General features: G+C 46.8%; 1 long non-coding RNA gene across 1 annotated transcript; it reads left to right on the top strand.

Moving 5' to 3' along the window:
* Positions 1-15,439: 15,439 nt before the first annotated feature.
* LOC141100942 (uncharacterized) lies at positions 15,440-40,248 on the top strand. Its single transcript, XR_012234820.1, has 3 exons — positions 15,440-15,553; positions 21,654-21,723; positions 39,887-40,248. It is a non-coding gene; the product is annotated as an uncharacterized lncRNA (long non-coding RNA).
* Positions 40,249-72,089: the final 31,841 nt, after the last annotated feature.

The raw sequence follows: 72,089 nt of genomic DNA, 5'->3' as shown, positions 1-72,089 counted from the left end.
ATTTATTATTTGCCTTTGGACTCTGTGACTTCAACAGAGTCTGTGCAGTGCACACTGGGTGTGGTTTAACCCTGTGCACACTACTGCCAGATTGCACTGTCATCACTTAGCTGCGGTTTTTCCATCCTACGCACGGTGGACCCCGACTGGCGAAGGCACTTTATTCACATTTTTATTTAGTGCCTTCCGCCACTCCTAACAGTTTATATGGATAGTTTGTGACGCCACCCGTGGTGTTTGGCAAGTAAGATGGTAAGCCAACGCTGCTTGCAGATCCACTGGGACTGATTGTGTGATGCAGCAAAGATGGTGTAGCTCCCCACAGGTGGAGCTGTAGTCCCAGGGCAGTGTAGGTGCAATGGATGAGGAGAGGCCCAGGATGGTGTAGACGCGGATACCCAGATGTAGCGGTGCTGATGCGGGAATGAATGGAGGACACCAGGGCTTGCAGTTTGAAAGCTTTACTCACAGTTCGTAGTGCACACAGGTGCCCGCTTCAGTACCATGTCCTCCGGGGCAGAGGCCCAGCCAACCTCCAGGTGAGATAGGACTCTCCCTGCCAGCACCCTGCCAACATGTGCTTTTCCTGAACGACTCCTCTATTGCACCTTTTAGTGTGAAGAACTCCAGTACCGTGGTTCCCTGAAGTTCCTCCTGTCAGATGTTCCTAACAACTCTACTTGTATGACAGACAGCTCTAGCCTGCTTCGGGGACTCCCTTCTCCTGAATCCCGGCTCTCTATTCGTTTGGTGTTGTGTCCCAAGTCTTTGATGGGAGTAGTGCATTTACAGCCAACTACTCCACCGGTGTCTGCTGCAGAACCATAAGTGTCCATACAACTTCGGGGACCAGGCCCTGGCCTTGCGCTGAGAACCTATAGGCAGGGTTCCTATCCAACCCACTCTTCCTCTCTGTTCTCTCTCCTCTTCGTTCCGTACTTGTCTTTCTCTCTCTTATGGAAATGCAGGTTACAGTTCTACGTCTCTCCTTCTCCTTCCTTTCCCGTGCCAGCTGGTGGGGTGGGGTGTTGCAGGGACCTCTACCGGAATGGCGGGCCCGGGTGCTGGTGGTGGTGGAGCAGATGGCGGCTCCGGATCCGCATGGGCTTCAGTTGGGACCTGCGCGGCCGTGACAGGTTCGGGTGGGAGCAGAGTCTCAGCTCCCGGATCCTTTGATAACTTCTTCGGGCAAGCGGCACTCAGCTGCATGGACAGCGTGGAGGTGAAGATCAGCGCTGTCGGAGGACAGTCCGGTGCAGCGATAGCATGTATCGGTGGAACGGGTATCGCAGGCAAAGGCCCTGCCGGGGCGCACTGCCGTCTCACCTTCTCCAAGGCCTCCTGCCTCAGCTGCAGATGGGTTGTCAGTTCAACAATTTCGTCTTCTAGTTGCTGGCGGTTCATTCCGGAGCTCGGGTTGGAGCCATCAGCCATGGCGCCAGGGCGATCCGTTTCCCCGCGCTCCGCAGGCCTCCTTCCCTTGCTCTCTAAAATGGCGTTCTGGCATTCTCCTTCCTGCCTCAGCCCCTTTCCCGCCACTGGCTTCTTCTGCCCCTCCTTCCGAGGGCGGCGTTTTCATCCAGCGCCTCCATACCAAGCCAGTATGCGAACCCCTCGGGGGGTGGGCCATGTTGCTGTCACATAGTAATTCAGGCAGGGGAGGCCCAAGACTCTTACCGGTCTTTTCCTAGGACCTCCCATCTCTTCACGCCCTTCTTCTTCGCGCCAGCGGCCATTTCTAATGTCCATTTTACAGTCTATCAAATCAGGTCTTCAGCACATTTTCAAAAGTGTAAAGTCCAATAAATCTCAGGCACACAGAATCCGATGGTGTCAGGTCTCGCCATCCTGTTCGTGATGCCAAAATTGGGTCGCCCTCCCAGGGCTGTGGGGTACTCGGTACCGGGCCGTTGTCAGGGGGATGAGGTGTCACAGCAGCGGCGACCCGATCCGTGGCCCTGGGTGCCCAATATCAATAGTGGTTGATGTTTGTAATGTAGTTTATATGGATAGTTCGTGACGCCACCCGTGGTGTTTGGCAAGTAAGATGGTAAGCCAACGCTGCTTGAATATCCAATGGGACTGATGGTGTGATGCAGCAAAGATGGTGTAGCTCCCCACAGGTGGAGCTGTAGTCCCAGGGCAGTGTAGGTGCAATGGATGAGGAGAGGCCCAGGATGGTGTAGACGTGGATACCCAGATGTAGCGGTGCTAATGCGGGAATGAATGGAGGACACCAGGGCTTGCAGTTTGAAAGCTTTACTCACAGTTCATAGTGCACACAGGTGCCCGCTTCAGTACCATGTCCTCTGGGGCAGAGGCCCAGCCAACTTCCAGGTGAGATAGGACTCTCCCTGCCAGCACCCCGCCATCATGTGCCTTTCCTGAATGACTCCTCTATTGCACCTTTTAGTGTGAAGAATTCCAGTACCGTGGTTCCCTGAAGTTCCTCCTGTCAGATGTTCCTAACAACTATACTTGTATGACAGACAGCTGTAGCCTGCTTCGGAGACTCCCTTCTCCTGGATCCCGGCTCTCTATTCATTTGCTGTTGTGTCCCAAGTCTTTGATGGGAATAGTGCATTTACAGCCAACTACTCCACCGGTGTCTGCTGCAGAACCATAAGTGTCCATACAACATCGGGGACCGGGCCCCGGCCTTGCGCTGAGAACCTATAGGCAGGGTTCCTATCCAACCCACTCCTCCTCTCTGTTCTCTCTCCTCTTCGTTCCCCACTTGTCTTTCTCTCTCTTATGGAAATGCAGGTTACAGTTCTACGTCTATCCTTCTCCTTCCTTTCCCGTGCCAGCTGGCTCAGGTCACTGAGGCAGCTGCAGCACTCCTTCCTCCATCCCTTCTTCCAGGGATCCCCCACTCCTCACTGAGTGGCTTCCTTCCCGACTGACCTCCCGTCAGACCGACCTAAGACTCCACTGACCTCTAAATCCTATCTTTCCCCTTCTTTTATACTAACTCCACCCACCTCGCAGCACATCTCGTGTTACGAAGCAAGGAGCCATGAAAGGTGCTCTGCTACCCACTAAGCATTGAGCTGCAATCTGGTCCTCTGCTGAACTATCCTGTGTGGTGGGGATGGTGGATGGTGGGGCACTATACCTTAAGAGAAGGTGCAGTACCTCTGTGGCGACTGAGCCTCAGGGGTGCCGCACATCTCCTGTGTGAACAGGTCCAAACCTGTTCTGTCATACTCCACCCCTTCCTGTCAGTACCCGTACCTGCACCTCCTGTGTGAACAGGTCCAAACCTGTTCCATCATACTCCACTCCTTCCTGCCTGTTCCTGTACCTGCCCCTGCTGTGTGAACAGGTCTCTACCTGTTCTTTCCTGCCTGTACCAGTACCTGCACCCACTGTGTGAACAGGTCTGGCCACCAGTACCTGTTCCTTCATATACCACTCCAGCCTGCCCTGTGTCTCTGCCCTGCTAGCCTGCCCTGTGTCTCAGCTGTGCCAGCCTGCCCTGTGTCTCAGCCATCCCAGCCTGCCCTGTGTCTCAGCCGTGCCTGCCCGGGTACCAGCTGTGCCTGCCGTGCCCACCTGTCTGTCTGTCAGTCGCACCTGACCAAGTGTCCTGTTCCCCAGTGGGATCAGCAGCCACAGCCAGACACCACCCTGGAGTGGCACCTGGTAGCTGCCTGCCGCACAAGCCTGACCTTACCATCAGAGGCTTCAGTGAAAGCCAAGGCAGCTGTCTTAGTTACGCCCCTTCCAAGGTAGTCTGGTTTGTGGCACAGTGGGGCCACAACCCCCTGGCTCACGCCCACCAGTCAGGGCATGAACGTGACCAAGTTCATTTCAGAGTGCAGCAGATAGAGTTTGTGTCAGAAACAGTATGTGTCAGAGTGCAGCAAGCAAGTTTTGCTTCAGAGTGTAGCAGGCAGGATTTGCTTCAGCATGCAGCAGGCAGGATTGGCTTCAGAGTGCAGCAAGCAGGATTTGTACTTGGAGTACAACAGGCAGGAGTTGTACTTGGGGTATAACAGGCAGCATTTGTAATTAGCGTACAACAGGCAGCTACTGCTAACAAATTGGTCAATGAGTGCATGGAAAAAAAACGCAGCAAGGCTTACAATTTATAAAGCAATAATCCCTGACTAGATGCCTGTCATACGCTATTCCTGCTGCCACAACCCACTGTTGATGAATTGCAGATAAGAGCAGTATTACTGTAGAAAATAGAAGGAATATGAATCAGCCCTGAATTATTTTTTTTTTTTGTATGTAGCAACAAGAAACTGTGGAGTAACGCAAGTAACACTGCGAGCTTTGGTGAATTTCTAAGTACAGATAGCTGAAAAAACATTAACTGGTCATTAAGTGGATGGAAAAAACTTCAGCAAGGCTTACAATTTATAAGGCAATAATCCCTGACTGGATGCCTGTAATACGCTATCCCTACTGCCCAAACTCACCCTAGATGAATTGCAGATAAGAGCAGTGTTATGATGTCAGAATAGAATGTATTTGAATTGGCCCTGAAAAAAAGTGATTAGTTTAGTTTAATTTGTCAGCATCAAGGACTGTTATTTCATCAACCCTACTGGGGAATATAGTGATGCATTTCACATCAACACAGCCTGACATGGAGGATAACAGGATCTTCTGTACTTACTGTAAAAACTGTGAAATCCTGTATACAGTGTGAGAACTCTCTATGTGACGACCACCTGACAGCCCACAAACAAGGCACTGGATCATATACTAATAGAACTCATCTTTTGGTTTAAAAAATGTTCTCTCATCTTTCTCTTAACAATACCCCATAGATTCTCTATGGGGTTAAGGTCAGGCGAGTTTGTTGGCCAGTCAAAACAGTGATACTGTTGTTTTTAAACCAGATATTGGTACTTTTGGCAATGTGGACAGGTGCTAAATCCTGCTGGAGAATGAAATTTCCATTTCTAAAAAGCTTGTCAGCAGAGGGAAGTATGAAGTGCTCTATAATTTTCTGGTAGATGACTGCGCTGACTTTGGTCTTGATAAAACACAGTATTTCCTTCCACTCAAGTTTCCATTAATATGCTTGGATACAGCACTCTGTGAGCAACTAGCTTCTTTAGCAATGACCTTTTGTGTCTTACCCTCCTTGTGGAGTGTGTTAATGACTGCCTTCTGGACATCTGTCAAGTTAGCAATCTTTCCCATGATTGTGGAGCCTACTGAATCAAAATACGAGATTTTTTTAAAATGTTTAGGAAGCCTTTGCAAGTTTTTTTTGTTAATTATTCTAATTTACTGAGATAATGACTTTTGAATTTTCATTGGCTGAACGCCATAATTATCAACATTAACAGAAATAAACACTTGAAATAGATCACTCTATTTGTAATGACTCTATATAATATATGGGTTTCACTTTTTGTATTGAGGAACTGAAATAAATTAACTTTTTGATGGTATTCTAATTTAGAAAGAAGCACTTGTACATGTATGATACTGAAGTATCAATATAGCAATGCGATTGAGACCCAACCACGTCTGGCTGTATGCTTTTGATGCCACAAAAATGGTGTATAATATTTACCTGTTCAGAATAATTTGCAGGATTAATAACAAAAAGATTATTAGCCCTGAAAAGTGGCTTTGGCATCATTTGCAGTGTGGTGTAGTGACCACTGTGGCCACTAGGGGGTACTGTATGGATGTCCCAGGAGAAGGGATAAATGGCAGAATACTGAATGACCGTTATGTATCTCAAGGAGGGTGGCCTTGAGATGGAGACTTATGTGTGTGTTGATCAGCAGTGATACTGCTGAGGTGCTGTTTCAATGTGTTGGGAAGTCTCTAGGTAGCTGGAGAGTTGGGCATGACCAGTTACCTACAAATCCACACAGGGGTGTGGTTAAGAACACTATTGTAAAGTGTGTGTGAATGGTTCAAGGACGTGGGATGAGGTCATAGCCATGTGACCCGGTGGGCGTGGCTACGGACCATATAAGGTGGCGAGGGTAGGTCACATGAGGTGAATGCAGGGACCTGGTTGGTCCATTTTGGAAGGCCCCATCTGGGAGAGATTGGGGCTGTCTTCCTGACAGCAAAGAATGCTGTGTTGAATGGCTGCACATGCCTGATGATTCCCTGGAGGGAATGGACGTCTGCAGCATGATGAGGTGAAGCAGTCATGAGGAAACCCTGACGTGGGTGAGATAACTGAGGCTGAAGAGCCTGTGTATGCATAACCTGTGTGACCACAGGGATTACAGAGCTGAACTCTGTCATGGATGCTATGCTGATGATAAGAAGTTTATGTTGCTGCTCTGGGTTTATGATGCTAAATAAACCGCATGGACTATGATTGTTTATGGAAAACCTGTGCTGGATCTGGTTTTGTTGCTGCTAAGCGAGTATCCTCTACCCGAATGACAGCGCTACCTTACAGCAGGCTGTAGCATAAAGGACTAGCAATTCACCCTATCCTGTCCTACACTATCCCTTAAGCACAATCTCTCCATAAATGCTGCTGTTGTACTTGACAGAATATAAATGTGGTTGAATCCCTATCTAATACACAGCTACAATTCTTTCCCCCTCTCATGAGCACTTCTCCCTACGCTGGCGTCAGGGGTTTTTTATAGTCCTGATGACACTATGTGGCCAGCCAATCACAGTAATGCCACAACCAAGATGGCTGCGGCATTACAGTGACTGGCAGTCAATCCCCACATGTTCATGGGCTGTCTAAAAAGTGCCAAACATGCGGGGCACTGACACGAGTTTCCGCTTGAGATTTAAAAAAATACTCACTGAGGAGCAAGCATCCTGAGCTCACTGATGTTCAAGTAAGTCACAAGTAGTGACAAGCATGCTAGCTCATCACTAATCACTAAAGGGGAGAAAACAGTTGTGTTAAACCCCCGTCACACATAACGATGTCCCAGCGATCCCACCAACGATCCGACATGGATGGGATCGCTGGGACATCGTTAGGCTGATCGCTGGTGAGCTGTCACATAGACAGCCCCAGCGATCAGGACCAGCGACCCTGGACGCTGGTTTCCAAGGTAAACATCGGGTATCTAGGAGCCGCGCGACTCCTGGATACCCGCTGTTTACCTTGGAAACCAGCGTGTACGCCGATTTCCAAGGTAAACAGTGGGTATCCAGGAGCCGCGGCTCCTGGATACCCGACGTTTGCATTAGAAACCAGCGTCCAGGATCGCTGGTCTCTCGCTGCCACACACAGTGATGCGTGCTGGGCAGCGGGAGACCAGCGATCGAAAAACGGCCCAGGCAGCTCGAGCACGATCAGCGATAACTGGCAGGGGGGTCGGTCGCTGATCCCCATCACACACAGCGATCTCGCTGGCGAGATTGCTGATGTGTCACAAAATGTGTGACGGGACCCTTAGTAAATATTGGAGGAGTTCGTAGATAAGGAGTGTGAAAGTTTTCTTGTCCTCTAATTGAGGTCTGAGGAGCACATTCCTTAATTGATGTACAGTAAAAAGACATAAACCCATGAGACAGGTTAATTTCTGGGTATAAAAGCACCACAATATGAAAATGTTTTTATGGCCAAGCTTGAAAGTGAATTTCTGTCCTCTTTTCTCATTAGGACTATTTTCCAATCATCTGGACTGAGTCTGAGAAAAAAGTTCTTCAGACCTTAGAACCACATGGTCTAAACAGGGAATATGAAGTCTTTTACTGATTCGGCTGTTTATCAAACACTCTATTTAGTATTTTGTTTTATGCCCTTTCTGATATATACTCATTTCAATTTTTTTTTACATTTTTCTTTACAGATTTAGCGCGGGGTATCCGGCTTTCGGGTATACTTCCCTTTCAGGTGCAGGTTTGATTTCTTTAATTACTATTTACTATTTCTCCATTACTTATCTTTTAAATAGGGCTTATTTCCAAATGTTTTCCCCTCTGCCCCAGCCCTTTTCTTCCCTCTTTCCCCCCCTTTTTTTCCTCTTTGACCCTTGTTTCTTTTCATCCTTATATGTATGCATTTCCCTTTCTAATAGTTTCCCCCTCCATTTCTTCTATTTATTTCTTTTTTGTCATGCTTCATTCTTTCCATACAACAAGATCACCAAGATCTTTAGTGCAAAGTTTCCATTGTATTGCCAGTTTGCTATTTCGCGCAGGCGCAGCTCCTCTCTCTCCCTTGTGGTACTCTTATGCCATTTTATTGTGTGCACATGCCGATTGTGGCCTCTGGTGCACTTTGTATATGCTGCAGACGTTTTTCATCTGTCCCGGTTTACTGTGCACACACGCCGTTAGTTTCCTCTGGCCCATGCGCGGTTCCACATTTTCACTGTTATGCCCGGCAGACGCTGCACATGTGCTTTGTTCTATGTATGAAAAAAAAAGAGAAAAGACACATGCTGAAAAAATAGGGATCACCAAGAATAAAAGTAAAGGAATCTATTTTTATTATATAGCCAGCAATGCAAACAAAAAAACAACATTAAAAAACAAAACTGGTAAGTACACAAGTCACACCTATAATAAGGCAATGACACTCTTCCAAAATAATTGTTCACAGATAAAAGTAGGTTACTATACCTAACTTATAACAGGGATAAAAGCATGCATTTAGAAAACCCACAATAATATCCAAGAATTATTGAATATAAATTCACAGCACCATGTCTGAAAAAAAAAAAAAGAAAAATCATAAGAAATAAACAGCACCTGCAATAAAGCAACTGAATCAGATTAAACGGGAAAGTTTAATAAATAGATCCTGTAGGGTCAAGCCAAATAAATATAGCAGATACATGGATGCATGTAAAGAGTGTGACAAACCTGAGTTAGATGATTAAATGCTAGAACCCTATTGGCGTGTTCCAGAAGTGCACATTGGATAATACCAAAAAAATTGTGCATTTAGAGAAAACAGAACATCAAACCTGAGTATGTCAGAATATAGCCAATGCAGGTACGGCCATGCTAGCGAACAAAGATGAAGGAGGAAGGTTCGACCCCACGTGTATCGTCAGCAACGTGTGTGACTTCTTCAGAGACCTGATTAGAATTGAAAGCCTGTTATTTGTTACTACCTTTTCAGTTTGCCATTACAAGGTATCAACCATTGGCTACTCTCAAATTTTAATATTTTTCTAGATACAGACCTCAATTTTGACTCAGATACCAGCAAGGTAGATTTGAGATTCTGCAATGGGCTGAATTATTACAGTTGAACTAGTTGGACCTTTTCACATTGAGGATTGACTCAAAATAAACTCCCAAACCTATTGCCAGTTTCTAGAAGACACTTTCTTCAAGCAGTTATACAAGAAAAAGTCTCCATATTTCAAAAAAACATATTTCCAGAAATCCATGATTTGTTTTCAGGACAATGCTCCATCACATGCATCAAAATAAAATGTCAGAAATATATTTTTGTTCGTTTTGAGTTTTAGGGTTATTATTCTTACTTTAACCCCTTAACACCCAAGGGTGGTTTGCACGTTCATGACCAGGCCAATTTTTACAATTCTAACCACTGTCCCTTTATGAGGTAATAACTCTGAAACGCTTCCATGGATCCTGGTGATTCTGACAATTTTTTCTCGTGACATAATGTACTTCATGTTAGTGATAAAATTTCATTCAAATAACTTGCGTTTATTTGTGAAAAAAACGGAAATTTGGCAAAAAATTTTAAAATTTCGCAATTTTCCAACTTTGAATTTTTATGCCCTTAAATCACAGAGATACGGCACACAAAAAACTTAATACGTAACATTTCCCACATGTTTACTTTACATCAGCACAATTTTGGAACCAAAATTTTTTTTTGTTAGGATGTTATAAGGGTTAAAAGTTGACCAGCGATTTCTCATTTTTGCAACACCATTTTATTTTTACGGACCACATCACATTTGAAGCCACTTTGAGGGGTCTATATGATAGAAAACACCAAAAAGTGACATCATTCTAAAAACTGCACCCCTTAAGGTGCTCAAAACCACATTCAAGAAGTTTATTAATCCTTCAGGTGCGTCACAGGAATATTTTGAATATTTAAAAAAAAATGAACATTTAACTTTTTTCACAAAAAAAATACTTGAGGTCCAATTTTTTTTATTTTACCAAGGGTAACAGGAGAAATTGGACTGCAAAAGTTATTGTGCAGTTTGTCCTGAGTACGCTGATACCTGATATGTGGGTGGAAACCACTGTTTCGGCGCATGGCAGAGCTCAGAAGGGAAGGAGCGCTGTTTGACTTTTTCAATGCAAAATTGGCTGGAATACAGATCGGACGTCATGTCACATTTGGAGAGCCCCTGATGTACCTAAACAGTGGAAATCCCCCACAAGTGACCCCATTTTGGAAACTAGACCCCCCAGGGACCTTATCTAGATATGTGGTGAGAACTTTGAACCCACAAGGGCTTCACAGAAGTTTATAACGTACAGGGGTACAATTAAAAAATCATATTTTTTCCACAAAAATGATCTTTTCACCCCCAATTTTTATGTTTCCAAGGGTAACAGGACCCTAAAAGTTATTGTGCAATTTGTCCTGAGTACGCTGATACCCCATATGTGGGTATAAACTACTATTTGTGTGCATGGCAGAGCTCAGAAGGGAAACAGGGCCATTTGACGTTTTTGGATGGAATTGAGATCGGACACCATGTCGCGTTTGGAATGCCCCTGACGTACCAAAACAGTGAAAACCCCCAACAAATGACACCATTTTGGAAACTAGACCCCCTAAGGAACTTATCTAGATGTGTGGTGAGCACTTTGAACCCCCCAGTGCTTCACAGAAGTTTATAACGCCCGGGCGTGAAAATAAAAAAATCATTTTTTTCCACAAAAATTATATTTTTGCCCCCAATTTTTTATTTTCCTAAGGGTAACAGGAGAAATTGGACCCCAAAAGTTGTTTTGCAATTTGTCCTGAGTAGGCTGATACCCTATATGTGGGGGTAAAACACTGTTTGGGCGCATGGCAGAGCTTGGAAGGGAAGGAGCACCATTTGACTTTTTCAATGCAGAATTGGCTGGAATTGAGATCAGATGCCATGTTGCATTTGGAGAGCACCTGATGTGCCCAAACAGTGGAAACCCCCCAATTATAACTCCAACCCTAACCTCAACACACCCCTAACCCTAATCTCAACCATAGCCCTAACCCTAGCCCTAACCCTAGCCCTAATGGGAAAATGGAAATAAATACATTTTCTTTTAATTTTATTATTTTTCCCTAACTAAGGGGGTGATAACAGGGGGTTTGATTTATTTTTGGCAGTTGTCATACGCTAAAAGACGCTTTTTATTGTAAAAATAGTTTTTGCATCACCACATATTGAGAGCTATAATTTTTCCATATTTTGACTCACCGAGTCATGTGAGGACTTATTTTTTGCGGGACAAGCTGATGTTTTAATTGGTATCATTTTCAGGCATATGACATTTTTTGATCGCTTTTTATTCCGACTGCGCTGCTGTGGGGGGCTCAGGGAAGCACGGAGGGAGCCCCATCCCTGCCGATGCTTCCCTTTAACCCCCAGTACACCGCGATCGTGTTTGATCGCAGTGTGCAAGGGGTTAACATGTCGGGGCAGTCCGTGACCGCCCCTGACACGTTGTGCCTGGTGTCAGCTGTCATAATCAGCTGACACCCGGCCGCGATCAGCGGCGCTCACCACGTGGGCGCCGCTGATCGCTGTGATGTACTATCCCGTCCCTGGGAATTAAGTTCCAGGGCACATTGACGGGATAGTACGTCACATGGGAGTAAGGGGTTAACAGATTAAATTAAACAATTGAGCTTTGAAAATTTACACTTTTCATTGAATTGCCCATTAATTCTCCATGCATAAATGTTTTCCTAAGAAAGACAAGCCTCAATTTACTTTCTTAATTATTCAGGTTTATTAACCTGACAGCACTGTAATTGTTAAATAACAATACTAATTATCAAAAATATAGATTTCTTAATAATTTTACACATAGTGTATATACAGTGCTCACCATAAATGAGTGCACCTCAACAGATTTGTCACAAAACCTTTATTGTCCTTTCAAATTCAATATTTTCTATGGGATACTACATAATACTCCCACACATATGGGTCATTGATTACAATCTAGATTTGTTATTTTGCATACCTCAAAAAAACAATTTTTCTAACTAATTCTTTCAAGGCCATGTTGCACAAATGAGCAAAGGTGAAAAGTACAAAGAAAAATGCATGGTGCCTACAGTGAAAAATGGTCATGGCAGTGTCCTTATGTGAAGCTGTATGAGTGCTGCTGATACCAGGGACCTAAATTTCATTGATATTGTCATGAATTCACCATCACTCCATTCTCTTGTTAGAAATGCACTTTTCCAACATGACAATGATCCAAAATGCACATCTAAGGCTAATGTTGCATTTCCGAAGAAGAACACGGCAAAAGTAAAGTGATTCGGTGGCCAAATATGTCTCATGAACTGAACTCAATTGAACACCTATGGAAAGGTTTGAAGAAACAAGTTGAGCATCACCCTCCATCCAGCATCCAGGCTTTAAAAGAAGTTGTTCTTAAAGAATGTAAAAAGATAGATGTTTCAATATGACGCTAACTTGTTCATTCCATACCTAGAAAACTTGAAACTATCCCTAAAAATCATGGAAGTCATACAGAATTTTAGATGTAGTTATTTTGATGTGGTGTTATTCATTTTTGCATCAACTAATTTCAGTAAAGGTGAACATTTTGGAATGAAAGTCATATTATTACCTTTACTTTTCATTTTAAGCAGAAAAATTGTCTGCAGTGGTCACATGCATTGCAGTCATGATGTCATGCAGCAAGGGAGCAGCAGCACAATAGCATAACTGATATGAAATATGATAGACACCTTGGCAAAAACCCAATGAACCGCATCATTATTTGGAACACTTGGGCTGGGTTGATGATTGTCTGAAAGATTTCTGTTGATCTATTCCTGTAATAGAAAAGCCCAACCAGAGGGTTTTGAAGTGGTGTGAAAGCAGATTTAAAGGAGCTGTTTAAAACTTTGTAAAATTTTCTTAATTTGGCCAGAATGGAGAGACAAAAATGGTCAATTGCTGTGTTTATGAGGCATGCTTATAGGGTATGATTCTAAGCCTGTCCAAAACCCCTGTTGCGGTGTGCACAACATGCGCCATGATGTGTCCTTATTTCTAACAGTTACATTCTTGATCATCAACTATATTTGGTAATGTGGAAAAATCCTTAAAGTGTGCTTAACTGCAATAAAAGGTACAAGCCATGGACAATAACGGTTTTGTTATTGAGAAAAAGGGTGAATTTATCATTAAGTTTACATCTGAAAACTTATAAATAAAATTTTCACATTTTTGCGCAATGCGTATGTGTGCAAAAATAATGGGCCCGTTTTTTCATTTGTAATTTCTAGAAGTCAATTCTCTTTTTTTAGTTTTGTGGTATTCGCCGAATTTTTGTGCTAAATTCTTCCAAATGATAATCATGGTTTATGAATTCAGCACAAGATCAAAAATGCTCATTATTTTTGTCTTTTAACAGTTTTTGCGACTTTTAGGGGCAAAAAGTCGCAAACCTTTTAATAGTCACACTTTTGTCTAAAATGCTCCAGAGACTAGAGTTAGATGCACAACAATGTGATATTTAGTAAAAGTAACATTTCATGAACATGTTTAAAATATTTAGATAAGCTAAGTTATCAAAGAAAAATAGAAAAAATCTTAAAGAATTTAAAAAAGAGGGAAAAAACATATAGACAATAAGTCCAAATGCAAATACTTTCAGGGGTAAAAAGAAGCAAATAACTCCTGAAAACTAGAGAAACAGCAATGATGAATTGGGGACTTTGTGACATTGCTATTTTTATGCCAGCTTTCTGAAAAGGGTATGGAGCATATCAGTAGGAGTCTGACAGGTGCACTCTAGTATGTGGCATAAATTATAGCAGAAATGTACTCCAGCTCATGACTGAAGTACATTTTCTGACATACAATGATTAAGGAGGCTTCTCTGAGTTGCGTTTGCTAGTTTCATATTTTTGTATGGTCTGCATAAGGTCGTTTTAATGGTTTACATCTAATGATTTGAATTTTATATTCATTGAGATTCGGATGCTGGATATTTCTTTTTATATGATGTTTTCTTTGGCTACAATTCAAGTCTCTGAGACGATGGCCTGAGTTGATATGCAAATTATAATGCCAATACAGGTGAGCTGATTCTTTGCTGTATTTAATTTCTTAAGGGGTGCATGACTCTTAATGAAATTGGTGCATCTTACTATAGTGGACGTTTGATGAATGTCTATATACAGTCATGGCCGAAAGTGTTTGCACTCTTGAAATTGTTCCAGAAAATGAAATATTTCTTGGAGAAAATCATTGAAATTACACGCTTTGTTATATACATGTTTAGATCCTTTGTGTTTATTTAAACATAACAAAAAAACTGAGGGAAAAAAGGCAAATAAGACAGTTTCACCCAAAACCCCAAAAATGGTCCAGACAAACTTGCTGGCATCTTTCCAAAATTGTAAACAACTTCGTTTCAAACATGTGATGTTCATTCAAACTCACCTATGGCAAGCATCAGGTGTGGGCAATATAATAATCACACCTGAAACCAGATAAAAAGGGGAGAAATTGACTCAATCTTTGTGTTGTGTGTCGGTGTATGCATGGAGAACAGAAAGACTAGAAGAGAACTGTCTGAGGACTTCAGAACTAAAATTTTGAACAATATCAACAATCTCAAGGTTACAAGTGCATTGCCAGAGATCTTGATGCTCCTTTGTCCACAGTGTGCAACATAATCAAGAAGTTTACAACCCATGTCAGTATAGCTATTCTCCCTGGAAGTGCACGGTAGAGAAAAAATAAAGAAATGCTGCAATGAAAGATAGTCTGGATGGTGGATAAACAGCCCCAATCAAGATCCAAAGAAATTCAAACTGTCCTTCAAGCTCTTGTTGCCTCAATATCAGGATGAACTATCCATCAACATTTGAATGAAATGAAATGCTATGGCAGGAGACCCAGGAGGACCCTATTGCTGACACAGAGACATTAAAAAGCTAGAATGCAATTTGCCAAAATTAAGGCAAAATCCTTCTGGGAAATAATCTTGTGGAAAAATGAGACCAAGATAAAGCTTTTTGGTAAACCATATGATTCTACTGTGTACTGAAAATGGAATGCGGCCTACAGAGAAAAGAACACAATGCCTACAGTCAGAGTTTCTTCCTGAGGAATCTGGCTTTTGTCTGAGACAATCGATACAGCCCCCTTTTTCCACAAGTCCCAAAATAAGGAAAATTCCATCCCCAATATGACTGGATGTATCAAGTCGTTTACTATTCCGATCTCATAGGACTTGGTAACGCAGCCTGTTTCCATGGTCACGCTGGCCACAGAGTAGTTCTTGGCATCTCCGTGTATGCAGTGGATGCAGATGAACTTATAAGGGTCAAATGGTGGGGAATTGTAGCACTGATCAGGATCACCAGATTTCCAGAGCACAACAGTCGAAGGGAGAAGGAAGGTGAAAAGGACTTATGGATCTGACGCTGGTCATTTGTTAGGTGAGATCCTTCCTGTTTTCACTAATGTCGCAGTGATTCTCAGTTTGAGAAAGGGGTTGTGGGGGTACTAAAGGACTTAATCATGGGATAGATAATACGCCATGTGCTTGCAAGTTCCTAAAAAAAACCTCCCCCTTGTTTTTTGTGTCGCTCAAGTTCATGCTGTTAATTATGCTGCTGTTAATTTTATGATCAGTGAAATGCTGTGTATCATGAGGGACTGTATCCCCCAACAACTAATTGTTATTTTGTGAGGGACTGGACCCCAATGTAATTCTTAATCATTGACTGAGTGATAGCATTAATATGAAAAAATTCACTATCTGTTTAACAGAGTAGTGAGTATGACAATGCTTTCATAGGCACTAACCACCTTACAAATATGCTGACTGACTGATTGGAGGTCAAGTAGCAAGATTATTGAATGTAAGCTAAGGGCCCCGTCACACATAGCGGCTCACCATTGATCCCTACAACGATATCAACTTGTCAGGATCGCTGGTGAGTCGCTACATGATCGCTGGTGAGCTGTCAGACAGGGAGTTTCACAAGCGATCAGCACTAGCGACACCGAGCGCGCAGCATCGCTGTGTACTTTAGTTACCAGCGCGCTGATGCAGGGAGCTGGTAACTAAGGTACACATCGGGTTTCTAAGGGGCGTGCGTCACTTAGAAACCCGATGTGTACCTAGGTTACCAGCTCCCTGCATCAGCGCGCTGGTAACTAAGGTACACATCGGGTTTCTAAGCACCGCTCGGTGCTTAGAAACCCTGCGTTTACCTTAGTTACCAGCGCGCTGATCGATGATCGCTGGTCTCCCGCCTGTCACACGCAGCGATACGTGCTGGCCAGTGGGAGACCAGCGATCAAAAAAATGTCCTGGCTATTCCAGGACGATCAGCGATAACCGGCAGGGGGGCCAGTCGCTGGTCAGTGTCACACACAGCGATCTCGCTGGTAAGATCGCTGTTGCGTCACAAAACTTGTGACTCAGCAGCGATCTCACTAGCGAGATCGCTATGTGTGACGGGGGCTTTAGGTTTCCATTAAGGTCCTTATCTAACTGCACATGTTGATTTATTTGTATTTCTGCTTGGGAATTGCAGGACTTCAATTTTTCTGCTACTGTGGATAGACATGCAGTAATTGCGTGCAGTATTTTTGTTGTTTGTCTGCCTGTTGTTGCACATGCACTTTTATTATCAAATAGATTTTTAATAATTTTTTAATAAAGTACATTAGTTTTATTCTAATTTAGTATCCCCAACATGCTTATGTACAAAGATTCTAGTTGGTCACACCATCCGCTATTTAGAAGTACCATTACCCTATTAATTGACATGGTACACACCTGTGGCTCCTAGCTGGGTTGACAGTCCACACTGCAGTCCATTGGTTCAGTGGATATATGACACCAGGCAGCTACATGTCCAGGATTGTGACATCGCCAATAGACCACATCTTTTACAACAAGCTTTGGGGGACCCTTAGCGGGATTGGGACGTCCCCCGTTTGTGGCTCTAGACCCTCTCCATGGTGAGCCCACCCCCCTTTGGGTATTCCAGTACAAGGAAGTGATTATGTCTGGTTTCCCAAGGGATTTCTTAACAGCCTGCTACCTCTCTACTAAGCTAACCATGTTGTCTGCGTTCCGCGGGTTGCTCTGGGCAACCTAGGTCTATATTGGCCGGGTAAGGGAGTGGATGAATCTGTCCATCACCACACTCTCAACCATCTGAGCAAGAGCGGAAGACTCTGGCTGCAACCACTTTTTAACTAGATGTAGCAAGTCAAACATTTGTGAGCAATGGTGTTTGTTGCCAGTATAAGCTCAGTGGTGGATTCGTTGGGCTCTAACCAATATATTTACTCCCAGGCATGCCAAGATCTCAGTCTTTAACTTGGCATCAGTATCTCTGCTCACTGCTGTACCGGAAGTTTCTCCCATTCAGCCATCCTGTTGAAAACAGTAAGAAAAGCTTCCACATCATCCCCAGGGGTCATCTTCTGCATGGCTCTTCTTAATATTTCCCGAACATGGGGATCATCAGTGTCATGATCTGCTTAGTTTGTGGGATTAGGTAGTTCAGAGCGTAATCTGGACAGCCTCACTCTGAGATTCTGGGAGGCTTTTTATAGCCTCATTGTGGGCTCATTCCTCATCACTTATACTCAGACCCTTGGCCGAGCATATGTGACCCTGGTGTGCTTTCTGCCTGTGATGCTTTATGCTTGTTTGGTTTTGATCCAGTTCTGTCCCTGATATGAGGTCTGCCTGTCCCTGTTGTACTGCGCTACCCTCTCTGTGTATGACTCATTGCCTATGACCTGACTATACTCTGATTGCCGCTCGTGTACTGCGCAGCTATCTCCGTGTATGACTCATTGTTTACGTTCTGACTATTCTCTGCTCTCCCCTCTGGTACCGCGCCGCCCTCTCCATGTATGACCCCCCATTTGTCTGACCTGAGTTCCCCTCACCTCTACTCCAGGATTCTTGTAGTAGAATCCTACAATCATCTCCAGCAGTGGGACACTAAGCCCCGCCCCCTGCGGTCACATGATCGCAGGTCCTTCACTGCTTGCTACCTTCAGCGTTGCAGGTTCCGTCTGCCTGAACTTTCCCTGCAGTATCTGAACCTGGGCCCTCCCGCAGTGTGGGTGAGTCACCCTGCTCAGCCGTGGCAGTTCGCCGGCACTGACAGAATCCTGATAGTCAGCCATACTTGAGGGTAGGTGCATGACAGAAGCTGCATCTGTTGCCACTGGTCCTGCTGCTGCTCTTGCATATGCTTTAGCAGTAGCTTGTTTGTCTCCTGTTGCTGCTGCTGTGCCGGGACCAGGTGGTTAATTATCTCCTCCATGCTGCTGGACATCTCCTGCTGGATGTCGGCTTTCAACCAGGACATGTAACATACTCTGTAGCAGTTACACGTGTTCCTGGAGCACTGCCCACATTCAAAAGACCAAATTGTAGTAGATTGACTCATTTTCTACTGGATTCACCCGCTCAGGATCCATTACACTTCAGCACCCACCGGAGCTACCACCTGGAGACTTTCCTGTCTCCAAACACACAGCAGGAAAAAACATAGTAGCTGGACATTTAACTTCCCCATCCACACCCTTGAGGTGGAAATATGGTGAGGAGGCGTCCCACACATCTCTTAAACCAAATCACAAAAAAACCAAACCCTTATATTGACTTATTAACCCCTCAGCACCTAACATGCTGGAGAGAAACTTCTGGGTTTCAAATTTTGGAAGATGGCAATCTTCGTGACACATATCTCCCCTCACATACAGCACCAATAACCCTAGCACAATAGTTATTTATTAAATTGCTATTCAGTGTATGCAAAGTTTGGCAGTACATCAAAATACTTCAGATATTTTTATGCAAAATATTCTATATAGCATGTTTAATATAGTTGCCAAGTAGTGATGAGCCAATATACAGTCATATGTTAAAGTTTGGGCACCCCTATTAATGTTAACCTTTTTTCTTTATAACAATTTTGGTTTTTGCAACAGCTATTTCAGTTTCATATATCTAATAACTGATGGACTCAGTTATATTTCTGGATTTAAATGAGGTTTATTGTACTAACAGAAAATGTGCAATCTGCATTTAAACAAAATTTGACTGGTGCAAAAGTATGGGCACCCTTATCATTTTCTTGATTTGAACACTCCTAACTACTTTTTACTGACTTCCTGAAGCACTAAATTGGTTTTGTAACCTCATTGAGCTTTGAACTTCATAGCCAGGTGTATCAAATCATGAGAAAAGGTATTTAAGGTGGCCACTTGCAAGTAGTTCTCCTATTTGATTCTCCTATGAAGAGTGGCATCATGAGCTCCTTAAAACAACTCTCAAATGTTCTGAAAACAAAGATTATTCAACATAGCTTTTCTGGGGAAGGATACAAAAAGTTGTCTCAGAGATTTAACCTGTCAGTTTCCACTGTGAGGAACATAGTAAGGAAATGGAAGAACACAGGTACAGTTCTTGTTAAGCCCAGAAGTGGCAGGCCAAGAAAAATATCAGAAATGCAGAGAAGAAGAATGGTGAGAACAGTCAAGGACAATCCACAGACCACCTCCAAAGACCTGCAGCATCATCTTGCTGCAGATGGTGTCACTGTGCATCGGTCAACAATACAGCGCACTTTGCACAAGGAGAAGCTGTATGGGAGAGTGATGCAAAAGAAGCCGTTTCTGCAAGCACGCCACAAACAGAGTCGCCTGAGGTATGCAAAAGCACATTTGGACAAGCCAGTTACATTTTGGAAGAAGGTCCTGTGGACTGATGAAACAAAGATTGAGTTGTTTGGTCATACAAAAAGGCGTTATGCATGGAGGCTAAAAAACACAGCATTCCAAGAAAAACACTTGCTACCCACAGTAAAATTTGGTGGAGGTTCCATCATGCTTTGGGGCTGTGTGGCCAATGCCAGCACTGGGAATCTTGTTAAAGTTGAGGGTCGCATGGATTCAACTCAGTATCAGCAGATTCTTGACAATAATGTGCAAGAATCAGTGACGAAGTTGAAGTTACGCATGGGATGGATATTTCAGCAAGACAATGATCCAAAACACCGCTCCAAATCTACTCAGGCATTCATGCAGAGGAACAATTACAATGTTCTGGAATGGCCATCCCAGTCCCCAGACCTGAATATCATTGAACATCTGTGGGATGAGTTGAAGCGGCTGTCCATGCTCGGCGACCATCAAACTTAACTGAACTGGAATTGTTTTGTAAACAGGAATGGTCACAAATACCTTCATCCAGGATCCAGGAACTCATTAATAGCTACAGGAAGCAACTAGAGGCTGTTATTTTTATAAAAGGAGGATCTACGAAATATTAATGTCACTTTTATGTTGAGGTGCCCATACTTTTGCACCAGTCAAATTTTGTTTAAATGCAGATTGCACATTTTCTGTTAGTACAATAAACCTCATTTGAATCCAGAAATATAACTGAGTCCATCAGTTATTAGATATATGAAACTGAAATAGCTGTTGCAAAAACCAAAATTGTTATAAAGAAAAAAGGTTAACATTAATAGGGGTGCCCAAACTTTAACATATGACTGTAGTCACAGGGGTTGCTGCTTCATGCATTATGATCGCAATCTTCAGTGAGTCTGCAAAAAATCTGATTTACTATTAGTGAATAGGTAAGCCACAATTAATTTCAATACAGAATTCCATTAAGTTTAATTTTTAGACTGTTGATTTGTATAGGTATATTTAGACTTTACTAATTTCTAAGGAAAGGATATAAGCCAGTCAAGTAAATGGAGTCTAAAATATACCAACAGGTGTAACTTTGCAGAAAATACAAGCCTAATTTTTCAATACTGATGTCTCCATAGTCAAAAATAGCTGTAATTTTTAAATAGATCATGTGATATTTTTGCAAAAATCCCTTTAAGTTTACACTTTAATCATGTCTTACCCTTGAGTACAGAAAATAAATGAAAAATAATATATAATAATAATCTTTATTTTTATATAGCGCTAACATATTCCGCAGCGCTTTACAGTTTGCACACATCATCACTGTCCCTGTTGGGGCTCACAATCTAAATTCCATATCAGTATGTCTTTGGAAGGAAACCGGAGTACTCGGAAGAAACCCACGCAAACACGGGGAGAACATACAAACTCCTTGCAGATGTTGTCCTTGGTGGGATTCGAACCCAGGACTCCAGCGCTACAAGGCTATCCGCTGAGCCACCGTGCTGCCCATATATATATATATATATATATATCTTTTCCCTTTCCATCAGTTTAGAAATGGTTAATATAATAAACTCAGGTTTTGCTCACCCTCCCCAAGTCTCTGTTGCTGCCTAAACTGGCAGAGTTGACAGCTGCAGGAAATCACTGGGCTCGGAGAAAAGAAAAATATGTTAAATGTGATAAAATGTTACAAATAAATTTAACAATATAAATGCTTCCATGAAGACTATAGAAAATAATCATTTATTTTCCATGACAAATAAGTCAGGTATTTATTCTTCTACAAATGTTTCCTTCACATCTTCTTTGATTTTTGTTTAACAAAGAAACTTTATTTTCTAGCCTAAATGAGTTTGCAGGATCACCAGAGAAAGGCACCATGAAACAATCAGCAATTGAAACAAGAAGATTGGTAAGCATACTTGTATCATGCTCGAGATGTATTTCCACAGCTAGTTAAGTTACCACATTGCTGCAGTCTACAAAGAGTCTTCACAGTGACTATTAAGATATAAGTTATCTTAAAAGTAAAGCTGTTAGACCCCTGCTGAAAAGTAAAGCGAGTGATTGGGGATGCAAGATTTTAAAACTTAGGACTCCACAGGAAACAAAGGTTGGAATTCTAAGAGAAAATAAAAAAAATAGGTGTATGAAATGAAAAATAAATCATAAGGGGATAAGCAAAACAATTGAATTTAAATTGATAGGATGGACAGTAGAAGAACCACTGAGGCCAAACAACAAGTTTTAACATGAACTCCACTTACATTTATATTTAATCCAAGCAAACTACAGATTTGCACTAGCTTCCAATATCAGAAACCAGGAGATGGACTCCATGCCGAGAAAATACCTTCTCTGCTAGAAAGCGATATGCCCTTGAAATAAGCATGTTGACATGAGAAATAAAAGTGTAACTATTGGAAAATTGAAATCAATTTATATAGTTTTTAAAGCAATACTTAAAGTCAAGCTTTAGGCTGTCTTCCTACCTTTCGTATTACAACACTATTTTCAAGACCGACCATTAGAGGTGATTTAGTAATGGAAAAAATATAGAAGCAATATGGTATCACAAATCTAGATTGGATATATGTCTTCTTGTTTAGAGACAATTGAAGGTGTGTATGTTGCACATCACTGACAAAATAAATGTGATATATTAAAATATAGAAAATACTGATGCCAAAACGCCAGAACCAATCAATAGCCAAAAGTAAATGCGTTGCTTGCATTACCCTAAGTCATTATCACTTCTGTTTTACTCTCAGATCAGAGAAGCGCATGTTGAGTAACGATTCTGAAAGATTATTTTTTACATTAATAACTGTATCTTTGTCCTATAAGTCACCAGATTTACTTTAAGCTGATAGACATGTAATAAATTGTACAAAGAAATAAATCCTGGAAACGCATTCTAGCAGAAACTTTCAATGCATTCTATAGAAATCCTCATCACCACATGACCGATGAGTGCTATTTCAAAAAGAACATACTGTAACTATGTATAAAAAAATGTATATTACATTACATTAAAGTTTGCAAATGTTTCTCTACAGATTAACTTTACATTTCACAGCCATCACAATTGCTTTGCATTTTTAATAACTTCATCAGAACACAATGGCACCGATTCATCATTTGCGAGGTTTTAAAGTCACTTTCATTTTTATCTTGTGGTATAGCTGCTGTGTTTTGCATCAAACTCTTCAAAATTGCACATGCCATTTACGAATTTAGTGCCTCTAATAAGAAATGGTCTTTCTTCCTGTCTTGAACTCTTTTTGCTACTTTTGGAGTCAAAAGTCGCATATTTGGAGCCAAAAGTTCTAAAAAACTGGTGTACTCATAAATACACCAAGGGCGACTGGAGTGAAGTTGAGCCAAATTTTGCAACTTTTAAAAAGTCGCAATTGATGAATTAGGAGAAACATCTGGAATTAATAAACTGTGCCCACAAAGAGGAAAAAAACAAACAGGCAGGAGAGTACATATAAAATAGAATAATAAATTGGGTGCCAACAAAAAAAAACCACACAAAACTATACCAAAAGGTGCAAAGGCATTCATGAATTGGGGACCTATCTTTTTTATTTTTTTTTCACAGGTGTAGTAGCTGCTGTTAATGTTATTAGCATAGAGTGCTGTGCTGATCTCTATTGTTTGCCTAATGCTGCCATCATGTAACTTCTGTGTAGGCCTCTTCTTCGGCCATTAGGTGGCTGCGAGCCTTTATTACTGGTGATGCTGTTTTCTACATCAGTCCTTTTTTATTCCTGGAACGTTTGGTGCCACAATATAAGGGAACTCTGGGGTTAATTGTCTGGTTTTGAATGCTCCTTTCTGAGAGCTCTAGGCGGGAGTTGCCTGCTATTTACACCACTTTCTCTCTGACTTCCACTGCCTGCCAATTAGTTTTGCTACCTTGTGCTAGTTATTGCTTGTGTTGACTTCCTGTGTTTTCCTGTTTTCTGACCTCAGTGTGAATTTTAACCATTCTCTTGTTTTACCATTCTGTTTCTGATGTGACCTCTTGGCAACACTTCCTGCCTCAGGTTTACTCTTCCATCCAGCAGCCCTTCCATGGAAGGAATTCTCTGGACCCTGTTGTAAGACAAGATCTCTGTACAGAGGATAAAGGCTGACGGACAGGGTTCCTCTGGCATCTGCTAAATGGAGTGGCTTGTGCCGAGACTGTCTGATGTAGCCAGTGGCCTCTCACTGATTAGACACATTCCTTTTTCACTTTTAATGAATGCCACATTGGTCAAATTGTGCAGACATGCTCCACTATTGTTGAAGTGTCCTGCAGCTCTCATGTTGGCTGCTGCTTTAAAACCACTGACAGGTGAAGTGAATACTGTTGATTATTTCAGTAGTAAGTCACTTCAAGGGGTTATATATATATTAGGCAGCAAAACAATAGTCAGGTTTTGAACATGATGTCTCGTAAGCGAGATAAAAGTCCAGGTGTAAAGGCCCCATCACACTAAGCGAGATCGCTAGCGATATCGCTTAAGCATCACCGATTTTGTGACGCAGCAGCGATATTGCTAGCGATATCGTTATGTGTGATACTTACCTCCGACTGGCTCCCCCACTGGCTATCGCTGATCGCGTGAGAACGTCCTGGGCCGTTCCTTGTCGGCCGCTTCCTGCTGGGCTTCCTGCTGGCGCCGACGAGCGATGCGTGGACGCGGGCGGGAGGAAGTCTTCATCGCCGTATCTGACAGGTAAGTAACGACCGCCGACCGCTGCTTCATCACTGGTGAGATCTGCCTGTTTGGCATGTTTGGCAGCTCACTAGCGACCATTTAGCGATGCACCAGCAATCCTGACCGGGTCGTATTGTTGTTGGGATCGCTGGAGCATCGCTAAGTGTGACGGTACCCCAAGAATCCAAGTGAATTTGATAAGGTTTACATTGTGATGTCTAGATCAGTGTTTCTCAACTCCAGTCTTCAAAACCCCCCAACAGGTCATGATTTGTGGATATCCTATAGAATGAACCTTTGGCAATTTCTGATGCATTACTTACAATTCCATCACCTGTTCAATACTAAGGAAATCCTAAAAACGTGACCTAATAGGGCCTTGACGACTGGAGATGAGAATAACTGGTATAGATGACTGGAGATCTAGAGGTCCAGGGCTTTTTGATGCATGTGGAGAGAAAAGGCAAGTACGGAGAGAAAATGCAAGTGTTACTGTAGCTGAAAAAGTTAGTGGAAATGTGTCAAGAAAAATTACCTCTAGAAGTAATTAGGAGCTTGTTTTCAGAGTCATAATACCCTCTTCAATTATGCCTGTATTAGCCCTAAAAGCTAAATGTAAGTGTTTAAAAGCTAAGTTTAATTCTCCCTGCCTGTGGTTACTTGTCCTGAACCACTGTCAATCAATGCCACAGCACGGGGAGGGATCACATTTACAGCAGTTCAACTGGCTTTCCAGTATGTGCAGGGAGAGCAAGGAGTGGAAGAAGAAGCCATTCAATTTCTCCTTCCAAATCTCCTCGCACATACTGGAATGTCAGTTACACTCCTACCCTAACCTCTCCCCCTCCCCCCTTGCAATGGCATTGATTGCATTGATTAACAGTGATCCCAAACTATTCCAGTAACCACATGCAGGTAGAGTGAGGATGATTAAACTTAGTATTTAAAGACATACTGTATTTTGGGTTTAGGGCTAATAGAGGTAACATAACATAAGGTATTAAAATGCTGAAAAAGAACTTCTAATAGCTTCCAGGGGTAAATCCTGATGACAGGTTTCCTTTGATGTTGACTATGATTGAAAAATATCAAAGACCCCACAATTATAGATTGCTTTGTATGACATGCCAAAGTCATGTAATGAACAACAGTGCATCAATTGTTAGGACTGGCGGAAAGCACCAAATTATAAAATAATAGTAGGTGCGTTCACAGCCCGGGGTCCACCGTGCAGAGGTGGTACACTGCTGCTAGGTAATGGCGGAAGAATAGAGCGGCGTAAAAACAGTCACACGTGGGTTACATCACCCAATGTGAACAGGAGCGGACTCTGTTAATTCACAGAGCCGCACAGCCGCTGAACGTGGATGCTGGAGCCTGTTTAACTCACAGAGCCCGGCCAAAGAGCACACAGCAAGCGGCCACAGAACTCTACCCCAAGGACACAAGGTTAGAGTCCTTCTAGGCCCACTGAGCACGCGGCGTCGCTGCCATGAGTGCTGCTATAGACGCTGACTATGGAGTGCGAAGCACGGGGCACCTAGGCATGCCGAGTCACTGATGATGGCTAATACCTGACTCTGACCTACCTACGCCTAAGCCTGGGCGATAGCAGGCTAGGCTGCACAACACATGCGTACCAAGGGTAGGGGTTTCATAATGAGTAAGTCACCAGAGACATTCATACGTGCATACACCACTCACTCCTTATAGACTGAAAATACAGGCTATCCTATCGCATGACCGAGCGGCCATGCAAACCTTTTATAGCCGCGAGCGTCCGGGACCTTCCTGGCTTCTCGGATGGGCCAATCCAAACACGAGCAGGACCTGAGCACATGACCTTCGATCTCCAATCGGAGATCACTCCATGGGCATGCTCAGTGGCCTGACATGGGGACTTAGTCCCTGGAGAATCTCGCTGCTGAGCAGCATGTATTGCCATAGCTGTGCCAGAGGTGGCAGCAGCAAGCAAACCCACGGAGCTGGTCTGGGCAGAGCGCCTGGACCAATGAGTTTGCTGAGCAACCTCCTCTGCGGCTGAAGAGGAATGGGAGACCGCTGGAAGTAAAGCTCGGGATTCTTGCTATGCAGCGATAGAAATCTGACGTCTAACATTACCCCCCTCCTAGGGCCCGCCTCACTCTGCTCAAATTCCACAATGAGAAGAGGAGCTTGGATGTTCTCCACCGGGTCCGAGCCTCTGGACCATGACCCTTCCAATCCACCAAGTAAAACTTTTTGCCCTGCATCATCTTGCTTCCCACGATGGCATTGACCTCAAACTTGTATGACGACAGGTCTGATGTCCCGGCAGATGGCTTAGAAAACCGGGACATGTGCAGCGGCTTAAGGAGAGACACATGAAGCGTGTCCGAGATAGCCAAGTGTGGTGGAAGAGCCAGGCGGTAGACCACAGGGTTGATCTGCTTGAGGACCTTGAAAGGGCCAATATAGCGCAGTGCAAACTTAGCGGATTCCACCCGCAGCCTGATGTTTCGAGCGGAAAGCCACACTAAGTCGCCAGGAGCGAAGGTCAGAGCCGGGTGCCGACGAGTGTCAGCGAAGGACCTCATTCTGTCCTTGGAGGCCCAGATAGCATCCTGCGTGCGATCCCAAATGTCACATGCCTCCACCGCCCAGTCTGCCACCCTAGAGTCGGTGGACGACACGGGCATGGGCACGGGGAGGAATTTAGGAGGAATGGGGTCTGAACGGTGGAGTCGGCCACAGCGTTGTTCAAGGCGAATTCCGCCCACGGCAGCAAGGGTGCCCAATCACCCTGCTTGGCCGAGACAAAATGTTGCAGATATGTCACCAGGGTCTGGTTGGCTCTCTTAACCAACCCGTTTGTCTCAGGATGATAGGCCGAGGAGAGATTTAGCTCTATGCTGAGCAGAGAACAGAGCTCTCTCCAGAACCGAGACGCAAACTGAGGACCCCGGTCGCTGACAATCTTATCCAGCATGCCATGCAGGCGGAAAACATGTTTAGTAAACAACGCTGCCAGGCCCCGTGCCGAAGGTAGCCGAGAGAGTGGTACCAGATGCACCATCTTGGAGAAATGATCGGTGACCACCCAAATGACGGTGCTGCCACTGGACTTGGGCAGACCCACCACAAAGTCCATACTGACCATCTCCCAAGGTCTGTCAGCAACCGGCAGAGGATAGAGTAACCCATCGGGCTGCTGCCGAGAGGGCCGATTCTGGGCGCAAGAGACGCACGCCCGTATATAGTCCCTGACGTCACAGGCCTTATGCGGCCACCAGTACATCCTCGCTAGAAGCTCAGAGGTCCGTTTGGTCCCAAAATGTCCACCCAGCCTGGACGAATGAGCCCAAGAGAGGACCTCCGGTCGCAGATGGGCAGGGACAAAAGTCTTGCCCGGAGGTACAGACTCAGGCTCTCAGACGGGACTATCAGCCGAGGCTCCTCCTCCGATGACACCACGGAGCGGGAGAGAGCATCGGCCCGGACGTTCTTCTCCCCGGAGAGAAAATGCAGGGTGAAGTGAAATCAGGAGAAGAACAAGAACCAACTGGCCTGGTGAGAATTCAGCTGCTGGGCTGTTTGTAAATAGACCAAATTCTTGTGGTCGGTGAACACCTGGAAAGGGTGGCGAGCCCCCTCCAGGAGGTGTCTCCACTCTGAAAAGGCCAATTTTATTGCTAGAAACTCCCTGTCCCCGATGGAATAATTCCTCTCCGCCGGTGTGAAGGTCTTGAAGAAGAAGAAGCATGGGTGCTTCTGACCTTGCGAGTCCTTCTGGAACAGGACCACTCCAGCACAGACGGAAGAGGCATCCACCTCCAGAATGAAGGGTTTATCCACATCGGGGCGATGTAGAATGGGAGCGCTAGCGAAATGGGATTTAATAGAGGAGAAGGCCTTGGAGACAGGTTCTGACCACAACTTGGGGTTTGCACCCTTCTTGGTGAGGGCTACCAAGGGCGCTACCAAAGTTGAGAAGTGGGGAATGAATTGACGATAGTAATTTATGAACCCCAAAAAGCGCTGCACCGCTTTGAGAGAATGGGGTTCCTGCCAATCCATCACCGCCTGTACCTTGGCAGGATCCATGGCCAAACCCTGGGCTGAGATGATATAGCCCAAGAAAGGCAAGGACTTCTGCTCAAACACACACTTCTTCAACTTGGCATAGAGGGAGTTTGCCCGCAGGAGGTCGAAAACTTTTCAAAAATCTCTCCAGTGGGAGTCAATATCTGGAGAGTCGATGAGAATATCATCCAGATAGACTACTACCGAGGTGGTAAGCATATCCCGGAAGATATCGTTCACAAATTCTTGGAAGACGGCTGGGGCATTACAGAGCCCGAAGGGCATCACCAGATATTCATAATGCCCGTCTCTGGTGTTAAATGCCGTCTTCCATTCGTCCCCATCATGGATGCGAATCAGGTTGTAAGCCCCCCGCAGATCAAGTTTGGTAAACACTCTAGCACCCCGTAGCCTATCAAACAGCTCCGATATCAGGGGTAGAGGATACTTATTCTTAACGGTGATGGCGCTAAAACCCCTGTAATTAATACAAGGACATAGTTCCCCACTCTTCTTCTGGATGAAGAAGAATCCCGCCCCCGCTGGTGATACTGACTTCCTAATGAATCCTCTTGCCAGATTCTCCCTGATGTATTGAGACATGACCTCTGTCTCCAGGAGAGATAGGGGATAGACTCAACCCCGGGGAGGCTCAGCACCAGGCAAGAGGTCAATAGGACAGTCATAGGGGCGATGCGGTGGAGGTGTCTCCGCCGCTTTTTTGGAGAACACGTCCGCATACTGTCGATAGTGTTTGGGAAGTGAGGAAAGATCTCCGGGGACCTCGGTTGAGGCAACCTGGATGCATTCCCTCAGACATCTACCCTCACATGACTTACTCCAACCAAGAATTCTCCCCGAGGACCACTCTATATGGGGAGAGTGATACCACAACCAGGGGACCCTTAGAAGGACCTGGTCCATACCCTCAGGCATGACGAGGAGGGATATCATCTCCTGATGAGATGGAGACACCGAGAGTAACAGTGGAGTGGTTTGGTGGGTAATCTGTGAGGGCAGAGTCGCGCCATTCACTACTCTGATGGTGACTGGCTTGGACATCATAAGCAGTGGTATTGCGTGCCGTTGAGCGAAGGCAGATGACTAGTGTTGAGCGATACCGTTCGATACCCGAAAATATCGTATCGGATGGTATCGCCCGATACGAAAAAAATATCGGGTATCGCCGATTCCGATACCGGAAGTCCCATTCAAGTCAATGGGACTTCCGGTATCGGAATTAAAAAAAGGCCTTTATTTCCTTGTTGGCTAATTCTACATAATTGAAAACAAATAAGAATCATGTAGAATGTATTGTGGGAGGTGGAGGAGACATTAAAAGCATAGTGGTTTATTCAAATCACATGGCATAGCATTAATTCCAATTTTTTTTTTCAAGACGTTCGGAGTTAAAAAGATATTGACTATGTTAACCTTTTTTATATTTAGTCAGATATGTATGTTTCACAACTTCCATGCTCTTCACCTTCTTTTGTACTTCTCCCACACTTTCTCCTTCATGATCCGCAGCAGTAGCATTTTTTTCATTAACTTTTTCTTCACCTTATTCATCTTCTTCTTCTTCACCTTCTTCCCATTAATTTTTTTTTTCCATTCTTCATATTCTTCTTATTCAGCAATTATTAATTTTCATATGCTATTTCTTCATCTTCTTCCTATTCTTCTTTTTCTTCATTTTCTTATGGTGACAGGCATTCCTGTAGTACTTATCTATAAAAGTTATAAGATTACACCTTACGTTCTGCCTGTCACAAAAGATTTACAACAGGATTTGTCCGCGTTCAGTTTGGCCTGCAGCAGCAGGCATTTTCCAGGGGCACCACGAGGAGGAACGGACTCACCCCCATTTACTGCTTAGTCTTCTTCTGCTTATAATTTTGATTTCTTCTATGCTGATTTTTTGTCTTACGCTTAATGTTCTTCTGCTTTCTGTTCTTCTGCTTTTGCTTCTTCTGCATCTTGTTCTTCTGTCTTTTGTTCTGTATCTTGGTGGTTGTCTTCATGCGAGAACCAGCTGACAGTACTGGAACCCGTAGTGGCAGCAGAAGGAACAATAGCCAATGGCACTACTGAGGAACAGCTGACGGTGCTGGACCCCGGTTAATATGCAGGAGGTACCTGTGCTAGAAACCACTACCAAGGACCAGCTGACGGTGCTGGACCTCGGATACCGAGATGGAGGCACCTAGGCCAAAGGCTCTGGCGAAAACCAGCAGACAGTGCTGGCACCCGGATGGGTAGCAGAAGGAACAAGAGCCAATGGCACTACCGAGGACCAACTGACGGTGCTGGACAACGGTTACTAAGCAGAATGTACCTGTGCTAAAAAGCACTACCAAGGACCAGCTGACGGTGCTGGACCTCGGATACCGAGATGGAGGCACCTAGGCCAAAGGCTCTGGCGAGAACCAGCAGACAGTGCTGGCACCCGGATGGGTAGCGAAGGAACAAGAGCCAATGGCACTACCGAGGACCAACTGACGGTGCTGGACAACGGTTACTAAGCAGAAGGTACCTGTGCTAAAAAGCACTACCAAGGACCAGCTGACGGTGCTGGACCTCGGATACCGAGATGTAGGCACCTAGGCCAAAGGCTCTGGCGAGAACCAGCAGACAGTGCTGGCACCCGGATGGGTAGCAGAAGGAACAAGAGCCAATGGCACTACCGAGGACCAACTGACGGTGCTGGACAACGGTCACTAAGCAGAAGGTACCTGTGCTAAAAAGCACTACCAAGGACCAGCTGACGGTGCTGGACCTCGGATACCGAGATGGAGGCACCTAGGCCAAAGGCTCTGGCGAGAACCAGCAGACAGTGCTGGCACCCGGATGGGTAGCAGAAGGAACAAGAGCCAGTGGCACTACCAAGGACCAACTGACGGTGCTGGACAACGGTTACTAAGCAGAAGGTACCTGTGCTAAAAAGCACTACCAAGGACCAGCTGACGGTGCTGGACCTCGGATACCGAGATGGAGGCACCTAGGCCAAAGGCTGTGGCGAGAACCAGCAGACAGTGCTGGCACCCGGATGGGTAGCAGAAGGAACAAGAGCCAATGGCACTACCGAGGACCAACTGACGGTGCTGGACCACGGTTACTAAGCAGAAGGTACCTGTGCTAAAAAGCACTACCAAGGACCAGCTGACGGTGCTGGACCTCGGATACCGAGATGGAGGCACCTAGGCCAAAGGCTGTGGCGAGAACCAGCAGACAGTGCTGGCACCCGGATGGGTAGCAGAAGGAACAAGAGCCAATGGCACTACCGAGGACCAAATGACGGTGCTGGACCACGGTTACTAAGCAGAAGGTACCTGTGCTAAAAAGCACTACCAAGGACCAGCTGACAGTGCTGGACCTCGGATACCGAGATGGAGGCACCTAGGCCAAAGGCTGTGGCGAGAACCAGCAGACAGTGCTGGCACCCGGGTGGGTAGCAGAAGGTACCCATTGAAAGCAAAGTAGACAGGCCGCAAGCCGACAGGACAACGGATTGGTGGCATAGTGACCTTGACACTACCCGGAAACAGCAGGCGTGCTGGAACCAGGCTGGGCAACAGGGAGTCCCCGTGCCAAAGACACTGCCGAGCACCAACTGGCGTTGTTGGAGCCCAGGGAAAATCATGGTGCAGTAGTAGTGGGAATGTAGACAAAGCAGGAGACATTGCCGTGCTCAACTCTGGAGATGAGCAGATGTTACAGGACCCAGGTACCACAGGAACAAGTGTGGATTGTGCAGACGGCACTTGAGAGCAGAAACAGGCGGTGTTGTAGACGGGAGGAAATACTCAAAACAGAGTGGAGACAGAGGGCAAATCAGAGAACATATTAAATCAGAGGTAGTCAGAAGTTGTAGGCAGCAGGACACTTTGCCACACACACAGCAGGGGATGAGCTGACGTTACCGAACCCCACTTACACATGAGCGAGTGTTTTGTCTGTGCGGACAGCACTTCTGAGCAACAACGGGCGTTGCTGTAGCCCAGGAAATAAAGTTCAGGTCATAGAAACATGAACACAACAGGAGACCTGGATCCTGTTGCCAGCCAATTATTTATTCTGGAAGAGGACTGGCAAATTCAGGTGAGATCCAGGCCTTGTTCATTTTCACAAAAGTAAGCCGGTCAACATTATCGGCGGATAGTCGTGTGCGATGGTCTGTTACCACACCACCTGCAGCACTAAAGACACGTTCCGATAATACACTAGCAGCAGGGCAAGCCAGCACCTCCAATGCATACTGGCTAAGCTCTGGCCATGTATCCAGCTTAGAGACCCAATACTTGAACGGGGAAGAGCCGTCTGGGAGAACACTAACAGGGCACGACAAGTAGTCTGTCACCATCTGACGGAAACGTTGCCTCCTGCTGACTGGAGCCGTCTGTGATGGTGTAGCCGTTTGTGGTGGTCCCACAAAACTTTTCCACATTTGGGCCATACTGGCCTTGCCTTGTCCTGCGGCACTGCCTCTGCTACCTCTTTGTGCAGAGCTTCCTCCACTGCCTCTACCCACATGGCTGCTTTGAAAAGCACTACCAGCAACACTTGTGGGGGGAATGGAGAACATGATGGCCTGCACAAGTGTTTCTTGGTACTCCCGCATTTTTCGCTCCCGGTTCAACTGTGGTATGAGGCTTTGTAAGTTGTCCCGGTAGCGAGGATCTAGGAGGGTGTACACCCAATAATCAGCCGTGTGGAGAATGTTGGCGATGCGGCGGTCATTTAACAAGCACTGCAGCATGAAATCAACCATGTGCTGCAGACTGCCAACTGGACCAGAAACGCTGTCCCCAGCTTGAGGCAGCATCTCTGCCTGCTCAGCATCACCCCACCCTCGCTGTACACACTGACTACTAGAGCCTTGTGTACCTCCCTCCTCTGGAGAGATGTGTTCCTCCTCCTCCATTGACTCCTCGTCATCCTCCTCACTAAGTGTCCCCTGCCTGGGCCTTTGTGTGGAAGCACGTTGCGCAGACTTGCCAGAAGCAGATGGCATTTCTGACTGCTCATCCTCGACCTCTTCAAAAACCTCCTCACTTAGTGCTTGTAATGTTTTTTGAAGCAGACAGATGAGGGGGACAGTCATGCTGATTAGTGCATCATCTGCACTGGCCATCTGCGTGGAGTCATCGAAGGCACGCAAAACTTGGCAGATGTCCCTCATAGTGGCCCACTCAGTGGTGGTGAAGTGTGTCCGGCGCACAGTGCGACTTGTTTGTGCCTGATGCAGCTGGTACTCCATTACTGCTGCCTGCTGCTCACACAACCGCTCCAACATATGTAACGTTGAATTCCACCTGGTGGGGAGGTCACATATGATGTGATGGTCTGGCAGGCGGAATCGGCGTTGCAGAGATGCAATGCGCGATCTTGCCATGCTGGAACGCCGCAAGTGAGCACACTCTAGGCGAACCTTGTGCAGCAGTGCATCAAGATCCGGATAGTCCCTCAGAAAGCTCTGCACGACCAAATTGAGCACGTGTGCCAGACATGGTATGTGAGTGAGGTTGCCTAGGCCCAGAGCTGCCACTAGATTTTGGCCATTGTCACTCACTACCAAACCTGGCTGGAGATTCGCTGGCACAAACCACACATCGCTCTCCTGCTTGATGGCATTCCAGAGCTCTTGTGCTGTGTGGCTCCGATTCCCCAAAGAAATTAATTTAAGGACGGCTTGTTGACGTTTGGCCACACCTGTGCTCATATCTGGCCTAACAGGCTCACGCAGTGCTGATTCCGAGGAACTAGAGTAGGAGGAGGACTCAATATGTACAGACTGCATTCCTGCAATCCTTGGAGTTGGCAGAATGCGTACAGAGCCACTCTCCAGATCTGTACCCGGCTCCACAACATTGACCCAATGGGCAGTGAGGGAAAGGTATCGTCCCTGTCCATGGCTACTGGTCCACGCATCGGTGGTCAGGTGGACCTTGCTACTGACGGCATTTAGTAGCGCATTTTTAATTTTTCTCTCCACATGCTTTTGCAGGGCAGGGACAGCTTGCCTGCTGAAATAAAAGCGGCTGGGCACATTGTATTGTGGAACTGCCAATGACATAAAGTTCCGGAAGGTGTCAGTCTCCACCAGCCTGAATGACAGCATCTCAAGGGCCAGTAGTTTGGCAATGCCGGCATTCAGAGCCAGTGCTCGGGGATGGTTTGCCGAGTATGGTCGCTTTTTCTCCCATGCCTGTGCTACCGATTGCTGGTGAGTGGCCTGGGAGGGTGCTGATGACTGCGAACGTGGTTCAGTGGGTGGAATTTCACTGGGTCTCTGGACAACAGTGGCAGTGGTTCTTCCATGGCATTCCAGTGAGGAAGCCGAACCAGCCGTGTGTGAGCTGGAGGAAGAGGCCCCAACACGAGCTGAAGAGGTGGTAGGTGCTGCTGAAGGTTGGCCTACATCTTCAGTGTGTCTGTGTAACTCCACCTCGTGCTTGGTACGCACATGTTTCCACATATTTGTGGTATTGAGGTTGGTCACATTTTTGCCTCGTTTCACTTTCTGATGACACAGCTTGCATTTGACAAAGCAAATGTCATCTGCAACTGTGTCAAAAAAAGACCACGCACTGCAAGTCCTGGGAGCGCCCGTTTTGAGTTTTGGAAGAGGATTGCTCCTCACGGGTGCCAAAGTGGAGGCTACAGGCAACCAAGTCTGCCCCCGCCCTCTCCCTCCTCTTTTGGCCGTTCGGGGAATCTCTTCCTCAGAGCTGCTCCCACCACCTTCCTGTGGCTGACGCCATGATGTGTCAAGGACCTCATCATCTCCACTCCCCTCTTCAAGCACCGGCTGGTCCTGGGTTGTCTCGCCAGCACCATACGCACCAGAAATAGGCAACTGAGTCTCATCATCATCTGATGCATACTGAGGTGTGCTGACCATAGGCACTGGCCCACCCGCCTCTTCAGATTCAGAGGGACAAAGCAGTTGCGCATCACTGCATACTCCCTCTTCTTCACGCTCTAGAATGCTGCTTGGCTGGCCACCTCTTTCCAAGCCAACAGATTCTGAGAACAGAAGTAAAGATTGAGATGGCTCCGGTCCAGGGCTCTCAGACTGCCTGGGCAATTTGGCAGGTGGTGAAGAGACAGATGGTTGCTCTTCAGTGCTCTGGCCTTGGGAGGATGCGGAAGTCATTGAAGTGGATGCGTTAGCTGCCATCCATCCGACAACGGCTTCAATTTGTTCGTCACGCAGCAGTGGGGTACGGCGAGGTCCTACAAAGCTGCGCATGAAGGACTGTTGCCTGGTAAAAGTGGGGGATGCCGGGTCACTGGTGGCCGCAGCAGACACCGAATCCCCACGTCCTCTCCCTGCTGAATCCCCCCGTCCTCTCCCTGCTGAAACTCCACGGCCACGACCACGTGCCTTACTCCCTGCCTTCTTCATCTTGGTAGACTGATAAAGATAGGCAGAAAAGTAAAAAAGGGGTGGCTTAGTGTTCTTATTCCTGAACACCTGCTAACCAGTATAAGAAACACTAATTTGGCTAAGAGTGTGTGTACTACACTTTAATATGATCTAATGTGGCCTAGACAACTGTAAAGTGGAGTGTTTGGTGAACTTTATTTCCTTTTTTTTTTTTGGGTGGGGGGAAAGGAAAGGATGTGACCAAAGTTTGAAAGCTATAGTATCACAAACTTTTTGGAGCGATTACAATGCAGGAAGCTAACCTACAACGCAATTGATGAGGCTCCAAAAAATAGGGTGATACTAGCCTGGCTGGCCCTGAAGGGCACAAGCCAGCAAAAAGGCTCCTCTATCTAATCCTATATAGTGTTTGCAACCAACCAATGACAATGGATGCGGTTGGAAGCACACTAATATAGGAGCAAAAATCTGGCTAAATTTGCTGCAAAAAAAGGACTATGTATGAGGCAGTGACGCACGCTGAGCGGACTACAGCTAGCGGTGGCTGTAGAACACACTGCAACGTGAGCTGCACTCACACACAGAGAGACCTATCAGACAGCCAAAAACAGTGCAGAGAAATGGGCTATAGCACTGAAAGGCTGCTGAAAGGCTCCGCTGTCCACTCCTTTAGTGTTTGCAACCAACGTATATGGATACGTATGGAAGCACACTATACAGGAGAAAAAAAAAGCAGCAATAAAAGAAAAATGTGTATGAGGCAGACACACGCTGGCCGGCCTACAAGCAGACGTGCCTGCAGGACACACAACACAGCGTGGGTCTGCACTCACACAGCCCTTGCAGACAGCTGTGAAAACAGCGCTGCTAGGGAAAAGCAAGCTACAGTGGTGGTTTATGTAGCCTGGATAAAGCACAATATTGTTTTTAGAATCGCTATTTCTAACTGTCCCTCACAGTCTTCAACAGCAGCCTGTCCCTAACTGAATTCACAGCAGAGTGACCAGAAATGGCGGCTGCAGCGCTTTTTATAGTGCATCATGACATCATTTCAGCAGCCAATCACAGCCATGCCAGTAGTTAACATGCCTACATGCCTAACAGGATATTCCCACACTTCTGAGGATCCCCATTGGCTGAATCAAATCGAGCGGGCTCCTAGCATTATGGGAACTTCCGATTCCGGTATTCGATATGAAAAAAGTATCGGAACTAAGTATCGGAATTCCGATACAGCTAATATCGGCCGATACCCGATACTTGCGGTATCGGAATGCTCAACACTACAGATGACATAAAATTGCCCTCCACTCCAGAATCCACGCAAACCTCTACTGCCAGAGTGGCAGAACCAAATCCAAGTGTCCCCTTATAGGACAACTTGGAGGAAAACGCCGTGGATTCTAGTGAGCTGCCTCCTACGGCCACTAGGGGCGAGCGTCTTCCCCGCCGCTGTGGGCACTGGTTGGCAAAGTGACCAGACTGCCGGCAACCATGACAGATCACAGGGGCTCGAGCGGGCCGGGGCCTGGATCCCTCGTGGGAAGCCCCCTGATGCTCAGACGCCCAATCGGGAGAGTCCAGAGGTTTAGCAAAACTGGGTGCCAACCTAAACCTCTACCTACACTGGGTCCACTCCAACCTTAGCTTGGCAAAGCAAAGGTCTATACGGGTGGAGATGGTGATAAGCTCCTCCAGTGTAGCAGGAATCTCCCTGGTGGCCAGAGCGTCCTTCACATGACCAGCCAAACCTCTCCAGAATGCCGGAATGAGGACCTTATCTGGCCACTCTAACTCTGAGGCCAGCGTCCGGAACTGGATGGCAAAGTGGCTGACCATGGATTAACCATGTGACAATGCCAGCATCCTGATCGCTGTGTCATGGGTGACTCGCGGTCCCAGGAAGACATGCTTCAGAGTGTCCAAGAACCGAGAGGCACTCTGCACCACATAATCACCACACTCCCACAGCGTTGTGGCCCACTCCAAAGCCCTGCCCGACAAGAGGGAAATAATAAATCCCACTTTGGCCTGCTCGGAGGGGAGTCATGCTGCCAGCAGCTCCAGCTGTATCGAACACTGGCTCACGAAAGCCCTACAAGAGGCACTATCACACGAGAACTTCTCGGGCAGTGGGAGGCAGGACAGTGTTGGGGCAGGGATTGCAGTGGTCTCACAGGAGATAGCCTCTGTGGCTGCCTGAACAGCGACTGCAGTAACATCCGCAGCTGAGGCTGGACGCTCGAGAGCTGCCAACCTGCCCTGCAGCTGCCGGATGTACTGCAGCAGTCGCTGTTCGTCCGCCATTACTAGCCAGACCCTGGCGCTAGGATACTGATAGGACTGGTGGAACGCACCAAATTATAAAATAAAAGTAGGTGCATTCACAGCCCAGGGTCCACCGTGCAGAGGTGGTACACTGCTGCTAGGTAATGGCAGAAGAATTGAGCGGCGTAAAAACAGTCACACGTGGGTTACGTCACCCAATGTGAACAGGAGCGGGCTCTGTTAATTCACAGAGCCGCACAGCCGCTGAACGTGGATGCTGGAGCCTGTTTAACTCACAGAGCCCGGCCAAAGAGGGCACAGCAAGCGGCCACAGAACTCTACCCCAAGGACACGGGATTAGAGTCCTTCTAGGCCCACTGAGCGTGTGGCGTCGCTGCCACGAGCGCCGCTATAGACACTGACTATGGAGTGCGAAGCACGGGGCACTGAGGCGTGCTGAGTCACTGATGATGGCTAATGCCTGACTCAAACTCTGACCTACCTACGCCTAAGCCTGGGCGCTAGCAGGCTAGGCTACACAACACATGCGTACCAAGGGTAGGGGTTTCATAATGAGTCAGTCACCAGAGACATTCATACGTGCATACACCACTCACTCCTTATAGACTGAAAATTCAGTCTATCCTAGTGCATGGCCGAGCAGCCATGCAAACCTTTTATAGCCGCGAGCGTCCGGGACCTTCTCGGATGGGCCAACCTGAACACGAGCAGGACCTGAGCACGTGACCTTCGATCTCCAATGGGAGATCACTCCACGGGCATGCTCAGTGGCCTGACATGGGGACTTAGTCCCTGGAGAATCTCACTGCTGAGCAGCATGTATTGCCATAGCTGTGCCAGAGGTGGCAGCAGCAAGCAAACCCACGGAGCTGGTCAGGGCAGAGCGCCTTGACTGATGTGTTTGCTGAGCAACCTTCTCTGCGGCTGGAGAGGAATGGGAGACCGCTGGAAGTAAGGCACGGGATTCTTTCTGTGCAGCGACAGAAATCTGACATCTAACATGAATAGTTGGAATATTGCGCATTACGACTGACATTCTGTCCTTTCTTTTTACCTGTAAGGAAGTCTGACGTCACATCATCATTAAGCACCAACTACAGTATTTTGAATTGTTGCTGGATAAAGAGTCTAGATGTTGTTGAGGTAAAGCAAATCATTTTACAGATGTACAGTATTTTGCAGATCAAGAAAGAACAAAGGCAACAGAGTCCATGTGCAAGAAATTATATCATCCCTTTGTTTCTAAATTATTAGTTTGCTAAGAGTGAGGTGTGAGGTGTTTGTTAGAGATGAGCGAATTAGTTCGGTTTATGTCCTCGAATCAGATTTTAATATATTTGAGCAATATTCGAACACTATTTGTGCCGAATGTTTGTCTTATGATTGGTTCCGAAGATATTCGGTAATTTCTATTCGCATTGACGCTAATGGCCTTCGGCTGTGTTCGATGAATATTGCAAAAGCAATATTCAATGCTGATCTTATTTGGAACCAAATCCATACAAATTTTCTCATCTCCAGTGTTTGTCATAAAACATCAGCCTCATTGCAGTATAAAAAGTTATTTAATTATGTGCATTTTGACTTCACACATTAAAACAATACTTTGCATGCAGGCTAAAAGAGAAGAAGCCTCAGAACCTGAATTTCCTATCAGTATGTCTTTAGGAGGATACAGAAGATCCAAGCGGAAACACGGGGAGAACATACAAAGTCTATGCAGATGTTATCTACCGTGGATTTGAACCCAGGACCCCAGCACTGCAATGCTAACCACTGAGCCACCATGCTGCCATTCCCTTGTGTTTTACTACTTGTTCCTTAGCCTACAATTGGCCTACAGTCATCCTACAATTAAGCATACAATTTATTTTATTATTATTATTGAAAAAATAATATGGTAATTGCTCTGCTATATGTTTTTGTTCAAAAATTGAAAAGCAAATACTGGTAAGAGATAAAAGTTATTTTTATTCACGTTTTCATTGTCTTTCATTGAAATTTTGTAATTGTAAATGGCAGATACAGTAAATATGCTACAGCAGTTTATATCCACATACATTATGTACTGACTGAAAGTGTTATTATTGCTAATATTATTACTATTGCTGTTCTTATTAGTATATGAAGTATTAGTATATGAAGCGGGCCTGTTCTTTGTCAAGTCTCTGTGCCCTGATGTGGACTCCTCTCAGGGAATTCTCTAGGTGTCTGACCATGGAATAGCTGGCTTCATTAGCATATTTATTGGGCTGGCTGGTGCTAGGTTAATTAGCACTATGCTGGGTTAATTAGCACTGTAAAGACAGAATGTATCTTGTTGCCAGTATGAATTTGTCTGTTCTACCAGATTGCTAGGTACTTACTAGCAAACATTCGACAGACTGGCTAAAACAATGAAAAGCTTATTTTTAATACTTCAATAATAATTTCAAGGAGTGAAACATGGGTGGAAGTTTAATTATCCATGTAACCTTGTGATAGCGTAACAAACTCACAAAAATATTGGCCTATAAAAATATGTCTTAGCCAAATGAAGCTTAATACTAAAACAACATTCAAATAGGGTTATTGAATCTGTTTGGCAGTAACAAATGAACGCGGAGCTGAAAATAAATTTACTTTGTATAGTTTATGTGTTCCTACGTATTTAATGCAAGCTTATATCAAAATATGCAGCATCAATGACAGTGTTGTTTTTGCCTTGTTTCAGTGTCCTCTTAAAAGGATTTATTCTTATTCTCATTTCTTACAAAGTGTCAGCTGCATTTTTTTATTCGGAATATACTAATATAATATAAATATGTGAATCCTTATATGGGGTTGTCCATTTTATCTTTATCTTATCAAACGTACTGGGCACATAATTGCATGGCACTTAGTAATTTATCAGTATTAAGGCCCCGATCTCGATACATGTGACACGCAGCAGCGACCGACCCCCTGCTGGATATCGCTGATCGTGCAGGAATGTCCTGGGCCATTTTTTCATCGTTGGCATCCCGCTGGCCAGCATGCATCGCTGTGTTTAATCGCTGGATCGTTGCTGCGTCGCTGAAGAGATCTGACGGTTTGGCAGCTTACTAGTGATCCTTTAGATACAGGAAAGATGTATATCTTTGTACCGTGTTAGCCAGTGGATAGAAAAATATTCAGGATTGAGAGTCCTCAGTAGTTGATACCTTTTAATGGCTAACTGAAAAGATGGTAATACATTGCAAGCTTTCGAGACTACTCAGGTCTCTTCATCAGGCTGGACTAATACAAAATCTGAAGTCACATATTTATGCACAATACAGCCTAGAAAAAATGCAATAGATAAGACAAGTGACGTGAAGCAGAACTATCAATATGGGAGAGGGAGAAACATAAATATAAACATTGGACCAGTTCATAGATAAGGAGTCTGGATGTTTTATAGTCCTCTGATTGGGGTCTAGTTCTGTGTTGCCCCGCAAGGTTTTAAAAGGAAATTCCTTAATTGATGTAAAAAGACATAAATCCATGCGACACATTCATTCCAGCACTGAGAGTGTCAAAGTTCGTCATAAATTTGTACTCCCAACGCACCAGTGATCCCTACAGGTCGTATCGTTGTCAGGATCGCTGGTGCGTCGCTAAGTGAAATGGGACCCTTATAGCTTCTTCTTTATTTATTACTTCAGCATTCCTCACAGACTGCACATCTCTCCTGTTCTCAAAATGTCTGCAGATGAAGGAGAACATAATCAGACCTGTCCAACAGACTCACCCAGTTAAAAAACAAATGTCCTATGTGCAATCAAAGGTTTTTATGGGGTCCAGCCTAGATTGCAAAATCATTTTTCCAGTTGTTCCTCTCTTTCTTTTGAAAATCAAATTATAGGCTTCATGCAAATATAATTTGGTAAAATTACAAGCTCCCTTGATGCAATGAAGAGAACAAGTTGAAAAATAGGATGCTGTGGAAGAAGAAAACAGGAACTATCTAATAATAGTAAATCAATTGATAGCCAAAAACGCAAACAAACATAAAAGATGCAGAAATGGATATGTAAACTTGTGCTATTGTTGGGTACAACTCCAATGTTTTTCCGTTTTTTTTGTGCTGTTCCAATACACACAAAGGAAATAAATGTATATAACAAAACACGTATAACTACAATAAATTTTATGAAACAAATGCTTCATTTTCTGGAACAATTTCAAAGGTGTCAACACTTTCGGCCATGACCGTAGATGAATAACTATTAGAGATGAGTGGATCAGGCAAAATTCAAATTTGCATGTTTTTCCCAGGAAATTTGATTTTTGGAGAAGTTACCCTCTTGATTTTAATGTCCCTTATTATGCTATGTTTATAGTGAGGTCTATAGTGCAATAGAGACCCCAGAGCAATAATAAGGGACATTGCAGGACCTATGGTATCCATGGTTACATCCACTGATATAGTGACCCATAGCTAACTATTTGCTAGTTGTCGATACCATGGATATCTAAGTTCCTGCAGTGTCTGCATGTAAGGAAAGAGTCCTAGTGAATAAGAAAAGCTATACTACATTTTTAATTAGAGGTATTTGCTAATATTATTATTACACCTACTACTAGTGTTGAGCATTCCGATACTGCAATATCGGGTATCGGCCGAGATTCGCGGTATCGGAGTTCCAATACTGAGTTCCGATACTTTTAGAATATCGAATACCGGAATCGGAAGTTCCCATAATGCAATGAGCCAGTTTGATTTTATTCAGCCAATGAGGAATCCTAAGAAGTGTGGGCACATCTTGTTATGCTTGTTAGGCATGTTAACTAATGGCATGGCTGTGATTGGCTGCTGAAATGATGTCATGATGCACTATAAAAGCCGCTGCCGCCGCCATTTTGGGTTCACTCCGCTGTGAATTTACTTAGGGACAGGACGCTGCTGTTCTGACTCTGAGGAACAGTTTCAGCTAGCGATTTGCTTTATTGTGCTTTACTCAGGCTACTTTGGCAACCGCTGTGTGAGAAGCTTTCTTTTGCCTTGCAGCGCTGTTCACGGCTGTCTGCGAGGTCTCTGTGTGTGAGTGCAGCTCACGCTGTAGTGTGTTCTGCAGCCACCTCCAATTGTAGTCCAATCAGCGTGCATCACTGCCTCATACATTGTCCTTTTTTGCATTAGTGCAGCTCATTTTTCCTCATTTCTCCTATTAGTGTGGTTCCATCCGTATCCAGCTAGATTGCTTGAAAACACTATATAGGAGTAGATAGAGGAGCTTTTCTGCAGCCTTGCAGCGCTGTTCACAGCTGTCTGTGAGGTCTCTGTGTGTGAGTGCAGCTCACGCTGTAGTGTGTTCTGCAGCCACCTCCGGTTGTAGTCCGCTCAGCGTGCGTCACTGCCTCATACATTGTCCTTTTTTGCATTAGTGCTGCTCATTTTTCCAGATTTCTCCTATTAGTTTGGTTCCATCCATATCCAGCTAGAATATTTGCAAACACTATATAGGAGTAGATAGAGGAGCCTTTCTGCTGGCTTGTGCCCTGCAGCCCCAGCCAGATTAGTATTAGCCTATTTTTTGGAGCCTCATCGATTGCATTGTAGGTTACCTTCCTGTATTGTAATAGCTACAAAAAGTTTGTGATACTATCGGTTTTACATCTTTGGGCACATCCAGTGTCTTTTTGTGAAGAAAAAAAAGTTAATAATGTTCACCAAACACTCCACTTTACAGTTGTGTAGGCCACATTAGCTCATATTAAAGTCTAGCCCACACTTTATAAAATTAGTGTTTCTTATATCTGTTAGCAGCTGTTCAGGAATAACCACACTAAGCCCTTAGTACTTTTCTGCCTACCTTTATCAGTCTACCAAGATGAAGAAGGCAGGGAGTAAGGCACATGGTCGTGGGTGTGGAGTTTCTGCAGGGAGAGGACGTGGGGATTTTGTGCCTGCTGCGGGCACCAGTGACTCAGCATCCCCCAGTTTTACCAGGGAACAGTCCTTTATGCACAGATTTGTAGAAGCTCGCCGTACCCCACTGCTGCGGGACGAACAAATTGAAGCCGTTGTCGGATGGATGGCAGCTAACGCATCGACTTCAATTAGTTCCAGATCCTCTCAGGTCCAGAGCACTGAAGAGCACCCATCTGTCTCTTCACCACCTGCCAAATTGCCCAGGCAGTCAGAGAGCCCTGGACAGGAGCCATCTCTACTTCTGTTCTCTGAATCTGTTGGCTTGGAAAGAGGGGGCCAGCCAAGCAGCATTCGAGAATTTGAAGAAGAGGTAGTATGCAGTGATGCGCAACAGCTTTGTCTCTCTGAATCTGAAGAGGCGGGTGGGCCAGCGCCTATTGTCAGCACACCTCAGTACTAGTGTTGAGCGATACCGTTCGATACCCAAAAATATCGTATCGGATGGTATCGCCCGATACGAAAAAAATATCGGGTATCACCGATTCCGATACCGGAAGTCCCATTCAAGTCAATGGGACTTACGGTATCGGAATTAAAAAAAGCCCTTTATTTCCTTGTTGGCTAATTCTACATAATTGAAAACAAATAAGAATCATGTAGAATGTATTGTGGGAGGTGGAGGAGACATTAAAGGCATAGTGGTTTATTCAAATCACATGGCATAGCATTAATTCCAATTTTTTTTTCAAGACGTTCGGAGTTAAAAAGATATTGACTATGTTAACCTTTTTTATATTTTGTCAGATATGTATGTTTCACAACTTCCATGCTCTTCACCTTCTTTTGTACTTCTCCCACACTTTCTACTTCATGATCCGCAGCAGTAGCATTTTTTTCATCAACTTTTTCTTCAACTTATTCATCTTCTTCTTCTTCATCTTCTTCCCATTAATTTTTTTTTTTCCATTCTTCATATTCTTCTTATTCAGCTATTATTAATTTTAATATGCTATTTCTTCATCTTCTTCCTATTCTTCTTTGTCTTCATTTTCTTATGGTGACAGGCATTCCTGTAGTTCTTATCTATAAAAGTTATAAGATTGCACCTTACGTTCTGCCTGTCACTAAAGATTTACAACAGGATTTGTCCGCGTTCAGTTTGGCCTGCAGCAGCAGGCATTTTCCAGGGGCACCATGAGGAGGAACGGACTCACCCCCATTTACTGCTTAGTCTTCTTCTGCTTATAATTTTGATTTCTTCTATGCTGATTTTTAGTCTTATGCTTAATGTTCTTCTGCTTTCTGTTCTGCTTTTGCTTCTTCTGCTTCTTGTTCTTCTGTCTTTTGTTCTGTATCTTGGTGGTTGTCTTCATGTTCTTTGTCCTCTTGGTCTTATTATTTAGGGTCATATTTCTGGTCTTCTTGGTGTGGTCTTCAGGGTCGTCGTCATCAGGGTCGTCGTCATGGAGATCAATAAGGATTACCAAAGACAATTTCAAAAAGCTTGATCTTGTAAATGTAGCAGAAGGTACAAGAAGGCTGAGAAACTGGCGAGAACCAGCAGACAGTGCTGGCACCCGGATGGGTAGCAGAAGGAACAAGAGCCAATGGCACTACCGAGGACCAACTGACGGTGCTGGACCACGGTTACTAAGCAGAAGGTACCTGTGCTAAAAAGCACTACCAAGGACCAGCTGACGGTGCTGGACCTCGGATACCGAGATGGAGGCACACCTAGGCCAAAGGCTGTGGCGAGAACCAGCAGACAGTGCTGGCACCCGGATGGGTAGCAGAAGGAGCAAGAGCCAATGGCACTACCGAGGACCAACTGACGGTGCTGGACCATGGTTACTAAGCAGAAGGTACCTGTGCTAAAAAGCACTACCAAGGACCAGCTGACGGTGCTGGACCTCGGATACCGAGATGGAGGCACCTAGGCCAAAGGCTGTGGCGAGAACCAGCAGACAGTGCTGGCACCCGGATGGGTAGCAGAAGGAACAAGAGCCAATGGCACTACCGAGGACCAACTAACGGTGCTGGACCACGGTTACTAAGCAGAAGGTACCTGTGCTAGAAAGCACTACCAAGGACCAGCTGACGGTGCTGGACTTCGGATACCGAGATGGAGGCACCTAGGCCAAAGGCTGTGGCGAGAACCAGCAGACAGTGCTGGAACCCAGGTGGGTAGCAGAAGGTACCCATTCAAAGCAAAGTAGCCAGGCCGCAAGCCGGCCGCAGTTACCGAAACCCACAGTCCTACAGGGGGTCCATGTCCCATTGGCACTACGGATCCAGCCTTCAGTGCCAGTTACCGCAGCCCACATAGGAGTCACCTAAACTGCAGGCACCGTAGAGTCGGCTAACCCGGCCGCAAGACGACAGGACAACGGATTGGTGGCATAGTGACCCTGACACTACCTGGAAACAGCAGGCATGCTGAAAACAGGCTGGGCAACAGGGAGTACCCGTGCCAAAGACACTGCCGAGAACCAGCTGACGGTGCTGGAACCCAGATGGGTAGCAAAAGCTACAAGAGCCAATGGCACTACTGAGGAACAGCTGACGGTGCTGGACCACGGTTACTAGGCAGGAGGTACCTGTGCTAGAAAGCACTACCGAGGACCAGCTGACAGTGCTGGACTTCGGATACTGAGATGGAGGCACCTAGGCCAAAGGCTCTGGCGAGAACCAGCAGACAGTGCTGGCACCCGGATGGGTAGCAGAAGGAACAAGAGCCAATGGCACTACCGAGGAGCAACTGACGGTGCTGGACCACGGTTACTAAGCAGAAGGTACCTGTGCTAAAAAGCACTACCAAGGACCAGCTGACGGTGCTGGACCTCGGATACCGAGATGGAGGCACCTAGGCCAAAGGCTGTGGCGAGAACCAGCAGACAGTGCTGGCACCCGGATGGGTAGCAGAAGGAACAAGAGCCAATGGCACTACCGAGGACCAACTGACGGTGCTGGACCACGGTTACTAAGCAGAAGGTACCTGTGCTAAAAAGCACTACCAAGGACCAGCTGACGGTGCTGGACCTCGGATACCGAGATGGAGGCACCTAGGCCAAAGGCTGTGGCGAGAACCAGCAGATAGTGCTGGCACCCGGATGGGTAGCAGAAGGAACAAGAGCCAATGGCACTACCGAGGACCAACTGACGGTGCTGGACCACGGTTACTAAGCAGAAGGTACCTGTGCTAAAAAGCACTACCAAGGACCAGCTGACGGTGCTGGACCTCGGATACCGAGATGGAGGCACCTAGGCCAAAGGCTGTGGCGAGAACGAGCAGACAGTGCTGGCACCCGGATGGGTAGCAGAAGGAACAAGAGCCAATGGCACTACCGAGGACCAACTGACGGTGCTGGACCACGGTTACTATGCAGAAGGTACCTGTGCTAAAAAGCACTACCAAGGACCAGCTGACGGTGCTGGACTTCGGATACCGAGATGGAGGCACCTAGGCCAAAGGCTCTGGCGAGAACCAGCATACAGTGCTGGAACCCGGGTGGGTAGCAGAAGGTACCCATTCAAAGCAAAGTAGCCAGGCCGCAAGCCGACCGCAGTTACCGAAACCCACAGTCCTACAGGGGGTCCATGTCCCATTGGCACTACGGATCCAGCCTTCAGTGCCAGTTCCCGCAGCCCACATAGGAGTCACCTAAACTGAAGGCACCGTAGAGTCGGCTAACCCGGCCTCAAGACGACAGGACAACGGATTGGTGGCATAGTGACCTTGACACTACCCGGAAACAGCAGGCGTGCTGAAAACAGGCTGGGCAACAGGGAGTACCCGTGCCAAAGACACTGCCGAGAACCAGCTGACGGTGCTGTAACCCAGATGGGTAGCAAAAGCTACAAGAGCCAATGGCACTACCGAGGAACAGCTGACAGTGCTGGACCACGGTTACTAGGCAGGAGGTACCTGTGCTAGAAAGCACTACCAAGGACCAGCTGACGGTGCTGGACTTCGGATACCGAGATGGAGGCACCTAGGCCAAAGGCTCTAGCGAGAACCAGCAGACAGTGCTGGAACCCGGGTGGGTAGCAGAAGGTACCCATTCAAAGCAAAGTAGCCAGGCCGCAAGCCGGCCGCAGTTACCGAAACCTTCAGTCCTACAGGGGGTCCATGTGCCATTGGCACTACGGATCCAGCCTTCAGTGCCAGTTCCCACAGCCCACATAGGAGTCACCTAAACTGCAGGCACCGTAGAGTCGGCTAACCCGGCCGCAAGACGACAGGACAACGGATTGGTGGCATAGTGACCTTGACACTACCCGGAAACAGCAGGCGTGCTGAAAACAGGCTGGGCAACAGGGAGCACCCGTGCCAAAGACACTGCCGAGCACCAACTGGCGTTGTTGGAGCCCAGGGACAATCATGGTGCAGGCCGAGGCCTACTTGGTGGCAGTTTTTGATTGTTTGTAGGCTACAACAGACTGTCAACGTGCTCCAATTAGGCATCTGTCTCCACTCTGTTTCCAGGATTTCACGTGACCACCAACACCGCCAGTTTATGCATACAGCAGCCGTCTACCCAATCCACACGTGTTCCAGGGTTACTGGGGTTCTGTAATGTCGGCAGATCCCCTGATGTGTGTCTGCCACTGTCTCCTGCTCTGTCCACATTCCCACCGCTTGCAGTGGGAAGGTGGACAGCGCAGGAGACAGTGGCGGACACATATTGGGGGATCAGCTGACGTTACCGAATCCCACTTTCACATGAACGAGTGTGTTTTTCTGTGTGGACAGCACTTCTGAGCACAATCTAGTGTTGTTGGAAGCCAGGGACAATCAGGGTGCAGGCCGAGGCCTACTAGGAGCCAGGTGTAAAGCTGAGGTATTTTGACTTTGGAGGGAGCAGGACACTTTGCCATACACACAGCAGGGGATCAGCTGACGTTACTGACCCCCACTTTCACATGAACAAGTGTGTTTTTCTGTGTGGACAGCACTTCCGAGCACCAACTAGCGTTGTTGGAGCCCAGGGACAATCAGGGTGCAGGCCGAGGCCTACTAGGAGCCAGGTGTAAAGCTGAGGTATTTTGACTTTGGAAGGAGCAGGACACTTTGCCCTCCACACAGCAGGGAATCAGCTGACGTTACTGACCCCCACTTTCACATGAACAAGTGTGTTTTTCTGTGTGGACAGCACTTCCGAGCACCAACTAGCGTTGTTGGAAGCCAGGGACAATCAGAGTGCAGGCCGAGGCCTAATAGGAGCCAGGTGTAAATCTGAGGTTGTTTGACTGTGGAGGGAGCAGGACACTTTGCCATACACACAGCAGGGGATCAGCTGACATTACCGAACCCCACTTACACATGAGCGAGTGTTTTGTCTGTGCGGACAGCACTTCTGAGCACCAACTGGCGGTGTCGGAGCCCAGGGAAAATCAGGTAGTAGGCCGAGGCCTACTTGGAGCCAGGTGTCATGGTATGCCTAGGTTACTTTAGGCAAAAACCCCGGGACCCCTGCGATGTCCCTCAGACTAGGGAAAACCCTGTCTGTCCCTCAACCCAGGGTTTACACTGAAGGTCTGCCTGCCTGGGCCTCCACCCTGTCCCTGTCTCCTGTCCAGCCCTAAGCTGAACCCACCACCCTCCACCCAGTGAGGGGACCAGACACCAGACCTCACAAATACGTATGGACAGGGGTAAAAGAAACACCACACCGTTAATACACAAGGGAATACAATAATGTGCAAGGGCAACCAAATATATATATATATATAACAGATAGGAGAAAGAACAACTGAGGGATATACTGCACCAGATATCAGACGCTCCAAAACCACCACTGCTGACCGGTATTGCTAGCACTAGGCAAAAGCTATAGTCAGCGATACCCATAGTCAGGACGGACTATTTAAAGACCAAGGGCGTGGCCCAGCCCTCAGCCAGCATGACAACCTGGTTAACCCTATCCCGACTGGAACAGAATACCCAACAAAGTCCCTGAGCATACTGTAGTGGAATAGGGTATTACCGCTGTCTGCCGGACACCCTGGTGTGAACAGTGTCCGACATGACAATACTGTAGTGGAATAGGGTATTACCGCTGTCTGTCGGACACCCTGGTGTGAACAGTGTCCGACATGACAGTACCCCGCCTTCTACGAGGGACCTCCAGAACCTCACCATGTCGAGGAACTGGCTTGTCCTGATGGCGACGATGGAACATAGTAACCAGTCGATCAGCATGAATGTCTGAGGCCGGCACCCATGTCCTCTCCTCAGGACCATAGCCACGCCAGTGGACCAGGTACTGTAGAGTGCGACGCACAACCCTAGAGTCCACCACTTTGGACACCTCAAATTCCAACGCGCCATCCACCAAGACGGGAGGTGGTGGCCCGGGAGAACCATCCACCAAACCCACAACCTTTTTTAGCAATGCTTTGTGAAACACATTATGAATCTTATACACAGCCGGCAACTCCAAACGAAATGCCACGGGGTTGATCACTGCGGAGATCCTAAATGGGCCAATGAACCTGGGACCCAACTTAAGTGACGGTATCTTGAGCTTGATGTTCCTTGTAGATAACCACAACCAATCACCCACACACAGGTCCGGACCTGGCACACGTCTGCAGTCAGCCACCCGTTTGTACCTGGAACCCACCTTCAACAAGCGCTGCTTGACTCTCCTCCAAACAGATGACAATAGAGCTCCCAACTGGTCCTCCTCAGGGACGCCAACCGAGCACCCCTGACGCAAGGTACAAAATTGAGGATGTTGACCATACACACAAAAAAAAGGAGATTCCCCAGACGATTCCTGGCAATGGTTGTTTATTGCGAATTCTGCCAGAGGAAGAAACGCTGACCACTCTTCCTGATTGTCGGAAACAAAGCAGCGCAAGTATTGCTCCATGTTTTGGTTCATCCGCTCAGTCTGCCCATTCGACTGAGGGTGGAAAGCCGATGAATGAGATAATTTGATCCCAAGGCGAGTACAAAAAGCTCTCCAAAACTTTGCCACAAACTGCGTACCTCGATCAGACACAATGTCAGACGGGACACCATGAAGTCTGACCACCTCGCGAATAAATATCTGAGCAAGAGTCTTAGCATTGGGCAAAGATGGTAAAGCAACGAAATGTGACATTTTGGAGAACCTATCAACAATTACCAAAATGACCGAGTTCCCTGCCGAGGAGGGCAAGTCTGTAATAAAATCCATGGAAATCTCAGTCCATGGCTTACTGGGCACCCCGAGAGGCTGCAACCTACCAGCGGGACGGGAACGAGGAGTCTTGGCCCGTGCGCACGTGGTACAGGCAGACACATATGAGGCCACATCCTGCCGGATTTTAGGCCACCAAAAACGACGCGATACCAGTTCCAGAGTGCTCTTAACCCCTGGATGACCTGCCAGTACCGTGTCGTGATGTTCGCCTAACACTCTAGAGCGTAGATGTAGTGGCACAAAAGATTTATTAGCAGGCAACCCCGGCGGTACCTCCTCCTGAGCCTCCGCAATCTCTGCCTCAATTTCTGTCGTGATGGCAGATACCACCACACCCTTTTGGAGAATAGGCACCGGCTCTTCACATAACTCTCCACCAGGAAAACACCTGGATAAAGCGTCTGCCTTAATATTCTTCGAACCAGGTCGATAGGTAACAATGAAGTTGAACCGGGTGAAGAATAATGCCCAGCGAGCCTGTCTGGAGGACAGGCGCTTAGCAGATTCTAAATAAAGCAAATTCTTATGGTCGGTTATCACAGTAATCTGATGAACAGCCCCCTCCAAGAAGTGTCGCCACTCCTCAAATGCCAGTTTGATGGCCAACAATTCCCTGTTGCCAATATCATAATTACGCTCCGCAGGCGACAGCTTCTTGGAGAAGTAGGCACACGGATGCAACTTGGCCCAAGATGGGCCCTGAGACAGTACAGCCCCCACTCCAACCTCCGACGCATCCACCTCCACGACAAACGGTAAGGAGACATCAGGCTGCACCAGAATGGGCACTGAGGCAAAACTATTCTTGAGGAATTCAAACGCCTGTACCGCAGGCTCAGACCAGTCAGAAAAGTCGGTACCCTTCTTAGTCATGTCAGTAAGTGGTTTGGCAATCATAGAGAAATTCTTAATAAATTTCCTGTAGTAATTGGAGAAGCCAAGAAATCGCTGAAGCGCCTTAAGATTATCAGGCCGATCCCAATGTAGTACCGCCTGCACCTTTGCGGTGTCCATCTTGAACCCTGAGGCGGAGATTATATAACCCAAGAACGGTAGCTCCTGTACGACAAACACACATTTTTCAAGCTTGACATAGAGCCTGTTCTCTCTGAGCAACTGCAGGACCTGTCTAACATGCTCTATATGTGTATCATGGTCGCGAGAGAAAATGAGGATGTCGTCTAGATAAATTATAACGAATCTCCCCAACAAATGAGAGAAGACATCATTTATGAAATGTTGAAAGACCGCCGGTGCCATAGTCAACCCAAACGGCATTACCAAACTCTCAAAGTGACCCTCAGGGGTATTGAATGCCATCTTCCACTCATCCCCCTGACGGACTCTTATAAGATTGTACGCCCCCCTGAGGTCCAGTTTGGAGAACCACTTGGCACCAACCACTTGGTTGAACAAATCGGGTATAAGTGGCATAGGGTAAGGATCACGAACCGTAATCTGGTTGAGTTCTCTGAAATCCAGACACGGGCGTAAACCGCCATCCTTCTTTTTAACAAAGAAGAAGCCAGCAGCCAGAGGAGAAGAGGAAGGTCTAATATGACCCTTGCTCAGACTATCCGCAATGTACTCCTTGAGAGCTAGCCTCTCGGGACCTGAGATATTAAACATTCTAGCTTTAGGTAACTTGGCCCCTGGTTTCAACCTAATAGCACAGTCATAGGGGCGATGCGGTGGTAGTTCTGAACAACCTTTCTCAGAAAATACATCCGCATAGTCCAGCAACGGCTCCGGGATACTGGGAGTCAAAGCAGAAATACATGTAGCCAGGCACCTCTCCTGACACTCCCTGCTCCACTGAATTATGTCCTGGGTCTTCCAATCAATAACAGGATTATGCATTGACAACCATGGAAAGCCCAGAACCATCTGAGCCGGTAAGTTACTAAGCACCTTACAAGTTACCCGCTCTGAGTGTAATACTCCAATGTGGAGTTGTATATCCAACACACACTCTGTGATCTCCCCTTGAGACAACGGGGAAGCATTGATGGTAACCACCCGGATGGGGTTCGGCAATTTCTCCACCGGAAATCCTACTGTATGCGCGAACTTCTCATCAATGAGATTGGCAGCTGAGCCACTAGCAACAAACACTGTAATAGAGAGCATTTGCCCCCCAAGTGCTACCCTAGCAGGGAGCATACACTGGGAAACCATGACGGAGGATACACAAAGGCTCAGACTAGACTCCTCCAAACCCTCTGAGCCTATCAGTTTTCCGCCGGCGCGCCCTTTTTAGGTACCAGGGGGCAAGCGTTAATAAAATGTCCTCCTTTGCCACAAAAAAAACAAACCCCCTGCCTTCTGTGCCAAGGATGTTTAGGCTTGTTACTCGGTGACTGTGCATTACCAGCGATCTGCATGGGTTCCACGGATTCACCCGAGGCAACCTCACCTACCACTCCCCCACCTCCTGGAGGCAACGAAACCAGCGCCCCCTGACGGAGACGGCGGTCTATGCGTACTACAAGTGCCATCGCAGCCTCCAGAGAGGCGGGAGTCTCGTACATTAGGAGAGTCTGTTTAACCCTTCCAGAAACCCCATGCAAAAATTGACTTCTAAGCGCAGGGTCATTCCACTGCGTGTCCACCGCCCAGCACCGGAATTCCGTGCAGTAATCCTCAGCTGGTCGCTCACCATGTAGTAGTGAGCGTATCTTAGACTCTGCTAAGTTTAATCTATCCGGATCGTCATAGATCAAACCCAGAGCAGAGAAAAAAAAATCTACAGACTCAAATGCCGGTGAGTCTGAAGGGAGTGAAAAGGCCCAAGCCTGTGGGTCACCACTCAGCAAAGAAATCACCAAGCCCACGCATTGAGCCTCATTACCAGAGGAATGTGGACGCATACGGAAATACAATTTGCATGATTCACGAAAAACCGTGAACTTACCACGATCACCAGCAAATCGTTCAGGAAGGGGAAACTTGGGTTCAGCTGCCCTGGCTGCAGCCTCAGCAGGTACTGCAGGAGCTGACAGGCCTTGTTGCTGGACCGCCCCCCTAAGTTCAGTGACCTGTATGTATAGAGCCTCCAGCTGCTTGGTTAGGGAAAGTATAGGATCCATAGTAAGTAACCCCTATATTCCCTATCTATACTTTTTTTTTTTTTTTTTCTCTCACTTTATTATTTGGGCCGACTATAATGTCATGGTATGCCTAGGTTACTTTAGGCAAAAACCCCGGGACCCCTGCGATGTCCCTCAGACTAGGGAAAACCCTGTCTGTCCCTCAACCCAGGGTTTACACTGAAGGTGTGCCTGCCTGGGCCTCCACCCTGTCCCTGTCTCCTGTCCAGCCCTAAGCTGAACCCACCACCCTCCACCCAGTGAGGGGACCAGACACCAGACCCCACAAATACGTATGGACAGGGGTAAAAGAAACACCACACCGTTAATACACAAGGGAATACAATAATGTGCAAGGGCAACCAAATATATATATAACAGATAGGAGAAAGAACAACTGAGGGATATACTGCACCAGATATCAGACGCTCCAAAACCACCACTGCTGACCGGTATTGCTAGCACTAGGCAAAAGCTATAGTCGGCGACGCCCATAGTCAGGACGGACTATTTAAAGACCAAGGGCGTGGCCCAGCCCTCAGCCAGCATGACAACCTGGTTAACCCTATCCCGACTGGAACAGAATACCCAACAAAGTCCCTGAGCATACTGTAGTGGAATAGGGTATTACCGCTGTCTGCCGGACACCCTCGTGTGAACAGTGTCCGACATGACAATACTGTAGTGGAATAGGGTATTACCGCTGTCTGCCGGACACCCTGGTGTGAACAGTGTCCGACATGACACCAGGAGTAAATCTGAGGTTGTTTGACTGTGGAGGGAGCAGGACACGTTGCCATACACACAGCAGGGGATCAGCTGACGTTACCGAACCCCACTTACACATGAGCGAGTGTTTTGTCTGTGTGGACAGCACTTCTGAGCAACAACGGGCATTGCTGTAGCCCAGGAAATAAAGTTCAGGTCATAGAAACATGAACACAACAGGAGACCTAGATCCTGTTGCCAGCCAATTATTTATTCTGGAAGAGGACTGGCAAATTCAGGTGAGATCCAGGCCTTGTTCATTTTCAGAAAAGTAAGCCGGTCAACATTATCGGCGGATAGTCGCGTGCGACGGTCTGTTACCACACCACCTGCAGCACTAAAGACACGTTCCGATAATACACTGGCAGCAGGGCAAGCCAGCACCTCCAATGCATACTGGCTAAGCTCTGGCCATGTATCCAGCTTAGAGACCCAATACTTGAACGGGGAAGAGCCGTCTGGGAGAACACTAACAGGGCAAGACAAGTAGTCTGTCACCATCTGACGGAAACGTTGCCTCCTGCTGACTGGAGCCGTCTGTGATGGTGTAGCCGTTTGTGACGGTCCCACAAAACTTTTCCACATTTGGGCCATACTGGCCTTGCCTTGACCTGTGGCACTGCCTCTGCTACCTCTTTGTGCAGAGCTTCCTCCACTGCCTCTACCCACATGGCTGCTTTGAAAAGCACTACCAGCAACACTTGCGGGGGGAATGGAGAACATGATGGCCTGCACAAGTGTTTCTTGGTACTCCCACATTTTTCGCTCCCGGTTCAACTGTGGTATGAGGCTTTGTAAGTTGTCCCAGTAGCGAGGATCTAGGAGGGTGTACACCCAATAATCAGCCGTGTGGAGACTGTTGGCGATGCGGCGGTCATTTAACAAGCACTGCAGCATGAAATCAACCATGTGCTGCAGACTGCCAACTGGACCGGAAACGCTGTCCCCAGCTTGAGGCAGCATCTCTGCCTGCTCAGCATCACCCCACCCTCGCTGTACACACTGACTACTAGAGCCTTGTGTACCTCCCTCCTCTGGAGAGATGTGCTCCTCCTCCTCCATTGACTCCTCGTCATCCTCCTCACTAAGTGTCCCCTGCCTGGGACTTTGTGTGGAAGCACGTTGCGCAGACTTGCCAGAAGCAGATGGCATTTTTGACTGCTCATCCTCGACTTCTTCAAAAACCTCCTCACTTAGTGCTTGTAAGGTTTTTTGAAGCAGACAGATGAGGGGGACAGTCATGCTGATTAGTGCATCATCTGCACTGGCCATCCGCGTGGAGTCATCGAAGGCACGCAAAACTTGGCAGATGTCCCTCATAGTGGCCCACTCAGTGGTGGTGAAGTGTGTCCGGCGCACAGTGCGACTTGTTTGTGCCTGATGCAGCTGGTACTCCATTACTGCTGCCTGCTGCTCACACAACCGCTCCAACATATGTAACGTTGAATTCCACCTGGTGGGGAGGTCACATATGATGCGATGTTCTGGCAGGCGGAATCGGCGTTGCAGAGATGCAATGCGCGATCTTGCCATGCTGGAACGCCGCAAGTGAGCACACTCTAGGCGAACCTTGTGCAGCAGTGCATCAAGATCCAGATAGTCCCTCAGAAAGCTCTGCATGACCAAATTGAGCACGTGTGCCAGACATGGTATTTGAGTGAGGTTGCTTAGGCCCAGAGCTGCCACTAGATTTCTGCCATTGTCACTCACTACCAAACCTGGCTGGAGATTCGCTGGCACAAACCACACATCGCTCTCCTGCTTGATGGCATTCCAGAACTCCTGTGCTGTGTGGCTCCGATTCCCCAAAGAAATTAATTTAAGGACGGCCTGTTGACGTTTGGCCACACCTGTGCTCATATCTGGCCTAACAGGCTCACACAGTGCTGATTCCGAGGAACTAGAGTAGGAGGAGGACTCAATATGTACAGACTGCATTCCTGCAATCCCTGGAGTTGGCAGAATACGTACAGAGCCACTCTCCAGATCTGTACCCGGCTCCACAACATTGACCCAATGGGCAGTGAGGGAAAGGTATTGTCCCTGTCCATGGCTACTGGTCCACGCATCGGTGGTCAGGTGGACCTTGCTACTGACGGCATTTAGTAGCGCATTTTTAATTTTTCCCTCCACATGCTTTTGCAGGGCAGGGACGGCTTGCCTGCTGAAATAAAAGCGGCTGGGCACATTGTATTGTGGAACTGCCAATGACATAAAGTTCCGGAAGGTGTCAGTCTCCACCAGCCTGAATGACAGCATCTCAAGGGCCAGTAGTTTGGCAATGCCGGCATTCAGAGCCAGTGCTCGGGGATGGTTTGCCGAGTATGGCCGCTTTTTCTCCCATGCCTGTGCTACCGATTGCTGGTGAGTGGCCTGGGAGTGTGATGATGACTGCGAACGTGGTTCAGTGGGTGGAATTTCACTGGGTCTCTGGACAACAGTGGCAGTGGTTCTTCCATGGCGTTCCAGTGAGGAAGCCGAACCAGCTGTGTGTGAGCTGGAGGAAGAGGCCCCAACACGAGCTGAAGAGGTGGTAGGTGCTGCTGAAGGTTGGCCTACATCTTCAGTGTGTCTGTGTAACTCCACCTCGTGCTTGGTACGCACATGTTTCCACATATTTGTGGTATTGAGGTTGCTCACATTTTTCCCTCGTTTCACTTTCTGATGACACAGCTTGCATTTGACAAAGCAAATGTCATCTGCAACTGTGTCAAAAAAAGACCACGCACTGCAAGTCCTGGGAGCGCCCGTTTTGTGTTTTGGAAGGGGATTGCTCCTCACAGGTGCCAAAGTGGAGGCTACAGGCAACCAAGTCTGCCCCCGCCCTCTCCCTCCTCTTTTGGCCGTTCGGGGAATCTCTTCCTCAGAGCTGCTCCCACCACCTTCCTGTGGCTGACACCATGATGGGTAAAGGACCTCATCATCTCCACTCCCCTCTTCAAGCACCGACTGGTCCTGGGTTGTCTCGCCAGCACCGTACGCACCAGAAATTGGCAACTGAGTCTCATCATCATCAGGCGAGCACTGAGGTGTGCTGACAATAGGCACTAGCCCACCCGCCTCTTCAGATTCAGAGGGACAAAGCAGTTGCGCATCACTGCATACTCCCTCTTCTTCGCGCTCTAGAATGCTGCTTGGCTGGCCACCTCTTTCCAAGCCAACAGATTCTGAGAACAGAAGTAAAGATTGAGATGGCTCCTGTCCAGGGCTCTCAGACTGCCTGGGCAATTTGGCAAGTGGTGAAGAGACAGATGGTTGCTCTTCAGTGCTCTGGCCTTGGGAGGATGCGGAAGTCATTGAAGTGGATGCGTTAGCTGCCATCCAGCCGACAACGGCTTCAATTTGTTCGTCACGCAGCAGTGGGGTACGGCGAGGTCCTACAAAGCTGCGCATGAAGGACTGTTGCCTGGTAAAAGTGGGGGATGCCGGGTCACTGGTGGCCGCAGCAGACACCGAATCCCCACGTCCTCTCCCTGCTGAATCCCCCCGTCCTCTCCCTGCTGAAACTCCACGGCCACGACCACGTGCCTTACTCCCTGCCTTCTTCATCTTGGTAGACTGATAAAGATAGGCAGAAAAGTAAAAAACGGGTGGCTTAGTGTCCTTATTCCTGAACACCTGCTAACCAGTATAAGAAACACTAATTTGGCTAAGAGTGTGTGTACTACACTTTAATATGATCTAATATGGCCTAGACAACTGCAAAGTGGAGTGTTTGGTGAACTTTATTTCCTTTTTTTTGGGGGGGGGAAGAAAAGAATGTAACCAAAGTTTGAAAGCTATAGTATCACAAACTTTTTGGAGCGATTACAATGCAGGAAGCTAACCTACAATGCAATTGATGAGGCTCCAAAAAATAGGGTGATCTAGTCTGGCTGGCCCTGAAGGGCACAAGCCAGCAAAAAGGCTCCTCTATCTAATCCTATATAGTGTTTGCAACCAACCAATGACAATGGATGCGGTTGGAAGCACACTAATATAGGAGCAAAAATCTGGCTAAATTAGCTGCAAAAAAAGGACTATGTATGAGGCTGTGACGCACGCTGAGCGGACTACAGCTAGCGGTGGCTGTAGAACACACTGCAACGTGAGCTGCACTCACACACAGAGAGACCTATCAGACAGCCAAAAACAGTGCAGAGAAATGGGCTATAGCACTGAAAGGCTGCTGAAATGCTCCGCTGTCCACTCCTTTAGTGTTTGCAACCAACGTATATGGATACGTATGGAAGCACACTATACAGGAGAAAAAAAAAGCAGCAATAAAAGAAAAATGTGTATGAGGCAGAGACACACGCTGGGTGGCCTACAAGCAGACGTGCCTGCAGGACACACTACACAGCGTGGGTCTGCACTCACACAGCCCTTGCAGACAGCTATTAAAACAGCGCTGCTGGGCTACAAAAATGCTACAGTGGTAGATTATGTAGCCTGGGTAGAGCAATAGATATTTTGGATGATCGCTATTTCTAACTGTCCCTCACAGTCTTCAACAGCAGCCTGTCCCTAACTGAATTCACAGCAGAGTGACCAGAAATGGCGGCTGCAGCGGTTTTTATAGTGCATCATGACATCATTTCAGCAGCCAATCACAGCCATGCAAGTAGTTAACATGCCTACATGCCTAACAGGATGTGCCCACACTTCTGAGGATCCCCATTGGCTGAATCAAATCGAGCGGGCTCCTAGCATTATGGGAACTTCCGATTCCGGTATTCGATATGAAAAAAGTATCGGAACTAAGTATCGGAATTCCGATACAGCTAATATCGGCCGATACCCGATACTTGCGGTATCGGAATGCTCAACACTACTCAGTACGCATCTGATGATGAGACTCAGGTGCCACTTTCTGATGTGTACTGTGCTGTCGAGACTACCCAGGAGAAGCAGTCGTTTGAAGAGGGTAGTGTAGATGATGAGATCCTTGACCCATTATTGCGTGAGGTACAGGAAGGTGGTGGGAGCAGCTCTGAGGAAGAGATTCCCCGAACGGCCAAAAAAGGAGGGAGACGGAGGGGGCAGACTCGGTTGCCTGTAGCCTCCACTTCGGCACCCAATAGGAGCATGCCTCTTCCAAAACCCAAAACGGGCCTGGTCCTTTTTTGACACAGTTGCAGATGACATTTGCTTTGTCAAATGCAAGCTGTGTAATCAGAAAGTGAAAAGAGGGAAAAGTGTCAGCAACTCAATACCACAAATATGTGGAAACATGTGCGGACCAAGCACGTGGTAGAGTTACAAAGACACACTGAAGACCTCGGCCAACCTATAGCGCCACCTACCACCTCTTCAGCTCGTGTTGTAGCCTCTTCCTCCAGCTCACACACAGCTGGTTCGGCTTCCTCACAGGATCGCCTTGGAAGAACCTCTGGCATTGTTGTACAGAGACACAGTGTCATGCCACCCACAGCACCACGTTCCCTGTCATCCTCACACTCCCAGGCCACGCTACAGCCATTGGTAGCACAGGCATTGGAGAAAAGGCGCCCATACTCGGCAAACCACCCCCGAGCACAGGCTCTGAAAGCTGGCATTGCAAAACTACTGTCCCTTGAAATGCTCTCATTCAGGCTGGTGGAGACAGACACCTTCCACAACTTCATGGCATTGGCAGTCCCACAATACAACGTGCCCAGCCGCTTTTATTTCAGCAGGCAAGCTGTCCCTGCCCTGCAAAAGCATGTAGAGGGAAAAATTAAACATGCGCTACTAAACGCCGTCAGTAGCAAGGTCCACCTGACCACCGATGCGTGGACCAGTAACCATGGACAGGGACGATACCTTTCCCTCACTGCCCATTGGGTAAATGTTGTGGAGCCGGGTACAGATCTTGAGAGTGGCGCAGTACGTGTTCTGCCAACTCCAAGAATGAGCAGGAATCCAGTCTGTACTCATTGACTCCTCCTCGTACTCCAGTTCCTCTGAATCAGTGCTGCAGGAGCCGTCACAGTCTACCTCCACATGGACCCGTGAACGCTTACCTGTTACGACCGATATGAGCACAGCCGTGGCCAAACGTCAACAGGCCGTATTGAAAATAATTTCTTTGGGGAATCGAAGCCACACAGCGCAGGAGCTCTGGAATGCCATCAAGCAGGAGAGCGACGTGTGGTTTGTGCCAGCGAATCTCCAGCCAGGCATGTTAGTGTGTGGCAATGGCCACAATCTGGTGGCAGCTCTGGGCCTATGCAGCCTCACTCACATCCCATGTCTGACACATGTGCTTAACTTGGTCGTGCAGAGTTTTTTGAGGGACTATCCCAATCTTGATGCACTGCTGCACAAGGTCCGCATAGAGTGTGCTCACTTGCGGCGTTCCAGCACAGCAAGATCGCGCATTGCAGCTCTGCAGCGCCGATTCCGCCTTCCGGAACATCACATCATATGTGACCTACCCACCAGGTGGAATTCAACATTACATATGTCGGAGCGGTTGTGTGAGCAGCAGGCAGCAGTAATGGAGTACCAGCTGCATCAGGCACAAACAAGGCGCACTGTGCGTCCTTCACACTTCACCACCACTGAGTGGGCCTCTATGAAGGACATCTGCCACATTTTGCGTGCCTTCGATGATTCCACGTGGATGGCGAGTGCAGATGATGCACTAGTCAGCATGACTATCCCCCTTATCTGCCTGCTTGAAAAAACACTGCAAGCACTAAGGGAGGAGGTTGTGGAAGAGGTGGAGGCTGAGGAGTCACAAATGTCATCTGCTTCTGGACAGTTTGCGCAACATGGTTCCTCACAAAGGCCTATTCAGGGGACACTTTGTGAGGAGGATGAGGAGGAGTCAATGGAGGAGGAAGACATCTGTCCAGAGGAGAGAGGTACACAATGCTCTAGTAGTCAGTATGTAAAGCGAGGGTGGGGTGATGCAGAGCAGGCAGAGATGACGCCTCAAGCAGGGGACAGTGTTTCTTGGCCAGTTGGCAGTCTGTAGCACATGGTTGATTTCATGCTGCAGTGCCTGAGAAACGACCGCCACATCGCCCATATTCTCAACAAGGCTGATTATTGGGTGTACACCCTCCTAGATCCTCTCTACCAGGACAACTTACAAAGCCTCATAACACCGTTGAACCGGGAGCGTAAAATGCCAGAGTACCAAGACACACTGGTGCGTTCCATCATGTTCTCCATTCCACCCAAAAGCAGTGCTGCTAGTGCTTTACAAAGCAGCTCAGTGCGTCGAGGCAGTGGAGGAAGCTCTGCACAAAGAGGGAGTAGAAGCAGTGCCTCAGCACAAGGCAAGACCAGTATGGCCCAAATGTGGCAAAGTTTTGTGTCTCCGCCACAAATGTCTACACCATCACAGATGGCTCCAGTCAGCAGGAGGCAACGTTTCCGTCAGATGGTGACAGACTACATGCCTTGCCCTCTCAGTGTTCTCCCACACGGCTCTTCCCCCTTCAAGTTTTGGGTCTCTAAGCTGGATACATGGCCAGAGCTTAGCTAGTATGCATTGGAGGTGCTGGCTTGCCCTGCTGCTAGTGTAATATCGGAACACGTCTTTAGTGCCGCAGGTGGTGTACTAACAGACAGTCGCATGTGACTATCCTCTGATAACGCTGAACGGCTTAGTTTTCTGAAAATGAACAAGGCCTGGATCTCACAGGAATTTGCCAGTCCTCTTCCAGATTAAATAATTGGTTGGCAACAGTATCCAGGTCTCCTGTTGTGTTCATGTTTCAACCACCTGTTTCTCCTGTAATCCCTGGGCTCCAACACCACCAGTTGCTGCTCAGAAGTGCCGTCTGCACAGTCAACACTTGCTCCTGTGTTATTGGGGTTCAGTAACGTCAGCTGATCCCCTGCTGTGTGTCCGGCAATTTCGCCTGCTCTGTCCACATTCACACTACTACAGATTTTAAACTTGCTCCAATTACACCTCTGCCTACACTCTGTTTCTACTGTAATCCCTGGGCCCCAACACCGCCAGTTGCTGATCAGAAGTGCCGTCTGCACAGTCAACACAAGCTCCAGTGTTATTGGGGTTCAGTAACATCAGCTGATCCCCTGCTGTGTGTCCGGCAATTTTGCCTGCTCTGTCCACATTCACACTACTACAGATTTTAAACTTGCTCCAATTACGCCTCTGCCTCCACTCTGCTTCTAGTATTTACCCTGGGCTCCAACACCGCCAGTTGCTGCTCAGACGTGTCTTTGGCACGAGTACTCCCTCCTGCCCAGCCTGGTTCCAGCACGCCAGCTGTTCCCGGGAAGTGTCAACGTCACTTTGCCTCCAATACATTGTCCTGTCGTGTTGTGGTCGGGTTAGCTGACTCTGTGGTGCCTGCAGTTTAGGTGCTTCCTATGTGGGCTGCGGGATCTGGCAATGAAGGCTGGTTCCATAGTGCCAATAGGACAAGCTCCCCCTGTAGGACTGTGGGTATTGGTAACTCCGGCCGGCTCGCGGCCTTGCAACTTTTTTTTTCATGTGTACCTTCTGCTGCCTATCTGAGTTCCAGTACCATTAGCTGGTTCTTTGGAAGTGAATCTTGAATATGTCCCCCTGGGTTCCAGTAACGTCAGCTGGTTCCAGGCAGAGCCTTTGGCTTAGGTGTCTCCTCGGTATCCGAGTTCCACCAACGTCTGCTGGTCCTTGGTAGTGCTTTCTGGCACAGGTACCTCCTGCTTAGTAACCGGGTTCCAGTACCATCAGCTGGTCCTCGGTAGTTCCATTGGCTCTTGTACCTTTGGCTACCCAGCCAGGTTCCAGTACCGTCAGCTGGTTCTCAACAGTTCCTCAGCCTTCTTGTACCTTCTGCTACATTTCTAAGTTCAAGCTTTTTGAAATGGCTTTTGGTAATCACTCTGGATCTCCTTGATGACGACCCTAAAGACGACGAACCTGAAGACTACCCCGAAGAAGACAACGACCTCGAAGATGACGACCCTGAAGACCACCCAGAAGAAGACCAAGAAGATGACCATGAAGAAGATGACCAAGAGGACAAAGAACAAGAAGACAACCACCAAGCTACAGAAGAACAAGAGACAGAAGACCAAGAAGCAGAAGAACAAGAAGCTGCAAAACAAATGCAGAAGAACATTAAGCATAAGACTAAAAATCAGAGCAAAAGATGTTATCTAAATTATAAGCAGAAGAAGACTAAGCAGTGTATGGGGATGAGTCCATTCCTCCTTGTGGTGCCCCTGGAAAATACCTGCTGCTGCAGGCAAAACTGAACGCGGACAACTCCTGTTGTAAATCTTTTGTGACAGGCAGAACGGAAGGTGTAATCTTCAAACTTTTATAGATAACAACTACAGGAATGCCTGTCACAAATAAGAATATGATGAAGAATAAGAATATGAAGAAGATGAAGAAGTAGAATATGAAGAAGAATAATAGTTGAATAAGAAGAATATGAAGAATGTAAAAAAAAGAATAATAGGAAGAAGGTGAAGAAGAAAATGAATTATGTGAAGAAGAAGTTGATAAAAAGATGCTGCTGCTTAGGATGATGAAGGAGAAAGTGTGGAAGAAGTAAAAAAGAAGGTGAAGGGCATGGAAGTAGTGAAATATAAATATCTGACAAAGTATAAAAAAGCTTAACTTAGTCAATATCTTTGTAACTCCGAAAGTCTTAAAAAAAAAATAATTCCTGCTATTCCATTTGATTGGGCTAAACCTCTATGCCTTTAATGTCTCCTCCACCTCCCCCAATACATTCTACATTATTCTTAGTTGTTTTCTTTCATGAAGAATTAACCTACAAGGAAAGTAAGGATTTATTTGCATTCCGATATTTGTGTCCCATTGACTTGCATTGGTTTCCAGTATCGGAATCGTCAATATCCGATATTTTTGGGGTATCGGTCCGATCCAATCCGATCTGATATTTCCCGATATCGGAAGGTATCGCTTAACACTACCTACTACATATTGGAATAGGATCTTCTTTGATATGGGAATACTCCTTTAACTCCTTATTGACATGTAACATGCTAGTACATAGTATGTGGGCTCCCTGTCTTTGATGGCTCTCATATTAAGCCCGCATCTTTCCTGTCACATCATATGCCTTTAACAGCTACCGGTGGAGTGGAGCTGCGCCTGTTGCTTTTAATATGTTAAATTCTACTGTCAATCTAATTACCACGTATCAGTAGGGAGGCACGCTATTCTACCAGCCCATCAATGAGCCTGAGATGTGATTGCGAGGCATTGATAGTTTGTCATCACAGCCAAGGGTCTGCTAAAAAACCCCATGCCTGTCAATACAATCGTCCTTAACCCATGGCTGGTATTTAGGAGATTGTGATTTTCACTACACATAGCAGTGCTCATGCAAGTAACAGATGATCGCAGCTTCTAGTCTCCTAAGGTGACTATTTAATACAATAAAAAGTAAGTGTTTTTAAAAATATGAAAAAAAATCCAGGTTTGTAGGTCGCGTTGCTTGCACCTGCCTTTTCAGCTTTGGCGATAAATTTTCAATAGATTGAGATCTGTTCTTTGTGATGGCCAAAAAATTAACTTTGCTATCCTTAAGCCACTTTGTTACCACTTGGCAGTATGCTTTGGGTCATTAACTAATTGGAAGACCCATTTCTGCTCAAGCTTTATCTTTGTGGCTGATGTCTTGAGATGTCGCTTCAGTATTGCCACATTAACTTCTTTTCTCATGATGCCATCTCTTTTGTAAAGTGCACCAGTCCCTTCTGCAGCAAAGCAACCCCACAACATGATGCTGCCACCCCTGTGTTTCACAGTTGGGATGGTGCTCTTAGGCTTCCAAGCTTCTCCATTTTTCCTCCAAATGTAACAATGGTCATTAAGCCCAAAATGTTCAATTTCAGTATCATCAGGCCACATGACATGTCTTCAAAAATTAACGTCTTTGTTCCTGTGTGTATTTGCAAACATTAATCTGGCTTTTTTGTGGGTTTTTTTTTTTGAGTAATGGCTTTTCCCTGGCAGAGTGGCCTTTCAGCCCATCTTGATACAGTACTCTTTTCACTTTGGATATTGACACAATATTACCAGCTTCCGACATCATTTTCACAAGGTCTTTTGCTTTTATCCTTGGGTTGATATGCACAAGTCAGACCAAAGCACATTCACCTCTGGGGCATGGAACCCATCTCCTTCTTGAGCAGTATGATGGCTGGACATTTCCATATTGTTTGTACTTATGTATAATTGTTTGTACAGATGCATGAGGCACCTTCAGGTATCTTTAAATTGTACCCAAGGATGAGCCAGATTTGCGCAAGTAACATAGTAGCAAAGTAACATAGTTTTGAAGGCAGAAGGAAGACCTTATGTCCATCTAGTTCAGCCTATTTTTAGTGCAGCTGTTCTGCATTGTTGATCCTGGGGAAGGCAAAAAACCCACAGAGTAGAAGCCAATTTTCTCCATAGGGAAAAAAGCTGGGTCAACCATCTACCTATAATATTCTGTTATTCATAACCTTCTATACTGTTACTCACAAGAAAAGCATCCATTCCTTTCTTAAATTCATTCAGTGAGTTGGCCATCACCACTTCCTCAGGAAGAGAATTCCAGAGCTTCACTGCTCTTACCATGAAGAACCCTCTTCTATGCTGGTGCAGAAATTGTCTTTCCTCCAACCGAAGAGAATGCCCCCTTGTTCTTGTCACAGTCCTTGGTACAAACAGTTCATTGGAGAGATCTCTGTATTGCCCTCTGATATACTTGTACATATATATTAAGTCTCCCCTAAGTCTTCTCTTTTCTAGAGTAAATAGACCTAATTTTGATAACCTTTCTGGGTATTGTAGGGAACTAACTCCATTTATCATTTTAGTAGCCCGCCTTTGAACCCTTTCAAGTTCAGTAATGTATTTCTTGAGCACCGGCGTCCAAAATTGCACACAATGCTCCAAGTGTGGTCTGACAAGTGATTTGTACAGAGGGAGAATTATGTTTTCATCTCGTGTCCCCAGACTTCTTCTAATGCATCCCATGACCCTATTTGCTTTGGTGGCAGCTGCATGACACTGGGTACTCCAATTTAGCTTCTTATTGACTAAGATGCCTAAGTCTTTTTCCATGTCTGATTTCCCCAGCAGTTTCCCAATTAGTAAGTAATTATAGCATCTGTTTCTCCTTCCCATGTGCATAACCTTACACTTATCTGTGTTAAACCTCATTTGCCATTTTTCAGCCCAATTCTCCAATTTACTCAAATCTGTCTGTAGTTGCAAACTGTCCTCCTTTGTGTTAACTACCTTACATAGTTTTGCATCATCTGCAAATACTTATATTTTACTGTGTAAGCCATCCACTAGATCATTAATAAATATAATATCCACAATTCTTTTCCTGATATCTTGGCTGATTTCTTAAGACATCTCCATGATGCTACACAAAGAAGCAGTGTGTTTCGGGTGTGCATTAAAATACATCCACAGGTGTGTCTCTAATTAATTCATCTGTTGCCAAAAAAAGAAGCTTCTAAACACATGGCATCATCATATGAGCAGTCCAGAATTGTTTAAGGTCTAGCAATCTTATTGTATGTAAACTTTTGACTTTGCAGTAAGTAATAAAAATGCCTTAAAACACAGGCCCACTAGTCACATGGTGACTATATAATATCTTTGTACACTTGTAGGTTACAAGAAGTGAGAGGAGATTAACACGACTATATAACATGTAGTCACAGCTGTGCCCAGTATTTCAGCTCAGTCCTATTTATTAGTTTTAGGTACAGTACTCCTCCCAAAACTCCTTCCCTTTTGTACCCACGGTGACAGAATTCCTGGCAGAACTGCTATCCATTGGGCCACCAGACCCCCTAGTCACAGCCGCCCCTATCATACCTCCCAACTTTTGAAGAAGGGAAAGAGGGAGAAAGGCAGCGGCGCGTGCAGCGCACTGCTGCAAATTTTAGGCCACACCCCGGCCACATCCATTTCGCAACTAGTCACACCCATGTCCACACCCATGTCCACACCCAACCGCACCCATTTAGCACTGCTGATCACACTGGCTGGTACTGAGGGCACAGTGGCTGGCATTATGGGCATACTGACGGGCACTAAGGAAGAGAGAAAACAGAGAGAGAAAAAAGAAAACAGAGAGAAAGAAAGGAGAGCGAGAGAGAAAGAAAGAACAGAGAGAGAAAGAAATAGGGGAAAGAAAGAAAGAACAGAGAGAGACAGAGAAAGAACAGAGAGAGAAAGAAAGAAGTAAAGAAAAGAAAGAACAGAGAGAAAGAAAGAGAGGAAAGAAAAAGAAAGAAAGGGGGGAAAGAAACAACAGAGAGAGAAAGAAAAAGGAAAGATTAGAGAGAAAGAAAGAACAAAGAGAGAGAAAGAAAATGAGGGAAAGACAGACAGAGAATGAGAAAGAAATAACAGAGAAAGAAAGAAAAAGAGAGAAAGAAATAAAGAAAAATTCTATAAAGATACTATAGCAGCCCGGCTCCCATTGTAGTGCCCACCTGAGCCTCCCGGTGCAGGACATATCATGATCCGCTCACATGGCTGGCATCCCCGATTCCAAGGCGATCCTGCTGTCTGCGCTGTCAGAGGAGGACATGGTGATGGAACTGAAGCATTCCTAGTTCCGTCACAATCTCCTCATGAAATTATCTCATTTCCGTCAGCTTCCAGCATATCACTTCCGGTGGAACGTCATGTGTGAGTTTTAAAATGCTCCTCGGGGCTCCACCGTGTACTCCTGTATCCGTGGGAAAAGCCTGCTTTGTATGCTTCGTACACACTTGGCTCTGCTCCGTACATCTCATACACATATGGCTCCACTCTGTACACACGTGGCTCCTCTCCGTACACCTCGTACACACACGGCTCCGCTCCGTATACCTCGTACACGCGGCTCCATTCTGTACACCTCATACACACACGGCTCCGCTCCGTACACCTTGTACACACGCGGCTCCGCTCCGTACACCTCGTACACACGCGGCTCCGCTCCATACACCTCATACACACACAGCTCTGCTACATCTATCCTGTAAACCCCTCCTGACCCCACACATATCAGACACATTGAGGCCCCCCAGCCAGTCTCAGCTCAGGGCCTCAGGCAGATTGCGACCCCCCAGCCAGCCTCAGCTCAGGACCTCAGGCAGATTGCGGCCCCCCAGCCAGCCTCAGCTCACGGCCTCAGGCAGATTGCGGCCCCCCAGCAAGCCTCTGCTCAGGGCCTCAGGCAGATTGTGGCCCCCCAGCCATCCTCAGCTCAGGGCCTCAGGGAGATTGCGGCCCCCCAGCCAGCCTCAGCTCAGGACCTCAGGCAGATTGCGGCCCCCCGAGCCAGCCTCAGCTCAGAGCCTGAGGCAGATTGCGGCCCCCCAGCCAGCCTCAGCTCAGGGCCTCAGGCAGATTGCAGCCCCCCAGCCAGCCTCAGCTCAGGGCCTCAGGCAGATTGCTGCCCCCCAGCCAGCCTCAGCTCAGGGCCTCAGGCAGATTGCGACCCCCCAGCCAGCCTCAGCCCCAGCCAGCCTCAGCTCAGGGCCTCAGGCAGATTGCGGCCCCCCAGCCAGCCTCAGCTCAGGGCCTCAGGCAGATTGCGGTCCCCCAGCCAGCCTCAGCTCAGGGCCTCAGGCAGATTGCTGCCCCCCAGCCAGCCTCAGCTCAGGACCTCAGGCATATTGCGACCCCCCAGCCAGCCTCAGCCCCAGCCAGCCTCAGCTCAGGGCCTCAGGCAGATTGCGGCCCCCCAGCCAGCCTCAGCTCAGGGCCTCAGGCAGATTGCGGTCCCCCAGCCAGCCTCAGCTCAGGGCCTCAGGCAGATTGCGGCCCCTCAGCCAGCCTCAGCTCAGAGCCTCAGGCAGATTGCAGCCCCCCCAGCCAGCCTCAGCTCAGCCTCAGGCAGATGGCGCCTGCCGCCCGACCTCCCCACCCCCAGGCCCTCTTTATAACTAGACTCACCCCCGCCCCGGCCAACTTACTGGAGTCTGGACCTGTCCTGAAGCCTGCCCTGAATCAGCGCGCGGGGGTAGGAGACTCGCAGCAGCAGCCGCTCCTGGATTCCTGCTGCCACCCTGGACGCCGTCGCCGATGATAGGACGCGACACAGTGAGACGTGAGTAGGCGCTGCCTGCCCTGCAGGCAACCATTGACGGCACAGCGCGCTCTCTTCTGCTCCACCCTCAAAGAATGTGCCGTGACGTGCAGTTTCACGTCGCCGCGCGTTCTTAACCCCTAGGGTGCTAGTGCCACCCAAAAATCTGCAGCGCAAGCCATGCACCTTTAGAACTGCCGCCATGCCCGCAAATTTAAAGGGCCAGCGGCGGGTAAAAGAGGCCGGTGGCCACCGCATTAGCCTGCGGCCCACAACCAGCTAATAAATAGCGGCCCACCGGGAAAATGCCCGGTTGGGCAGATTACCAATCCTTGCCTGCTATACTATATAATGATTTGTAGAATTTATTTTTTTAAAAGTGGGTAAAAAACTTTATTATTACAGTTGATTGTCATAATTCTTTTATCAATTTTGGGGAAAAATTGTCTTGGAATTTTATTTTACATCTAATCTAATGGTATTTAGAGATGTCCTGGTATGCAGAGATGTATTTAGACTTTTAGGGCTCATACTCATTTGCGAGTGCAATCCGAAAAAAAAAAAAAATCGGATTGCACTCTGACCAATGTTATTCAATGAGTTACATCTCATCTGCAATTTTTTTCTCAACTGAAATCGGACTGAGAAAAAAATCATAGCATGCTGCGATTTGCAGCATATCTCGAATGAGACTTGCCAATGCAAGTCAATGGATGCGAGAAAAAAAAAAATCGCACAGCACTCGGACCATACAAGTGCTGTCCAATTCTTGCGCACCAGTGTCCTTAGAAAAGCTGGCAATTCATGTGCAGTGTACAGTAAAATCACACTGGCAGGTTAGAATATAATAGATAGAATAGATATACATATGTACTGTATATATATATACACACATATACACACACTGCTCAAAAAATAAAGGGAACAATTAAACAACAGAATATAACTCCAAGTAAATCAAACTTCTGTGAAATCAAACTGTCCACTTAGGAAGCAACACTGATTGACTATCAATGTCACATGCTGTTGTGCAAATGGAATAGACAACAGATGGAACTTATTGGCAATTATCAAGACACATTCATTAAAGTAGTGGTTCTGCAGGTGAGGACCACAGACCACATCTCAGTACCAATGCTTTCTGGCTGATGTTTTAGTCACTTTTGAACATTGGTTGTGCTTTCACCCTCGTGGTACCATGAGACAGACTCTACAACCCACACAAGTGGCTCAGGTAGTGCAGCTCATCCAGGATGGCACATCAATGCGAGCTGTGGCAAGAAGGTTTGCTGTGTCTGTCAGCATAGTGTCAAGAGGCTGGAGGTGCTACCAGGAGACAGGCCAGTACACCAGGAAACATGGGAGGGGCTGTGGGAGGGCAACAACCCAGCAGCAGGACCACTACCTCAGCTTTTGGGCAAGGAACAGGAGTAGCACTGCCAGAGCCCTGCAAAATGACCTCCAGCAGGCCACAAATGTGCCTGTGTCTACACAAATGGTTAGAAACCGACTCCATGAGAATAGTCTGAGTGCCTGATGTCCACAGATGGGGATTTTGCTCAGAGCCCAACACCATGCAGGACGATTGGCATTTGCCAGAGAACACAGTGTTTGGCAGATTTGACATTGACACCCTGTGTTCTTCACAGATGAGAGCAGGTTCACACTGAGCACTTGTGATAGACATGACAGTATGGAGACACCATGGAGAATGTTCTGCTGCCTGCAACATCCTCCAGCATGACAGGTTTGGCAGTGGGTCAGTAATGGTGTGAGGAGGAATTTCTTTGAAGGGCACCACAGCCCACCATATGCTAGCCAGAGGTACCCTGGCTGCATTAGGTACCAGGATGAGATCCTCATACCCATTTTGAAACCACATGCAG

The sequence above is a fragment of the Dendrobates tinctorius genome, unplaced genomic scaffold (assembly GCF_039654945.1).
Source record: "Dendrobates tinctorius isolate UK_male_01 unplaced genomic scaffold, ASM3965494v1 ptg000111l, whole genome shotgun sequence".
Lineage (NCBI taxonomy): Eukaryota > Metazoa > Chordata > Amphibia > Anura > Dendrobatidae > Dendrobates > Dendrobates tinctorius.
This window is presented reverse-complemented; position numbering and strand designations above follow the sequence as displayed.